General features: G+C 40.4%; 3 protein-coding genes and 1 long non-coding RNA gene across 4 annotated transcripts; 1 reads left to right on the forward strand and 3 right to left on the reverse strand.

Annotated features, from left to right (window-relative positions):
- The first annotated feature begins 22,485 nt into the window (after positions 1–22,485).
- On the forward strand, positions 22,486–36,037 carry LOC103520860 (pecanex-like protein 1). Its single transcript, XM_026831859.1, is given in 9 exon segments — positions 22,486–22,528; positions 25,383–25,536; positions 27,292–29,723; positions 30,311–32,046; positions 32,049–32,991; positions 33,078–34,107; positions 34,362–34,621; positions 34,932–35,322; positions 35,483–36,037. Coding segments are annotated over 9 exon segments (7,326 nt in total). The 3' UTR covers positions 35,820–36,037.
- Positions 30,360–36,807, reverse strand: LOC103520827. Its single transcript, XM_026831874.1, has 3 exons — positions 36,501–36,807; positions 36,148–36,380; positions 30,360–30,583 (listed from the first exon to the last, which is right to left on the reverse strand). The coding sequence occupies exons 1-2, from the start codon at positions 36,786–36,788 to the stop codon at positions 36,201–36,203; spliced, it is 468 nt and encodes a 155-aa protein (XP_026687675.1). The 5' UTR covers positions 36,789–36,807; the 3' UTR covers positions 30,360–30,583; positions 36,148–36,200.
- Positions 36,808–39,124: 2,317 nt separating this feature from the next.
- LOC103520872 (eukaryotic translation initiation factor 5B-like) lies at positions 39,125–55,790 on the reverse strand. Its single transcript, XM_008485972.3, has 7 exons — positions 55,771–55,790; positions 50,920–51,748; positions 50,599–50,790; positions 49,906–50,005; positions 40,379–40,868; positions 39,904–39,919; positions 39,125–39,533 (listed from the first exon to the last, which is right to left on the reverse strand). The coding sequence occupies exons 1-7, from the start codon at positions 55,788–55,790 to the stop codon at positions 39,309–39,311; spliced, it is 1,872 nt and encodes a 623-aa protein (XP_008484194.2). The 3' UTR covers positions 39,125–39,308.
- Positions 45,971–46,618, reverse strand: LOC113472220. The gene is made up of 2 exons (XR_003394635.1): positions 46,452–46,618; positions 45,971–46,174 (listed from the first exon to the last, which is right to left on the reverse strand). It is a non-coding gene; the product is annotated as an uncharacterized LOC113472220 (long non-coding RNA).
- Positions 55,791–72,089: the final 16,299 nt, after the last annotated feature.

Consider the following 72,089-nt stretch of genomic DNA (forward strand, 5'->3'; position numbering starts at 1 on the left):
AGAACGACCGTAATTCAATGACATAAAAAGCTATATGGTTTACCAGGGAGTTTTTACAGGAAAAATGAATAGCTCATCCTTAAAGTCAATTTCACTAAAAACCAGCAGTATCTGTCATATCCAGCATTAATCAATTTAAGACTGTTGAATGTAGATCTGAGGATAAATTCCTAACAAGAATAAGTATATCAGATGTTGAGTTTATAACAAAACGTCTATATTATACCTATCAACACACAAAAAACATATAGAAAATGTATAAAAAAAACTTACACTAGTATGATTTGATTTTGAGCCAATGTGGAATACAATCCTAAAAAGATCATTCTTACTTACAAGTCCTAAAAATAAAACGAGTTAGGTACATTCTTGGAAAAAAAATTGATTTTCTTTGCCTTGGCGGACCGCTGAACCACTTTGTAGTTATCGAATTTCATTATTATTGGTCTTATTATCTAAAAAAAAATTGTGGACGTCAGAATAGGTAAGTATGTAGTTGTATCATTATTATTGGTCTTACTATCCACTAAAAATTTTGTGGACGTCAGAATAGTTGACATGGATGTTCCACTCGGAATCAGTTGGTGGATCTAATAATCTGTTTGATTTGATGCGATTGAGCAATGTGTTCGCAATTTGATATGTCCACATAAAGATAATCTAGGTACCTGGTTACGGTTACCTACTGTACATACCTGTGTACCAATAAGTATATTAGGCACCTATAATTACCTATGAACCAATGTAGGTACTTAATATTTAGTGTAATCAAGAATTGAGAGCCAGCCTAGTTAGCTTAGTTGGCAGTGCGTTTGCCTTGTAAGCGCTAGGTCGCGGGTTCGATTCCCGCCCGGGGCGGATTTTATCCTGATGGGATAATGTTCGTTCTCGGAGCTAGGATCTTATTAGGTAATCATCTGCATTTATTGTCGATAGATAGGTAGATAATAAACCAACAAGTTTAGTGGCAATCAAGGTTAGGATTTTATTATTCTTAGCAAGTCTTCCTTATTATGATTATTATAATTTAAGTAGGTACAGTAGAACCTCGCTTATTTCAACCAATTGGGACCGGGGGTAGTTGAAATGATCGAGGTTGAAATTATGACTTTTTATGATCTTTTCCTCTGCTGAGATAGGATATTCTTTGAAAGACAAAAAAATGGATTTTGGAGTTGAAATAATAGAGAGTTGAAATAGTCGAGGTTCTACTGTATCGTTTTAATTTGCCTGAGGCAATGAAGCCTGTACGTGCGACCTTAGCAGGCATACCTTACCTGATGATACGTATCAGAACTTACCGGTATGTAAGACATACCTACCTACCTAGATGGCATAGATCACGTTGGCATAGGTATAAATAGTAAATAATATAAATAGAAAGCAATCTCCGCTCCGTGGCCGAGTAGGTATCACACTAGCCTTGTCCGCCGGAGGTTTCGGGTTCGATTCCCAGGGGGTTCGAAGTTTTTTCGGCTCTGTGCTTGGAGCCTCGTGGGGACAACTGAGTACTGTCGAGTAGCGAACAGTGAAATTGATTGGAAAAGAGCCTTTTAGTAATATTGTGATATCCACAAATGTTGTGAAGAAGCTAGCTCTCTGCTTTTCCATGAAGAACTTGAGATTATTCCTTTCTATTTTGTTTGTTGTTTGTTTTTGTTTCTATATTCCTTTCTATTTTGTTTTTGTTTTCCTTTCTATTTTTTTTTCTATTTTGTTTGGTGTAGTTCAGTGGTGGCCTTTAGTGCACTGAGGCAGGTATAATTTCACCTTCAAGCTGTTAAATCTTTAGTTGCGGGAATGCTCTATCAGGCTGGTTAGGACTTCTTCAAAGAAAATACTTCAGACGACTTTTCTCATCACACATTGTGTCGATTACACCTATAGTCTTTCTGATTTAGTAATTTTACAAACTTTTGATATTTTTCCATTAGTAGATTGTTTATAAAAGAGTTTGCTTCCTGAATTAAGTTAGAATCTTGACATACTTTCTGCAAAAACTTGGAAGTAACGCATGTCATTCCCGTTTCTCGAGAGATTGAGATTCTGATGTAGTACAAGAGAACCTACAGGGGTTCCATTTCTCAACAGTAGCTCTGTTGTTGTTTTGTAGTTTACAAGCTACAAGGTTAAAGCATCGACAATGAAGTAGCAAAATCCTGGGCTTTAGGACCTTACGGCTGAATTGAGGAGCTGGGTGCAAAAAGGGAAATATGGATTTTTTGCCCTTTTTGCGTGAAACAGTTTTTTGAATAGAGCGTGGTACGCTCTATACGTATTCCAGCGTTTGAACTGCAGTGATAACTTTTTTTTCGATGAGTTACAGCGTTTTTTGTAAACATACTTTTCAAGGATTTTGATGAACCTATAGGTAGTAAGTTTGGCTGAAAGGGTGGAGTCCAGCTTAGTCTGCCTGGGCGACTTTAAACAGGGAGTATACCAGCCTGAAATTTCCCTTGCTAAACAAATAGCAAAGGTTGAGTGCGAAGGCCATCCACTCGTAAAATTTTGTAGCCAAACCGAAATGTCAGCCCAAAGCAACCATCCTAGGATTGATTGAGAGGCTGACGAGAGACGCCGACCCCGTCTGAACACGGAAAAAGGCGAAGAAAAAGAAGAGATGAAGAAGGCACTTAACCTATCTTTCTTCTTCCTCCGCTTTCGGGAAAATGAGACCTTAGCACCATTAACAGTTACAGTTCCCTCTATCAAACCTCTTGAGAAAGAAAGAGAAGAAGAACATATTGTACCTATGTTTTTATTGTACGAAGAAGAACTCATATGTAAAGTGAAGGATAAATGTAAGATGTAATATATCGAAGATGTTTTATTGAAAAAATTAATGAAAATGAAAAAGCTCAGGGAAGAGAGGAAGGCCGGGAAAACTATCTATTGAGATGTTGCCTTAGCAACCAGAATACATGTTTTTATTGTACGGAGAAGAACTCATATAGTATAGTGAAGGATAAAATGTAAGATGTAAGATCGAAGATGTTTTATTGGAAAAATTAATGACAGTGAAAAAGGTCAGGGAAGAGAGGAAGGCAGGGAAAACTATCTATTGAGATGTTGCCTTAGCAACCAGAATACAGAGTGGACTGGTGATTATAAATACTGGCCCCATGCTCTTCTTCAAATCCACCACTTTCTGCCCCATGCTCTTCTTCAAACCCACTACTTTCTGCCCCATGCTTTTCTTCACGCCCACCACTTTCTACCCCATGCTCTTCTTCACGCCCACCACTTTTTGCCCCTGCTCTTCTTCACGCCCACCACTTTCTGCCCCATGCTCTTCTTCAAACCCACCACTTTCTGCCCCATGCTCTTCTTCACGCCCACCACTTTCTGCCCCATGCTCTTCTTCACACCCACCACTTTCTGCCCCATGCTCTTCTTCACGCCCACCACTTTCTGCCCCTGCTCTTCTTCACGCCCACCACTTTCTGCCCCATGCTCTTCTTCAAACCCACCACTTTCTGCCCCATGTTCTTCTTCAAACCCACCACATTCTGCCCCTGCTCTTCTTCACGCCCACCACTTTTTGCACTATGCTCTTCTTCAAACCCACCACTTTCTGCCCCTGCTCTTTTTCACGCCCACCACTTTCTGCCCCATGCTCTTCTTCAAACCCACCACTTTCTGCCCCATGCTCTTCTTCACGCCCACCACTTTCTGCCCCATGCTCTTCTTCACGCCCACCACTTTCTGCCCCATGCTCTTCTTCACGCCCTCCACTTTCTGCCCCATGCTCTTCTTCAAACCCACCACTTTCTGCCCCATGCTCTTCTTCACGCCCACTACTTTCTGCCCCATGTTCTTCTTCAAACCCACCACTTTCTGCCCCATGCTCTTCTTCAAACCCACCACTTTCTGCCCCATGTTCTTCTGCTTCTCTATCCCTTCTCTTCTCTTCACTTCTCTTCTCTTCTTTATTTCAGGCCATGTGGATCGACATAGTGTTGACCTTGCTTTATTGAGATAGGTTAGGACAAAACACGTAGGTGCCTACTTACATAAGTGATATTTCTACGTAGATCTACGTGGCTTTAAGCATTAGGTCTCACCGAGGTGTAACCACAAGGCCCGTCCCACGCGTAGTCGCCTGAATACGCGCTAATAAAAGTCGCGCGTTCCCAGCCTAGTTAGCTTGGTTGGTAGCGCGTCTGTCTTGTAAGCGCTAAGCCAATTCCTGCCGGGGCGGATCTTATCCTGAACGGATAAGGTTCGTTCTCGGAACGGCTGTGGCTCTCTCCTATCCTGTCTGAGGCCCGTCCCACACGTAGTCGCCTGAATACGCGCTAATAAAAGTCGCGCGTTCCCAGCCTAGTTAGCTTGGTTGGTACCGCGTCTGTCTTGTAAGCGGTAGGCCCATTCCTGCCGGGGCGGATCCTATCCTGAACGGATAAGGTTCGTTCTCGGAACGGCTGTGGCTCTCTCCTATCCTGTCTTTATTCTCTCTTCGATTTCGGGACGATAAGACCTTAGCAGTTACAATTCCCTCTATCAAACCTCTTAAAAATTACATAACTTTCCTTCCTTTGGGATAAGGAAAGTAAAAAGTCGCGTGGCTACGCTTCTAATGTGCAACGGACTTATTTTAGCATAACCTTGATAAAGGTGATTTGATTATTATCCTATGATAACTATAATATTAATTCATTAGATGCCTGGGAAACGCAAATGTTATATAAGTATGAACAAAAACTGCGTTGCGGACTAAACCATCAAAATATGATTTCGTACCTAATATCTGATTCTATCGAACCTACTCGAGAACCGTAATTTTGTTTCACACGATTTGTCTGGTTTTTCCACAAGAAAGAGGGAATGATAAGACCTTAGCAGTTACAGTTCCCTCTATCAAACCTCTTAAAAATTACATAACTTTCCTTCCTATAGGATAAGGAAAGTAAAAAGTCGCGTGTCTACGATTTCAATGTGCCACGGGCCTTATTAATTTAGCCTAACCTTGATAAAGGTGATTTGATTATTATCCTATGATGACTAATATTAACTCATTAGACGCCTGGGAAACGCAAATGTTAAATGAACAAAAACTGCGTTGCGGACTAAACCATCAAATGATTTCGTAGGTTACCTAATATCTGATTCTATCGAACCTACTCGAGAACCGTAATTTTGTTTCACACGATTTGTCTGGTTTTTCCACAAGAAAGAGGGAATACTATCGTGCCAGCCCACTAACGCTCAGACAGCCTGATAGATATAGGTCTCAGGCTGTCATCAGACGGTCCGATTGTGAGTGGCTGTCATTATAGTTAGAAACTTACATGTTTTACGTTACTACCTACCTGTAATTTGTATCCTTATGATGCTAATACCTACCTAGTAACTACCGGCCGCCTACAAACAAGATATAGTAAATATCTACAATCTACATACACCTACTAACTACCTACACACAAGATAGGTAATGCTTATTTATACTGCTCGAATTCCTCACCCGAAGGCAACTCGAATTCTCAAGCAATGTTGCGATTAAAATTTCATACCTCGCTCTTTTTTCGAAGAGTTTTGATAGTGGGGACTGTAACTGCTGTTGTGTATGATGGTGGTTTCGAACCAGTGTATTTCGGTTTTCCAATATCCAATATTGGCTAGAGGGAATTGATTCAATCCTCAGTAAAATAAATAGACTTTCTTACTTAGCAATGAAAACCATATCCAAGGGGATAAGATTTATTGAAAATGGATGTGTGAAAATCGACTGTGTATCGATCAACAGCAAAAGTTACAAGAATGTGAAAAATCGAAAAAATCCAAGTCGAGAAAAAGTTTTTCTTGCTTCCATGGAAACCGCCGCTGCTATACGGTCTGGAAAATTGATGCTTTGAGAGGCGACTGCTAAGGTCTTATCGTCCCGAAATCGAAGAGAAAAGGAAGACAGGATAGGAGAAAGCCAGCCGTTCCGAGAACGAACATTAACCGTTCAGAATAAAATCCGCCCCGAATCGAACCCGCGGCCTAGGGCTTACAAGGCAGGATGCGCTAGGTACCAACCAAGTCAACTAGGCACTAGGCTGGCGATCTCGTACCTTGATTGAATGAGATATTTTGTCATTTATTATTGCCCTACCTATGTACATTAATTTGTACATATGTACATTTGTACATAGGTAGGTATTGGTCATAATCGCGATGATGGCTAATTTTTTGCAATCATGGATTGAAAATTCTGCACGTGGCTAGTTTTTTTTTTCTTCCTTGAAGTTTCATGACATTTAGTAGGACCTACCTACACTCATTTATCTTCACACACAAGTGTCTACCTATTTCATATATCATGGCCTTAGAGAGAGGAAGTTGAAAAAAAAGGATAAAAAATCCACAATCTCGAAAACCTTGGTCTGGTATCATCAGCAAAAAATTAAACCAAATTGGCTCCACAATTAAATAAATAACATCATTCTGGTCCATTCCAGATAATCATACCCACACTTCCTTGCAACCTCGAATATGAAATAGGTACCTATATACTTATCTATCTACCTATTAGGAACCTACCTGCTATTTATACATCTAACTACCTACCTAATGGTTATGAATAGGTAGGTACTGATTTTTAGCCCGTCCTTCCTTTATTATTACAATAGTAATGTTACGTTCCTACTGGAACGACTTGCTTACTTATTTGGTATCCTGGTCTCGGCACCAAAAATGATACGTTCCTACAGGAACGACTGACTGAAGCTATAATATAGTCGAATCTGTCTAAGTGGGAACCCAAGGGACCGGCAATTTTTTCCCACTTATCCAGGTTTCCTACCCAGGGGTCCCACTTAGACAGGTTCGACTGTATTCTCAGATTTGTTTAATCCATTTTGCTACTTGGCTCAACCAAAGCCTCTACACACTTTACGATAAGCGATAAGGCTCGATAAGCTATGCGGATTTACATAGTGTTAAGTCTGTCTTCAATCGGGCTACCTATAGTTCATCCAGATCAATGTGACAGCAATGAGTCATCAACCCAAAATGAAGGAACCAATCAGATTGCAGGAAATCCTTACATTGTTGCAATTGAGGTAAAGGTCTATTTTTGATAAACTCTCTCTTTTAAAATGCAGAGGTAGCTCTAAGTTCAGAGGTTGGATTCCAGAACAGGTAAGGTAGATATCGCCTTACCTGACTTTGTTTCACTGTCGAAGGAACTTCTCTCAAAAAACTTGGTGGAAACGGAATCTATTCCGTTCTTGGATTTCCTATGGATTATTTTCTACCTCCTCCTACAGGCGCCATTTCAGTTTTCAAAAGGGAACCGCGCGGTTCCGTTTCCGAATGTTTCCGGAAAGGAAATTACACCTTCGGCTGACAAAAAAAAAAAACAAACAAACAAACAAAAAAAGGGTAAAAATTATTCCCTCCCCTACTCTCAGGATGCTCCGTTCCCCTCTTCCACATCATGGCCCTGACATTGGCCTGAGTAACCTTGCTTGCGGGATCCAATCAGAATGAAGGTTTCGAACTTCTTCTATCGCGCGCTAACCACGACTGCTAGATTACTGGATTCCTATACTGATTCTAGTATTACACTGATTCGGTTCTCAGTCAAGTCATAGGATAAGGAAAGTAAAAAGGTAAAATTATTGCCTCCCCTCCTCTCAGGATGCTCTGTTCCCCTCTTCCACATCATGGCCCTGACATTGGCCTGAGTAACCTTGCTTGTGGGAACCAATCAGAATGAAGGTTTCGAACTTCTATCGCGCGCTAACCACGACTGCTAGATTACTGGATTCCTATACTGATTCTAGTATTACACTGATTCGGTTCTCAGTCAAGTCAAACCGAATTGATAACACTCGTGATCAAGTAACCACTCATTGAACAGGTTCAAAACCCGGCGATAAAAAAATTGTTTACAATTTTCATTTTCTACATATTTTCTATTTATTTTTTTTTTCAATTCTTGTTAGACTATTTATTGATTTTTGATTGACTTTTTTTTATATCAAATTGTAATTTTTTGACCTAATTCTAGTCGTACTGTGCTTCTTGCCTGAGTGATTGGTCGAAGACTTGGTGACGGAGAACGCCCGACAGCCGTGAATTTTCTTTGTATACTGGTAAGTGAATCTTTCTGCGTTAGAAATGGCGTTTTACCCATAAAGGGACCTGGCCCCTGACCCAGGGCTAAGTATAAGTAAGCCCTTGGTAAAGCCCTTCAATTGCTGGATTGCGGAAGGTAAAGGTAAAGTAAGCCCTTCAATTGCTGGATTGCGGTAACAACCTGCATGGAAAAGGGATATCGCCCTTTGATTTTTATTACTTACCTATTGTGTTTTGTAAGTAACTGGGACATACCTATAAATGCCAGCCTAGTTTAGGTACAACAAAAGGTAGCATGTCTACCTTGTTTTGTAATTGCTGGGCTGCGGGTTCGATTCCTGCCCGGCGTGAACATTTTTTCTTCGTAGACAGACGTCCGACACTGACATGTCGTAGCTAAGCAAATTGAGGAGCTGGGTGCAAAAAAGGCAAGAAATGAAAATCATCAAACTGAGATATTTAACTTTAAAGTTTTCAATTTTTCATCAAAATCCTTGAAAAGTATGTTTACAAAAAACGCTGTAACTCTCCGAAAAAAAACTCATCACTGCAGTTCAAACGCTGGAAGATAGAGCGCACCACGTTCCAAAACCGTTTTACGCAAAAAGGGCAAAAAATCCATATTTCCCTTTTTGCACCCAGCTTCCTCAATTTATCAGTCACTATGGCTCACCTTGGCTAGAAATTCTATAGCGTAACGTAGACTAAACAATAGTAGGTAATACCTATAATAATAAGCAATAGTAATGATAAGTAACAGTAATAATACACAATGTACCTAGGTAATAAATTATGAAATATATCATCCCAAACCGGATACTGGAGCTACCTATGCATCAATCATAATTATAATAATGCTCACATATAGGTACCTACCTACCTGGGTACTTAGAACTTACCTATCTATGTATGTAGTATGTACTACTTTAATAAAATTGTAGGTAGGTAGTTACCTATATTACCTATTTATTTTATTTATACACATATAGATTGTATATGTATACCTTGTAAGTATGCACTATGGGACTGTGGAGATATTTATTACTATCGTGCGAGCCCACTAACGCTCAGACAGCCTGATAGATGTAGGTCTCAAGCTGTCAGATGGTCTGATAGATGTAGGTCTCAGGCTGTCAGACGGTCCGATTGTGAGTGGCTGTCATTATAGTTAGAAACTTACATGTTTTACGTTACTACCTACCTACCTGTAGCTTGTATCCTTGCTAATACCTACCTAGTAATTACCGACCGCCTACAAACAAGATATAGAAAATATCTACAATCTACATACACCTACTAACTACCTACACACAAGATAATGCTTATTTATACTGCTCGAATACCTCACCCGAAGGCAACTCGAATTCTCAAACAATGTTGCGATTAAAATTTCATAGCTCGCACTTTTTTCCAAGAGTTTTGATAGAGGGGACTGTAACTGCTAAGGTCTTATCGTCCCGAAATCGAAGAAGAAAGACAGGATAGGAGAAAGCCAGCCGTCCCGAGAACGAACATTAACCGTTCAGAATAAAATCCGCCCCAAATCGAACCCGCGGCCTAGGGCTTACAAGGCAGACGCGCTACCACTACCAACCAAAGTCAACTAGGCTGGCGATCTTGTACCTTGATTGAATGGGATATTTTGCCCTACCTACATATGTACATTTGTACATAGGTATTGGTCATAATCGATTCTTAAGAATCGATGATGGCTAATTTTTTGCAATCATGGATTGAAAATTCTGCACGTGGCTAGTTTTTTTTTCTTCCTTGAAGTTTTATGACATTAAATTTAGTAGGACCTACACTCATTTACCTTCACACACAAGTGTCTACCTATTTCATATTTCATGGCCTTAGAGAGAGGAAGTTGAAAAAAAAAGGATAAAAAATCCACAATCTCGAAAACCTTGATCTGGTATCATCAGCAAAAAATTAAACCAAATTGGCTTCACAATTAAATAAATAACATCATTCTGGTCCATTCTAGATAATCATACCCAATGTAAAAACATTAATCTGTAAAATACATCGTTAAAAAAAAAAAAAAAAAAAATCATACCCACTTCCTTGCAACCTCGAATATGAAATAGGTAGATACTTATCTATCTAACTATTAGGAACCTACCTGCTATTTATACATCTAACTACCTAATGGTTATGAATAGGTAGGTACTGATTTTTAGCCCGTCCTTCCTTTATTATTACAATAGTAATAAAAAAAGGTATAAGGGACTACGGGCTAAAAAATTCCCGGAGGGACGGGCCCAGCTTGTTTTTCATGCACTTTTTATAACATTTGATTTAATTTTATTTTTTATCTGAATTCAACACATATTTATCTATAAGTACCTACTTCCATGGAATTTAGTACTCACACAAACAAACAGGAAAAATTTGCAAACAAATTTGAAACATTTCCTGTTGCATGATTTTCCTCTACCTACAAACTTTTTTTTTTTTTTTGACCGAATGAACTGAGATCAAAGTTTTTTTTTAGAGAGACTGTAACTGCAAGGTCTTATTGTCCCGAAATCGAAAGTGAAGAAAGACAGGATAGTAGAAAGCCAGCCGTTCCGAGAACAAACCTTATTCGGTCAGGATATAGAATCCAACCCGGCCGGGAATGGGACCAGCGAGCGCTTACAAGATATTAGACCCTTTTCCCTTCCAAGATGACTAGGCTGGTATAAATGATTTAAGATTAACGTAGCCAGCCTAACAAAAAAAGCCCTGGCGGGTCACATGTGGCCCGCGGGCCGCTAGTTGGAAATCCCTGACTTAGACCATAGTTGTATGTATCATAGTTTACATACATAGGTAGATGAGGTAGGTATTTATGATTTTATGTCCATGTGTTGCATTAAACTGGCCATTTATATCGTTTACTTAGACCTTAGACCAAAGTATCATACTTAGTTGTTAGTTGATATTGATAGATAGTTATTTCTATGAAAGATTGACAGCATGGTAGTTATTACACATAAGCATGAAAGAGCTTTAACAGCTACTTGGTCTTTTACGAACTTAGGTATATAGGAATAGGTACAGACTAAAGTAGATAAGTATACTAGTGTAAAATGAAAAACATTTTATCCTCTATCAAGTCTATCGTTTACTTAGGTAGGTGCTTATAATAAAATGGATCTTGTTCTTATAATATAAGATACAGTACCATAAGTCTGTTATTACCTGTAATTATAAAAGGATTTTTTTTTTTCCAATAAAGGTTTAATATCACTGTATAACTGCTGAGGTGTTTAGTGATGGGGTTGTACCCTCCATGTTGGCACCAGTTTTTTAGGGAAACTTTACTTCTTCTTTCTTTTAGTGCCATATTCTATTGAACGTTGGCCATCATGATGGCTAAATCATTATTGTCGTGGGCTGCTTGGAGAAGATCTGGAATACTTTTATTGAACCCTTGACTGAGATTTTGGATCCAGGATGTTCTTGGTCTTCCTCTGTAATAATAACAGCCTTTTCAATCCGTAAAGATGTGGCCTCCTTCTTTTGCTCGAATCGTACGAATGAGGGGATTCTGAAGTTAATTTTTCCATTCTTCCCTATCTTGGTCATCCTCTTTACACTATAAGCTATAAATTTCTTCTGTTACAGCAACCATCAACTCCTCTCCACCATGAAGCACAAGTATCCGTTCCAATATATCTCAGTGGATACCAAAGACAAGATGGATGATATACTGAACATCAAACAGTGGCTCAACCATCAACTACACATCCCAGCACTCAGTGGTAAGTAATAGAATAAAATAGAATTAATCAAATAGAATAGAATATAATGGAATAGAATAAAATAGATTATACCTTGTTTATACTGCCAGAATGAGACTGCAAAAGTCCCTTTAATACCGTAGTCTAACCATGGTCTAATGTTACATGTATTTGGCACAGAATATTTTTTCGAGTTGTCAGGGTGTCAGGAAAACAGACTGTAAAGATGTATTTTCCTTTCGCCAAACTGACCCCTTACCACTGCTCCATTATCGCAGCAAGAGTAGAAGTGAGGAATACTTTGGTAATTTTATGACTTGACTTGCACTCGAACCACCAACCTCCAGATCCCAAGTTCACTGCCCTAATCACTGAGGTTGTAGTTAGGAAATGTAAAAATAGAAATAACTAGAAAGTAAAGAACAAGACTGCCTTGCAAGTCAAGACTCCAGTTAGGGTAGATAGAAGACAAGAAAAATAGAAATACCTACTACCTACCTATTAAAATGGTAGAAAAAGAAGAATGATAAAAAAGAAGTTTGATAGAGGGAACTGTAACTGCTAAGGTCTTATGAAAGTGAAGAGCGAAGGAAGACAGGATAGGAGGGAAACCAAAGTCCTTTCTCCTATCCTAAATGTTTAGAATAAAATCCGCCCCAGGCGGAAATCGAACCCTTGACCTAGAGCTTACAAGGCAGACGAGCTATCCTCCAAGCTAACTAAGGCCAGCCACACACTATCAGGTAAACCGGACAGGTACACCTGATGTTAGTGAGTGGCTGGCCAGAGATAGTTGAAAACTCAGACCTGATCAGGAGTACCTCATAGAACCGCCACACACTCATTAAGTCTGTCACGTGGAACTGATCAAATTTTCATCAGGTATCAGTTCTCCATGAGTTCGTCTGATAGACAAATTATTGCTGCCACACACTAGGTAGACCTGACATCAGGTGTACCTGACAGGTCTACCGGATAATGAGTGGCTGACCTAGGATCAGAGTGATGACTTGGGGATTTTTTTTTATACTGCCAGAAGGAGACTGCAAAAGTCCCTTTAATCCCGTAGTCTAACCATGGTCTAACTCTAAATCATCAGGTATCAGTTCTCCATGAGTTCGTCTGATAGACAAATTATTGCTGCCTCATACCAGGTAGACCTGACATCAGGTGTACCTGACAGGTCTACCGGATAATGAGTGGCTGACCTAGGATCAGAGTGATGACTTGGGGATTTTTTCACCAACATCGCGTGGTTTGTGTGGTTGGCAAACTAATTAATCAATTAAAAAGTCATTATCATCAACCATTTTCACTATGACAATGGTCTTTAAGACAATGCTGTCATTATTGTCCATTAAGACAAGGTCTGTGTCCATGAGTGACGTCACACTTACGCTAAGTGTTACGAGCACCTGGGTGTAATGGTCTACAGAGGCCATCGTTCGGGAGAGGCATAGTGCCAATCTTATAATTATATAGGCTTAGGTCTAGGTGCTAAAAAGCCCTAAAGGATGGGTTAGGCTTCTACGAATATAGGTAACTAGCTTGGGGGCACGGTTGGTCCAGTGGTAACGCGCTTGCTTGCCATGCAGAAGGTCCCGGGTTCGAATCCCACCATCGACAAAAATTTGAGCTGCACGTAAGGATTCGCGTAAGTGTGACGTCACTCATGGACACAGACCTTGTCTTAATGGACAATAATGACAGCATTGTCTTAAAGACCATTGTCATAAAATGGTTGATGATAATGACTTTTTAATTGATTAATTAGTTTGCCAACCACACAAACCACGCGATGTTGGTGAAAAAATCCCCAAGTCAACTCTCGAACACATCGGAGGACGCCCCTTATCCGAGTGGGTCACAGTATGCAACCCGCTTCACAGCAAAGTTCCCCTTCCTCGTCCTATCAAGTGGCAGTACCCTCAGGGACACACCTCGCAGTATCACATAACGGACATCAGAGTTCAGAGTCCATACGAGGAGATGAGAAAGAGAAGCCCTTGTCATCTTCCGTGGACTTTGAACTGGACTGGCTATTCGAACACACGGACAGTGAAAACGAAAAGGTGAAACAGAAAGTACAAAACGAAGTGGAAGAAGAGAACATGAACTATTGTAAGGAAAAGACACCGAGTGATCCAGGAACACGGGATGTGATCGCTGTGGAGACAAGTGAAGTACAGACGAGTAGAGGACGAGATGGAGATGATGACGATGAGGAAGAAGAAAACAGACGAGAGATTATTATCAAGAAGAAGAAACGAAACAGAAGAGATAGGAGACATTACTGCAGGCGAAGTATCCATGCTCCTCAACCCAGCACGAGTGGGGTTGGACTGGCTATTCGAACATACGGACAGTGAAAACGAAAAGGTGAAACAGAAAGTACAAAACGAAGTGGAAGAAGAGAACATGAACTATTGTAAGGAGAAGACACCGAGTGACCCAGGGCCACGGGATGTTGTAACTGTGGAGACAAGTGAAGTACAGACGAGTAGGGGACGAGATGGAGATGATGACGATGAGGAAGAAGAAAACAGACGAGAGATCATTATCAAGAAGAAGAAACGAAACAGAAGAGATAGGAGACATTACTGCAGGCGAAGTATCCATGCTCCTCAACCCAGCACGAGTGGGGGAGCAACAGGACCTGTCGTCAAGAAATCGAGCGAAACGCTTACTCCGAAACCGAGCGGGAGTAAGAAGTTAGACACTTACAATCTACATGAGAGCTTCTATAAGAATCAACAACAGAGTGAAGATGATTATGACGATGATGCGGATGATGATATCTATGAGCGAAGTAAACCTCGCGTGAGTACAGAGACACGGTGACTCCAAGTACCTTCTCCAACAGTTGGAGTACTAGTAAGTCCAACGCATCCAATTGGATGATAGATGATATTTGTGGGTCTATAATTCAGTATTTGCGGATCTATTATTATTTCAGTATTTGCGCACAATGCTCGGATCTGTTCAAAGGTCGCGGAGACTCCAAGTATCTCCTCCAACAGTTGGAGTACTAGTAAGTCCAACGCATCCAATTGGATTTGTGGGTCTATAATTCGGTATTTGCGGATCTATTATAATTCAGTATTTGCGGATTTATAATTCCGTATTTGCGGATTTATAATTCAATAGATATTTGCGGATCTATAATTCAGTATTTGCGCACAATGCTCGGATCTGCGGAGACTCCAAGTATCTCCTCCAACAGTTGGAGTACTAGTTAGTTGAAACGGCTCCGATTGGGTGGCATTTGCGGGTCTAGATTCGTATTAGCATTTGCGGGTCTAGATTCGTTCGTTTAAGCTTAACCAATCCCTTGGGGCAGCTGTTCCTAACATGGAATGGATTACTAAGACGCACTACTACACCAAGCTCTGACAGGACCACGTGATTAGTAATAGACTGGTTTCCCAATCAAACAATCATGACTCAAAACCCGTTCCGTATGACAACATTGTCAGAGAACTGGTTTCACGCTATGCTGATTTTGCGTGTGGACATGTAGATTAATGTTATTTGCGTCTGGAGACCAAAGATCATCGTATATTATGCATAATTATTTAGATTTTAATTAAAAATTCTTTAATTACTCACTGCTCACTGCGGAATGAAATTTTGAATATTCTGAGAAATTACAAAGATAATAAATTTAAATAATAATTAATAATATTAGGAGATGTTCGACAGACGTTAATATGTTGAATGAGATGTTAACTCTTCTTAACTCCCAAGGTCCTATCGTCTCCAAAGGAAATAGAGAAGGAAGACAGGATAGGAGAAAGCCAGCCGTTCCGAGAACGAACTTTATCTCTTTAGGATAAAATCCGCCCTGGTCGGGAAATGAACCCGTGACCTATTCGGATCTAGCGCTGACCAGCGCTAAAAAAACTAGAGTCGTATTTTATTATACTCTTCTGTGCGAGATGTTAAGGGAGATGTTTTCAGACATGGGCTTTTGTGGTTAAACACCATGGACTTAGTTTGCTTTGGCAGCCAGGGTGTTGAAGTATCTCCTTGGCAAAAGTGCCACAGAGAGGAATAAAAAAAATACGGCTTAGTATCGACAGCAAAGTATCGATATTTCAAAGTATCGATACTTTTAAAGTAGGTATCCCCACAGTTTATTATAAAATCTGCCCCGGGCCGGAATCGAACCCTATTGGTATTGGTAGGTTTATGTAGAACCATGGGCTTTAATAAACCACCTTGGTCACTGCGACCTGGTTAGAACTTTTGCGACATTCCCTTTATTTATTTATTTTTTCTAGAAGAGCCCTAGACTTCTTACGAAGGCCAGGGTTCTTTTAGGAATCGAGAACCCTAGCTCTCCTAGCTAAAAGTCGACTTTCGTTTTCCAGCGACATGATGGCGCTCCCCAATCTGACACCGGACAAGAGTCGCATCGTCATGTATAGGCTGCGCAATGAAGACCTCAGTATATTCAACTACGCAGACACTCTACGCGCCTTCTTTGCGGTCAACGACCTCTTTATTTCGGAGGATGGTTTGATGGAGGGGTACGTGGTGGTGTTTGATATGAGTGGCCTTTCGTTCGGCCATTTGGCCAAGACCACCACCCAGCTCAACCTGGTGAAGAACTTCATGGTGTATATTCAGGTGGGTGAACCTATATTTGGATGTAGGTGAAAATTCACGTGAGGGTACATTTGCAGGAATAGATAGAGGAATTCAGATTGGTGTTTGAGTGGTGAAGAGTTTCAAGAAGTCGGATTTGGCTTCAATTCTGGGTATTCAGTCTATTCAGTATAGCTCATTCGTAGGTAGATTAATCTCAATTCTGATTTGGTAAACCCCGCTCTAATACGACCTGAGAAGGCTACTGATTTTGTACATTGGATCTGAACGCGACTTCTGGATCTGAACGTTTGGACCAAAAACAGTCTTTGTCTGAAATAGCTAAAAAAAAGCTTCCTTCTATTTATTTACATAATTATGTAAGTATTTATTATTTTTTATTTCTTAATTTATTACTTTACGTTTCTTCTCTCAGGAGTGTCACCCAGTCCGTCTGAAGTCCATTCACGTTATCAACACCTATCCTCTCATTGACAAGATCCTAGCTATCATCAAACCCATGATGCAAGCCAACATCATACAAATGGTAAGTGGATGTCATCTCCCACAGCGTAGTGGTCTTGCACGCTGGAGGCCCGGGTTCAACTCCCGGTGGGGTCAAAAAAATTGTACCATCCAAATGATCAATTCTGTGACTGGCTGTAGCGGGGCCCACTCAGCCTCGTGAATACGCATAGCTACTGGGGCCAACATGGTTGATGTTTTTATGAAACAACCTAATTGGTACGGAAACCCAAAGTACTCGGGACGTACACGGCCAGCCACTCACTATCAGGTACCCCTGACAGGTACACCTGATCAGATCTACCTGTCAGGTCTATCTGATAGGGTGTGCTCATCAGTTATCAGCTAGACCTAACAAGCGGAGCTTTTGAGCCGTACCTGTCAGGTCTACCTGATAACGAGTGACTGGTCTAAGTGTAGACTCTGCTTTGGTCCCCTTATTCATTGTTGAAGTTCACAGAACTACCGTTTTGCTTGGGTAAACAAAAACTTCTCACTTTCCCTGATTTCAGCTTCATCTTCATCCGTCATTGGACACTCTAGCCGAATACTTTCCCCTGAGTATACTTCCCTCCGATTACACCGGTGGACAATCAGACCCTGTACAAGTACAACGAGGTAAACGAACGAAGCGAATTTCAAGTTCTTTTTTTAAAAGAGGTTTGATAGAGGGAACTATGTATTGAGGTCATTGAGGAGCGCTCCGAACCGCCAAGTCATGAAAGTTTGGCCGCGCTGCTAGAGCTCTTATACGCCAGAGATGAAGTAGCCGTTTTGAGGTACTTGTAGAGGAAAACTACAAAATAAATGATGGAAGGAAAGGGATTGAATGTTTAGATTGGGGGTTGGGGCATAACAACTTACTGAGGTATTGTCGTCCTGAGATCGAAGAGAGAAGGAAGGCAGGATAGGAGAAAGCCAGCCGTTCCGAGAACGAACCTTATCTGTTTAGGATAAAGTTCAATTCGTTGGGAATCGTTCCCGCGACCTAGCGCTTACAAGGCAGACGCGCTGTCAACCAAGCTAACTAGCAGGTAACTAGGCTTGGCTTTTTTTTCTTTTTTGTAACTCTTCAACCTCTATTAATGTTGTTCTTCCTTCTTTTCGTTCCAGAACAAACCAAGAAGCTGGTTAAGAAGTATGCGTCCTGGCTGAAAGATTTTGAGCAATTCGAAGCCAACGAGAAAAAGAGGGTGGGAAAGCCAAGGAAACAAATGGTTGGGGCAGAATTGGGTGGATCTTTCAAGACCCTCAGCATTGATTGATTTTCCAAGAACTTCAGAATTATTAAAATGAAAAAGATAACTACTTACGCTTCACTTGGGAACAGAGGATTTGGTTTTATTTGACTACAGACATGTTTCGCCCAATGGGCATCAACAGTGTATAAAATGTACTTTTACATCAAAGAAAAAGTACATTTTTACACTGATGATGCTCATTGGGCGAGATATGTCTGTAGTCCAATAAAACCCATCCTTCTATTCCAAATGAAGCGGATTCTTTTTCATTTCAATATTTCATGGAACTTCACAAAATGATTGAGTCCTCCAGATCTTGACCTCAGAATTGATTGATCTTTCATGACCTCTAAATCGATTGAGGATACATAAAATCAGGCCGGTCACTCACTATCAAGTAGATCTGACAGGTACGCCTGAACAGGTCTGCCTGTCAGGTCTACCTGACAGTGTGTGGCAGCCATCAGGCCGGTCACTCACTATCAAGTTTAGTAGATCTGACAGGTACGCCTGAATAGGTCTGCCTATCAGGTCTACCTGACAGTGTGTGGCAGCAATCAGGCAACCTGAAAGAGACCTGATAACTGATGAAAATTCAACCAGTTCCTCCTGACACCTGATGCTGGCCACTCACTATCAGGTAGACTTAACACGTACGCCTGAACAGGTCTGCCTGTCAGGTCTACCTGATATTGAGTGGTTGGCATCAAGAATATTGGGAAAGTCTAGAGAGTGGTTACTTGAGTTCACAAAATGTACAAGTAGCGATAAAAAATACTTTTTTCACCGCACCGTTGGAGTCAGGAGTCCTGACACCCGATGCTGGCCACTCACTATCAGGTAGACTTAACATGTACGCCTGAACAGGTCTGCCTGTCAGGTCTACCTGATATTGAGTGGTTGGCATCAATAATATTGGGAAAGTCTAGAGAGTGGTTACTTGAGTTCACAAAATGTACAAGTAGCGATAAAAAATACTTTTTTCACCGCACCGTTGGAGACTTTTCAGTCCTATACGAGCAGTATAAATAAGCACTATTATTATTATTAAGTAGCGATAAAAAATACTTTTTTCACCGCACCGTTGGAGCATACCTTTATGACCGGAATGCCGGGTCTGGGTAACCAACACTAACATGTCAAACGGTACCAGACGGTACATCAGTTTTTGTATCCCTTCAATTCGAGTGAAGTGTAGACGCACCTTCAGGATATTTGGTACATGGTACAATCGTTTCATCTGTTTTAAAAAGCTGTGTCCACACATAGTCCATCGACTAAGTGTGGACACAGCTTCATAAAAACAAAAGTGGACACAGCTTACGCACTTTCAGGATATTTGGTACATGGTACAATCATTTCATCTGTTTTAAAAAGCTGTGTCCACACATAGTCCATCGACTAAGTGTGGACACAGCTTCATAAAAACAAAAGTGGACACAGCTTAACATGAGTACCTTATTATTGTATAATACATTATTTCTCTGATCCCAAAAATAGTGCAGTTATATATGTACCTACCTACTCGTAAGTTACCTTGTTAAGAATTTTTCTAGTTAAGAATTTTGTAAATAAATATATTTATTTCTATATTTATCTCTTAAGGTTAAACTTTTAATATGTTTGTTTTGTTTTGATTCGGCTAAATTCCCGATGATTCATTCTTCTAAAAGTTCCAAGCATAGATAAAACAATAGGTATCTTATATTAATTATGAAGGCTATAAACCATATACCTAAATCCAAAATAGATTCTCCGTCCAAAATGACCTTCATCTAGTCTCCCACCAGGATACTCCATCTTCGTATCCGAGGAGACTCTCTCCCGAAAAAAATCTTGAGCGAGCCCCTCGGATACACATACTAGCTGCTTCTAAAATAATTACCTATCTCTGACTAGTCTTACTGCTATTATTTTAGAAGAAAGAAAAGGAAAAGAAGAAAAATTGGAAGCATAGATGCTAAAGGTGCATACTTAGGTACCTACTCAAGTAACTCATCATATGGTAGGTACAATAAAACTAATAAACAGGCAAATAAAATAATAATGAGTTTGAAGAACAAACAAAAAGTACAAAAACCACTAAACTGCATTTTTCCTCAGCATATATTGACACTCACAAAATGGGAAAACAAGAACAGGCATAAAAGTACAAAACAGTACATTAACGGTACATTCTCGTACGTTTTACTGTACTAGTAGCATAGTTATTAAACTAAAAACATAAACGAAACTCAAAATGTTGGTCGAGAGCGGAACATTTCTCTCCCGCAGTCTCTGCAGTCTGTGTATTTCTAATGGAGATTTTAGCGATCAAAAATTGATCGTATCTCAGGATCGATTTAGATTTTCGCAAAATCCTTTCTTATTGCACACCTAGACCATAAAAGGAATATTCCTACCAAATTTCAGCTTTCTAGGTCAGTTCTCTCTATCAAACCTGATTTTTTTTTTATTTTACATTTATTCAAGTGCATAGCTATGATATGTAGGTACCTAGGTACATGGAATGGATTACTAAGACGCACTACTACACCAAGCTCTGACTGGACCACGTGATTAGTAATAGACTGGTGTCCCAATCAAACAATCATTACTCAAAACCCGTTCCGTATGACAACGTTGTCAGAGAACTGGTTTCACGCTATGCTGATTTTGCGTGTGGGCATGTAAATTGATGTTATTTGCGTCTGGAGACCAAAGATCATCGTATATTATGCATAATTATTTAGATTTTAATTAAAAATTCTTTAATTACTCACTGCTTAACGTGAAGATACCCACACACACTGTTAGGTAATTAAAATGTAGTTAGAGTCAGATCTATTATTATTTATGGGTATAAACTCCAAAATACCTACTTGGTTGAGAAATAAATGATTGTACCTACATTATCTACCTACAAGTATCTATTAATTACCTATGTATGGACATTAAACACATTTTAATTTCCCTGTAGAACCCATACTCTTGCATTTTATTCTGAAGTGAATATTATTACCTAGCTAGGTCTGTCACATACGAGTATGTGTGTATTGAATGGATAAAACTTAACGAGATGTCCACTTTTATTAGGTACTCATGTTATGAAATTTATTTTATTTGAATTCCAAAAAATGTACGAAACCAAGTTGGTGTAGGTCCGAGCCTAAAACCCAATACCATCCTTATCCTATAGGAAGGAAAGTATTTTCTGAGCTCACAGAACCATGAGAGGGTGCGATAGTAGGCTCACTTCCCCTGACAAGTGTCATTAAATATCCTAGAGATAAAATTCTAACAACCTAAACGGTGATAATAGGTAAAACAAAATGATGCAAATGATGTTTCAAGCTACAACACGAGGCATCTCGTCAGAGCACGGGAAAAGGCGAAGAAAAAGAAGACGACTGTTTTTTTTTTTTAAGAGGTTTGACAGAGGGACTGTAACTGCTATGGTCTTATCGTCCCGAAATCGAAGAGAGAAGGAAGACAGGATAGGTAGATACCTACCTAACTATCTATGTACAATCTATATTTTACTTAAGAAGAGAGCTTTTTTTAAAGTTATATACAAAAAAAGTACCAAAAAACCACTTATACCTACCTGCATAATTTTAGACATTACCAAAAAATTCTCTTTGAACTCTCTCTCAAGGCCAAAATGGTCGATGTTAATGTTAGTTTTGATGTATATGTGCAATAGAATGCCAAATAAACTACCAGTCTCATAAAATTCCAACCAGAAACTGGTTTCAGAAATGTTGGTCAAGTCCAGAGAGGTATTTCGGATTTATTGCAAAATTCTGAAGAAGAATGCGTGCGGACTTTTGGATTCCACTGAATGCCAAGTACTTTAAGTAGGAATCTGAACCCCACTCTACCTCACTGAGCATGTGTTGCTCCTCTGGTATAGACTTGAGAATGTCTAGATTATTTGAGGCGAACTTGGTCAAATGAAAACCTCCTTTGTCACAGATGCTTACTAATTCTGTTATAGTACTTACAGCTTCAGTTTCGCTCATGAAAATAGAGAGGAAGTCATCCATGTAGAATGACTGGCTTACTTCATGAGATCCTGATGGAAACTCATCCTTGTAATCCTTAGCCAGTTGTCTGAGCACTCGCTGGGCTAAGAAAGGACTGGGCCTCATTCCAAACACAACTCTCTCCATTTGATAACATTGCAGAGGTTCTTCGGTACTCTCACGCCAAAGGAAGCGCTGAAACTTCTGGTCTTCCTTGTCGACGTATACTTGCAGGAACATTTTCCGAATGTCAGCCGTACATGTAATGGGAAACATGCAGAATGATAGTATTTCGGATTTATTGCAAAATTCTGAAGAAGAATGCGTGCGGACTATGTGGACTACTCACTTGTATGTGTCAGTGGTCAGTTCTCGTTGGACTACAGACTACACTAACAACAATATTGGTTGGGTAATATAACGAGCGTTTACAAAAATGTTGTTAGGGTACTGTAACTGCTAAGGTCTTATCGTCCCGAAAGCGAAAAGAGAAGGAAGACAGGATAGGAGAAAGTCAGCCGTTCCGAGAACGAACCTTACCTACCTGTTTAGGATAAAATTCGTCCCGGGCGGGAATCGAACCTATCTAGACTGGCGAAATTAATAGTGTTGGCATTTCTAGAAGTCCAGAGAATGAAAAGAAAGAAGCCATCGAATATCCGTTCCGAGAGCGAAACTTATCTGTTCATAAAATCCGCCTCGGGCAGGAATCAAACCCGCGACCTAGCGCTTACAAGGCAGACGCGCTACCAACCAAGCTAACTAGGCAAACCTTCGAGGGAAAGAGCATGTCTTCCTCAAAATTTTATGATGTCAACCTTCGATCAGTTCCCTCTCAATGATCTATCTAAAGATTCTAACGTATAACAACTTTTTTCTACATAAAAAACGTGGGTAGGTACCTAATGTAGGTATCTACTTTTTTGTGAGATTGAAAAAACCTTCTTCTTTTTTGTGAGATTGAAAAAACCTTCTACTTTTTTGTGAGATTGAAAAAACCTTCTACTTTTTTGTGAAATTGAAAAAAACCTTCTACTTTTTTTTTTGTGAGAATTTTTTTGTGATACCTACTTACCTACCTAGATACTAATAACTTAATTTCCTGAGATTACCTTTTCTGAGGTCAAAAAACTTTTTTTTTGTGAGATTGAAAAAAACCTGCTATTTTTTTGTGACATTGAAAAAAAAAACCTTCTAGGTATGTCATTTTTTTGTGACAATTTTTTTTGTGGCACTTAGAGATAGATACTGATTCATTTACTTTTACTAAAATTATCAATTTTTTCCTGAACCAATATTGGTAAGTTTGCACTTTTTGCAAGGTTCAAGGGAACATTGTTCTACCTACCTACTAATAATATGTCAAGATATATTGTCTTGGTTCAAAGCACTTCTCAAGGTGTGCAAGATTCAATATTATCAACTGGGTATAGGTACCTATTACCTAACAGGCTATTTGGAGAGATAAGGCTACAGAAAACCAGTGCACAGATCAATTGGTCATCGAATTGCCTACTATTTCTACAAGAAGGGACAATATTTTTTCCTTCGTTTTCTATATCCATGTAGATACTTTAATCGAACAGTAGGGTCTGTAGGGTCAGATACCTCCAGCACCAGAGAGTATCTAAAGTTTCATTGAATTTGGAGAGGAGAGAGATAAGGTGTTTTTGTTTCTATATTCCTTTCTAATATTTTGTTTTTGTTTTCCTTTCTATTATTATTATTATTTTTTTTGTTCTATTTTGTTTGTTTGGTGCAGTTCAGTGGTGGCCTTTAGTGTACTGAGGTAGGTATAATTTCACCTTCAAGCTGTTAAATCTTTAGTTGCGGGAATGCTAATCAGCCCTAACTAGGGTGATTGCTTTGGGCAGGCATTTCGTAGACGCTTAATCCATCTTTTGTTGCTGTTAGCCAGTGTTGGCCCCTACACCTAAGTTTCAGCGTGGGCTTTGGTTTTGGCTACAATTTTTAGTATTTTCTACTATTCCTACAAGAAGAGAATATTTTTTTCCTTCGTTTTCTATCCATACACTGTGTTTTGAATTGTTGATACTTCGATCAAACAGAAGGGTCAGATATCTCCAGTACCAGAGAGTATCTAAAGTTTCATTGAATTTGGAGAGGAGAGAGATAAGGCTACAGAAAACCAGTTCGGAGCAGAGACCACTTGGTCATCGAATTGATGCTGAGGTCATCCAGCACATGGTGTAATCGGTAAACTGCTCGATTAAGTGGCTGATATCACTAAGTCTCGGGTCTTTGTTCTCATTTTTTTGTGTCCATGTGTTGCATTGCATTAAACTGGCCGTTTGTACTATCGTTTACTTAGACCAGGGGTTTCCAACTTCCATGTGTATGCGGGCCACATGCTACATTGGCAGGTACTTCGCGGGCCACATACACAGGCTAGAAGGTCCGTACCCAGGATTTTCTTGAGGTGGGGAGGGAATGCTCCATACTCCTCATAGTAAAAGAGCAAAAATGAAGCCCGATGGGGCTCACCCAAAAAGCTGAGCGGGCCACAAAAAAGCACTGGCCGTTTGTACTATCGTTTACTTAAACCAGGGGTTTCCAACTTTCATGTGTATGCGGGCCACATGCCACATTGGCAGGTACTTCGCGGGCCACATACACAGGCTAGAAGGTCCGTACCCAGGATTTTCTTGGGGTGGGAAGGGAATGCTCCATACTCCTCATAGTAAAAGAGCAAAAATGAAGCCCGATGGGGCTCACCCAAAAAGCTGAGCGGGCCACAAAAAAAGGCTTGAAATTGAAATAAGAAGAACTCATATGTAAAGTGAAGGATAAATGTAAGATGTAATATATCGAAGATGTTTTATTGGAAAAATTAATGAAAATGAAAAAGCTCAGGGAAGAGAGGAAGGCCGGGAAAACTATCTATTGAGATGTTGCCTTAGCAACCAGAATACAGAGTGGACTGGTGATTATAAATACTAAATACTGGGTGAATACACAACAGAACAAGAAGAAGAAGAAGAAGAAGAAGAAGAAGAAGAAGAAGAAGAAGAAGAAGAAGAAGAAGAAGAAGAAGAAGAAGAAATCAATGGTTTCACACTCTACTAATCTTATTCAAACTTTCAACACAAAGTTTCCTCGTACTTTACGCTGTTTGCGGTTTTCTCAGCCGGTTTTCCGTATTTTCTTTTAATCTCAACCGGTTCTTTCTGCATTTATTATTATTATTATTTTCGCAGACGAGTTCATCCTCTTGTTCCTGCACAGCTGCTACTACTCGATTGAGAGAACAAAGGACACGATCGACAACTACTTCACGGTGCGCGCACAATGCTCGGATCTGTTCAAAGGTCGCGGCGACTCCAAGTATCTTCTCCAACAGTTGGAGTACTAGTAAGTCCAACGCATCCAATTGGATGATAGATGATACTAGCTGAATTCCGTCGCTTCGCTCCGGAATCCCGCTAGTTCATCCCGAGGCATGGCCAAACTTGTAGAAAAGGCATGGCCGAACTTGTAGAAAATAATAAAAAATACGGTCGTGCTGCGCGCTCCCTATTAGCAGCATAGTTATTAAACTAAAAACATAAACGAAACTCAAAATGTTGGTCGAGAGCGGAACATTTCTCTCCCGCAGTCTCTGCACAAACAGTGGCTCAACCATCAACTACACATCCCAGCACTCAGTGGTAAGTAATAGAATAAAATAGAATTAATCAAATAGAATAGAATATAATGGAATAGAATAAAATAGATTATACCTTGTTTATACTGCCAGAATGAGACTGCAAAAGTCCCTTTAATACCGTAGTCTAACCATGGTCTAATGTTACATGTATTTGGCACAGAATATTTTTTCGAGTTGTCAGGGTGTCAGGAAAACAGACTGTAAAGATGTATTTTCCTTTCGCCAAACTGACCCCTTACCACTGCTCCATTATCGCAGCAAGAGTAGAAGTGAGGAATACTTTGGTAATTTTATGACTTGACTTGCACTCGAACCACCAACCTCCAGATCCCAAGTTCACTGCCCTAATCACTGAGGTTGTAGTTAGGAAATGTAAAAATAGAAATAACTAGAAAGTAAAGAACAAGACTGCCTTGCAAGTCAAGACTCCAGTTAGGGTAGATAGAAGACAAGAAAAATAGAAATACCTACTACCTACCTATTAAAATGGTAGAAAAAGAAGAATGATAAAAAAGAAGTTTGATAGAGGGAACTGTAACTGCTAAGGTCTTATGAAAGTGAAGAGCGAAGGAAGACAGGATAGGAGGGAAACCAAAGTCCTTTCTCCTATCCTAAATGTTTAGAATAAAATCCGCCCCAGGCGGAAATCGAACCCTTGACCTAGAGCTTACAAGGCAGACGAGCTATCCTCCAAGCTAACTAAGGCCAGCCACACACTATCAGGTAAACCGGACAGGTACACCTGATGTTAGTGAGTGGCTGGCCAGAGATAGTTGAAAACTCAGACCTGATCAGGAGTACCTCATAGAACCGCCACACACTCATTAAGTCTGTCACGTGGAACTGATCAAATTTTCATCAGGTATCAGTTCTCCATGAGTTCGTCTGATAGACAAATTATTGCTGCCACACACTAGGTAGACCTGACATCAGGTGTACCTGACAGGTCTACCGGATAATGAGTGGCTGACCTAGGATCAGAGTGATGACTTGGGGATTTTTTCACCAACATCGCGTGGTTTGTGTGGTTGGCAAACTAATTAATCAATTAAAAAGTCATTATCATCAACCATTTTCACTATGACAAGGGTCTTTAAGACAATGCTGTCATAATTGTCTATTAAGACAAGGTCTGTGTCCATGAGTGACGTCACACTTACGCTAAGTATTACGTGCAGCTCGGTGTAATGGTCTACAGAGGCCATCGTTCGGGAGAGGTATAGTGCCAATCTTATAATTTACAGGCTTATCTCTAGGTGCTAAAAAGCCCTAAAGGATGGGTTAAGCTTCTACGAATATAGGTAACTAGCTTGGGGGGCACGGTTGATCCAGTGGTAACGCGCTTGCTTGCCATGCAGAAGGTCCCGGGTTTGAATCCCACCATCGACAAAAATTTGTACTCCTTTTTCGATTGCAAATATTTCAACGGGTTACTTTCTGGTGTTCTCGTGTTGACCCAGCAATAGCGCGGATACGAACAATAACGCCGGCGCGGTCCCGGAGGTGATAGAGTTACAGGATATGAAGTCACCTAGTGGAGTGCAGGATGAAGAGGATAGTCTGCAGTATACAGAGGAGACCAAGCCGCCACCTGTCGTCAACTCGACGAACTACAAGGTGGATGTGCATAGGAAGAATAGTACAAGTAATGAGGAGGAGAGTGGAGAGGAGTTGAGAGCAGGGACTAGTCAGAGCCAGGGTAATAAGGATAATGTACAGAGTGACAATGTAACAGATAAGCAGATGAGTCCGGGGACGAGTGAGGAGTTCTGTTCTAGTACCGGCGCAGAGGCTGTAGGGAGTAGTTCTAATATAGCAAGCAGTTCTAATATCCCGAGCAAGAGTAGACACAAAGCCTCCGGGGGAGCCTCGGAGAGAAGCCGGAAGAAAACAGAACAGCGGTCCAATAGCATCGATGTGTTCTTCTCCAATCAACAGAAGCGACGGGAGGAAGAGGAAGAATATCTGAAGACAATCCCGTCCACATCCACCACATCCAGTGCGTTTGAGCTATCCAACCCCCCTCCAGGTGCTATCACGGGACAGGGCCGGGACAAGGGTCTGGTGTTCTGGAATAACAACAATCAGTGGCGACATCGCGAGGGTAGCGCCGAGCCTGGGAGTCAACAGGCTTCATCCAGTGGGAACATACATCATCGGAATATGAAGGAGTTTGCGCGGGACTTTAGCTTCGCCTCGGGCCCGGGGAATAAAAACAAAAGACTGAACAAGAGTACTGGTGGAGGATCGGAAATAGTTGTGTATCCTATCGTAGAGAAGAATGAACAGGCGCAGACATCAGGCCGCTTCCATGTACAACAAGTAGAGAAAGAGAATGAAGAGGAGGACGAGGAGGAGGAAGAAGAAGATGAGGATGAGGATGAAGAGAGTAAATCTCCTCTGCTGAGGAAGAAGAGTGCAATCACATCCATCTCCATGTGTAGTGTGGATAGGACGCATAGCTATAATCAGAACAACGCTAAACCCCTGTGTAAACAAGACTCGATGAATAGTAATAGTGACAAGAGTAAGTACTCGTATGATAGCATCTCTGAAAAACAGAAGAGTGACAAGCATAGTGCCTCCTATGATATAGGATCATTTGATAGTATAGACTCGGAGACAAAAAGTGGTATAGTACGACATGTCAAGGAGACTTCGCCTAGTATGATCATACAGACAAGTCCTGTAGGATCTCTGCCTAACATTGATGTCACCAGTGTGGGAGGGAGCAGGAAGAGTTCTAGTCCTAGTGTCAACTCTGGCTGTGATGTGAAGAAACACCAAAGAGAAGGTCCTGAACCAGGGGTGGAATATGTGGACGAGAGACCGAAACGATCCTTGAGTAACCTCTCCAAACTATCTCAAAAGTCCTCGCCTAGTATGCACTCTGGTGAGCATGTCGCAGAAGCTTCGTGTGAAGTGTATGATAGAACGCAAGGCAAGACACTGCCGGCGTCAAGTACACATCAGAGTTCAGAGTCCATACGAGGAGATGAGAAAGAGAAGCCCTTGTCATCTTCCGTGGACTTTGAATTGGACTGGCTATTCGAACATACGGACAGTGAAAACGAAAAGGTGAAACAGAAAGTACAAAACGAAGTGGAAGAAGAGAACATGAACTATTGTAAGGAGAAGACACCGAGTGACCCAGGGCCACGGGATGTTGTAACTGTGGAGACAAGTGAAGTACAGACGAGTAGGGGACGAGATGGAGATGATGACGATGAGGAAGAAGAAAACAGACGAGAGATCATTATCAAGAAGAAGAAACGAAACAGAAGAGATAGGAGACATTACTGCAGGCGAAGTATCCATGCTCCTCAACCCAGCACGAGTGGGGGAGCAACAGGACCTGTCGTCAAGAAATCGAGCGAAACGCTTACTCCGAAACCGAGCGGGAGTAAGAAGTTAGACACTTACAATCTACATGAGAGCTTCTATAAGAATCAACAACAGAGTGAAGATGATTATGACGATGATGCGGATGATGATATCTATGAGCGAAGTAAACCTCGCGTGAGTACAGAGACGAGTAATCCTAACAATATTGTATACAAAGATCTGCTGCAGATATTTCTTGCCACGAGGAATCCCAAGCCTGATGATGAGATCTTCTCCTTCAAGAATGAAGCAGAGGATGGGGAGTCTCTCACATCAGGAGGCCTTGGCTCCTGTATCTCTACCTCTCCAGTCACCATCAGTGGGGGAACCAGTGCAGGTGCTGGCCAGTATATGGATAGCTTCAACAAGATAGACTTTAGTAAGATAGAGCGACACCGTAGTGGTAGACATAGTCGTACGAGCACCAGACATCAAAGGAGAAGTAAACACTACAACTCTCGAACACATCGGAGGACGCCCCTTATCCGAGTGGGTCACACGATGCAACCCGCTTCACAGCAAAGTTATACAAAGATCTGCTGCAGATATTTCTTGCCACGAGGAATCCCAAGCCTGATGATGAGATCTTCTCCTTCAAGAATGAAGCAGAGGATGGGGAGTCTCTCACATCAGGAGGCCTTGGCTCCTGTATCTCTACCTCTCCAGTCACCATCAGTGGGGGAACCAGTGCAGGTGCTGGCCAGTATATGGATAGCTTCAACAAGAATACAGAGACGAGTAATCCTAACAATATTGTATACAAAGATCTGCTGCAGATATTTCTTGCCACGAGGAATCCTAAGCCTGATGATGAGATCTTCTCCTTCAAGAATGAAGCAGAGGATGGGGAGTCTCTCACATCCGGGGGCCTTGGCTCCTGTATCTCTACCTCCCCAGTCACCATCAGTGGGGGAACCAGTGCAGGTGCTGGCCAGTATATGGATAGCTTCAACAAGATAGACTTTAGTAAGATAGAGCGACACCGTAGTGGTAGACATAGTCGTACGAGCACCAGACATCAAAGAAGAAGTAAACACTATAACTCTCGAACACATCGGAGGACGCCCCTTATCCGAGTGGGTCACACGATGCAACCCGCTTCACAGCAAAGTTCCCCTTCCTCGTCCTATCAAGTGGCAGTACCCTCAGGGACACACCTCGCAGTATCACATAACGACACCACGGAGGGGGCTGTGCATATCTTCCGAGATGAGAATGGGGAACTTATGTCTTACATGTTTGATGAGAAGGGACTTGGTCTCGCGCAGAACATTCGGACAGACACGCGCAGTAAAATGCTGAAAGTGTTGATGGATCAGCAACAGCCTAGTGTAGAACCATTGCAACATGCACAGGAACAGAATGCACCTCTCAATCCTTCCTCAGCCTCTACATCAGGAGAGAATGTATCCTCACGACTTCTACCCACGGTCCCTGCCAACTCTGCCGCTGCTAATGTTCCCATCACACAACTCACACAGAATGTGAACGGATCCTATGTCGTGGAATCCCTTCTCCCTCATAGCCGACTCCATCGTCATATGAATATGAATCAGATGAACTCTACACTCCGCGTGATATTCAGCGAGTCCCCTAGTAACCTCCTGGAGAATGACTTGGAACTGGTCAATGTTCTTCAGAACCGGTTCAATTTCATGGACTCCCTGGAGACGCCTGTCCAGCAGACCCAGGAGCCCAAGCGTTACTATCAGTTTGGTCTGTTTCCATTCTTCTCCAACGTCAAGATTCATTTCAACCGTCTCAAACTCCTCTCCCTGCTTGATCATAACTTCACCATATTCTATACGTTCCTCTGTTTGTTTCTCACGATATTGGTGGCTGTGTTTGGGTCTTGGCTGCTCTATTTGAACTTCTACAAGGATATCCATGTGTTTATCTTTTGTTTTGTGATCGCTGGATGTCAGTACTCTATGTTGAAGAGTGTTCAGCCAGATGCGAGCTCCCCGACGCATGGGTTCAACAAGATCATTATCTTCAGTCGTCCTGTGTATTTCATAGTGGTGTCTGGCCTTGTCCTTATGTTCCACTACAGTGTACAGTACAAGCAGGAGTGGGGCAGCTTCTCTCTGTACAGCATCGAGTGTAATCCCAAGGAGTTCATCAATACAGCCAAGGAATGCTTGATCACGTTTCTGCTTTATTTCCCTCTCATCTTCAGTTTTGGTTTGTTCCCTCAGGTGAACACCTGTTTCATGTACTTCCTCGAACAGATTGACATCTACATGTTCGGTGGTAACGCTACCTGTTCAGTCCTGTCCGCTGTGTTCTGTGTCTTCCGTAGTCTTCTCTCCGTGTTCCTCCTGTTTGGTTTTGCCTATGCAGGTCTCTCGGAACCAAAGAGTTCCCAACACATCTTATTCTCCATCTACTGTGGCCTGGTGGTGGCTACTTCCTATCATTTGAGCCGCTGCTCTAGTGATCCCATGCCTATCTGGAATATTGTCAAGAAATACTTGTGTCCTATGGAAGATGATCAACTTGAAGCCAAGCTACACGAGAAGAAGATCAAAGCAGAGACGAGTCGCAAAATGCATCGCAAGGAGAGGAAAACATCGAGTATATCAAGACATGAAGAATCCTTCAGAGAAGAGAGAAGTCCTAGTGAGAGTATAAACAGAATAGATCAGGAGTTACACGATCCACTCCCTATGAAGCTCATCCATACAGTGAACGCTAGACTCAAGTCAGATCTGATCATCTGTACACTCGTGTGTATATTTGTTTTTGGAATTCACTGTAGTACGGTATTCTCTGCCCTACAGCCTCAACTCAACCCCATCCTGTGGCTCATTACAATCAGTCTCGGTATTCGTTTGGAATTCACTGTAGTACGGTATTCTCTGCTCTACAGCCTCAACTCAACCCCATCCTGTGGCTCATTACAATCAGTCTCGGTATTCTCCTCCATTATATCTTCCCTCATCTTCGTAAACAACTTCCCTGGCTATGTATCTCTCGTCCTGTACTCAAAGCGAATGAGTATAGTCAGTTCGAGGTGCGAAGTCAAGCCAAGATCATGTGGTTTGAGAAGATGTTCGTCTACTTGTGTTTCTTGGAACGCAACATTGTCTATCCCGTACTATTCATTGCTTCCATTACGTATGATGCACCACTCATCGTCAACAAGTTTGGACTGCTCGGTGGTTCTCTCATCTTAACAGTGTGCGCATTGAAATCCCTACGTAGTTCATTCTCAGACCCGTCCTATCAATACTTGATCCTCTGCTTCTCTGTACTTCTCTTCCAGTATGATTTTGGCAACAAGGTTTCGGAAACGTTTCTTCTGGACTATTGCCTCACGTCGATTATATTCTGCAAGAGTTACGAGTTTCTCCTGAAGATCCAGTTTGTGGTGACGTACATAGCACCGTGGCAGATCACCTGGGGGTCTGCCTTCCACGCGTTTGCCCAACCCTTCTCCGTGCCTCACTCCGCCATGATGTTCCTTCAAGCCTGCATCTCTGCCATCTTGTCTTCCCCACTCTATCCGTTCCTAGGGAGCGCTATCTTCTTGACGTCTTACCCACGACCTGTCAAGTTCTGGGAACGTGACTACAACACGAGACGATCAGATCATTCCAACACAAGACTGGTCACGCAGTTTGATAGAACGATAGGGTCCGATGATAATAACTTGAATTCCATCTTCTACGAACACCTGACCCGGTCATTACAACACTCGCTGTGTGGAGACTTGCTCCTCGGGCGATGGGGCTCGGTATCACAAGGGGACTGCTTTGTCCTCGCGTAACCCGGTCATTACAACACTCGCTGTGTGGAGACTTGCTCCTCGGGCGATGGGGCTCGGTATCACAAGGGGACTGCTTTGTCCTCGCGTCAGATTATCTGAACTGTCTCATCCATATTGTTGAAGTTGGTAATGGACTAGTAACGTTTCAAATGCGAGGATTGGAATTCCGTGGCACCTACTGTCAGCAACGGGAAGTGGAAGCGATCTCTCAAAGTGTTGAGGATAATGAAGGTTGCTGTTGTTGTGAGCCGGGTCATCTCCCTCACCTGCTGTCTCTGAACGCTGCATTCTCACAGCGATGGCTAGCTTGGGAAGTGACTACCACCAAGTATGTCCTGGAAGGTTACAGTATTTCCGACATCTCTGCAGCGTCCATGCTGCAAGTATTCGATTTCCGCAAGGTTCTCATCTCTTACTACGTACGGAGTATTATTTACTATGCGTCTAACGCGGCTAAGCTGGAAGACTGGTTGAGTAACCCTGCTATCTTGGCAGCTCTACAAGGCACGCTAGACCGGAGTTTCGTCGATTTGGATCCTGTGTTCAATATGAACATTGACGAGGACTATGACTTCAGATCCTCTGGTATCACGAGGAATAGCTACTGTAGTAATTATCTAGACTGGATTCACTATTGTGTGGGAAGACGCAAGTCTCTTACGATCGACAAAGCCAAAGACTCCCCGTTCGTGTCCCTCTGTTTCGCGCTAAGTCTGTTAGGACGTCGCACGTTAGGTGCCGCATCACATAACACTGTGTCTAGCGTGGAATTCTTCCTGTACGGCCTTCATGCGCTATTCAAGGGTGATTTCCGTATCACGTGTGAGAGGGATGAGTGGGTGTTCATAGACATGGATCTGCTCAAGAAGGTGGTGGCTCCGGCTGTGAAAATGTCGCTCAAGCTTCATCAGGATCACTTCACATCGCCTGATGATTACGATGATCCGGCCACCCTGTATAACGCTATTAGTCAGCATAATGAGAAGCTAGTCATCTCTCACGAGGGAGATCCGACGTGGCGTAATGCAGTGCTATCGGGTACACAATCCCTGCTAGCACTGAGACATGTCCTGGATGATGGGGTCGATGAGTACAAGGTGATTATGTTGAATAAGAGATAACCCAGCGATTGTCTTCTCCAAGTCTTTAGCAGCTATCTTGACACCCTGGGTACCCTTGATCTTCTTGTATTCAACGTACGCATTCTTCACTCTCAACTCCTCAGCTTCCGTATCATCAAGATGAACAGGGAGTGTGTGCGGGGCCTGTGGGCAGGACAACAACAAGAACTCGTGTACCTGAGGAACAAAAACCCGGAGCGGGGCAGTATACAGAACGCCAAGCAAGCGTTACGGAATATCATCAACTCCTCATTCTCAGCTTCCGTATCATCAAAATGAACAGGGAGTGTGTGCGGGGCCTATGGGCAGGACAACAACAGGAACTCGTGTACCTGAGGAACAAAAACCCGGAGCGGGGCAGTATACAGAACGCCAAGCAAGCGTTACGGAATATCATCAACTCCTCATGTGATCAACCGATTGGCTATCCGATCTTCGTATCACCGCTGACAACATCGTATGCGGAAACGAACGAACAGTTATCGTCTATCGTCGGCGGATCACTGAGTCTAGGTGTTGTGAAGCGTGCGGTGATGCGGTTCTGGAGACGTATACAGCGCCGGTGTATAGAGGGATGTTCCAGCGGAGCTTCGTGTCACCGCTGACAACATCGTATGCGGAAACGAACGAACAGTTATCGTCTATAGTAGGCGGGTCACTGAGTCTAGGTGTTGTGAAGCGTGCGGTGATGCGGTTCTGGAGACGTATACAGCGCCGGTGTATAGAGGGATGTTCCAGCGGAGATTCGTGTCACCGCTGACAACATCGTATGCGGAAACGAACGAACAGTTATCGTCTATCGTCGGCGGATCATTGAGTCTAGGTGTTGTGAAGCGTGCGGTGATGCGGTTCTGGAGACGTATACAGCGCCGATGTATAGAGGGATGTTCCAGCGGAGGTACAGTAGGACATGAGGAGGGGGGGTTCGGGCATGACGGCGTGTTCGCCATGACCACATTCAACATACATGCCGGCTACCCTGGCACGCATAGTATTGAGAGTAACATCATGTCCGGCGCCGGGAGTATCAGTAGAGGGAACCGGAGTAGTCTGGCGAGTATTGGGAAGCCAAGTAGTTCCACGCTGGCTAGTCTGGCGGGGCTGCTGTCTAGTAACTCCAACCCCAGCGAGTCTTCCACCAAACACAACACGAACTCGTCCACCAACACCATTCCCTCCTCCAACTGTGACAATATCAGTACGAACCAAAGCGAGTGTAGTCGGGACAAAGAGCCGAGTGCGGAGCGCGTGCGTATTATAGACCCGTATCAAGTACACGACGCGTTGAATTTAGGACGACGTATCGACGTGATGTGGCCGGACGAGCCCCTCGTCAAACTGTGACAATATCAGTACGAACCAAAGCGAGTGTAGTCGGGACAAAGAGCCGAATGCGGAGCGCGTGCGTATTATAGACCCGTATCAAGTACACGACGCGTTGAATTTAGGACGACGTATCGACGTGATGTGGCCGGACGAGAAGATGAGAGCTCGCGGGGGGAGGACGTTCTGGAAAGACTGGTTGCCTGAGATTGGCATGGAGGGGCAGGTTGTACACAAGTGGGTACCGAACCACAGGGATCCCAACAGAAGGTCCAATGTGGACCGGACGATACTGCTGATCAAAATAGAAGATAAGTATGTTCCTATTAGTGAGAGTGGGGTGCAGAATGTAGGGGAGGGGGAGGAGCCGAAGAGTGAGGGGAAATGAAAATGACTGAGACAGAAACGAACGTGAGAGTGAAGGACAATGCAGAGAGGAATGAGAGAAAGGAGAGAGTCAGAGCGAGACTGAAAGGAAATGTCAGAGAGAGATATGAGATGGAGGGAGGAGACAGAAAGATTGAAAGGTGTGTTTAATTCTAAGTAGATAATAATTACAATGTCTCTTTGAAAGAAGGGATAAATGTGGTTTTTTGTTTTGGCCTAAACTTCAGGAACAGAATGCACCTCTCAATCCTTCCTCAGCCTCTACATCAGGGGAGAATGTATCCTCACGACTTCTACCCACGGTCCCTGCCAACAGGAACAGAATGCACCTCTCAATCCTTCCTCAGCCTCTACATCAGGAGAGAATGTATCCTCACGACTTCTACCCACGGTCCCTGCCAACTCTGCCGCTGCTAATGTTCCCATCACACAACTCACACAGAATGTGAACGGATCCTATGTCGTGGAATCCCTTCTCCCTCATAGCCGACTCCATCGTCATATGAATATGAATCAGATGAACTCTACACTCCGCGTGATATTCAGCGAGTCTCCTAGTAACCTCCTGGAGAATGACTTGGAATTGGTCAATGATTTATATTGTGTCTGATACAATTTCCTACTTTTTCAGATATTATGATACTGAAGAGAATGTAACTCAGAAACTAGAAATCCTAGTAACCTCCTGGAGAATGACTTGGAATTGGTCAATGTTCTTCAGAACCGGTTCAATTTCATGGACTCCCTGGAGACGCCTGTCCAGCAGACCCAGGAGCCCAAGCGTTACTATCAGTTTGGTCTGTTTCCATTCTTCTCCAACGTCAAGATTCATTTCAACCGTCTCAAACTCCTCTCCCTGCTTGATCATAACTTCACCATATTCTATACGTTCCTCTGTTTGTTTCTCACGATATTGGTGGCTGTGTTTGGGTCTTGGCTGCTCTATTTGAACTTCTACAAGGATATCCATGTGTTTATCTTTTGTTTTGTGATCGTTATACGTTCCTCTGTTTGTTTCTGACGATATTGGTGGCTGTGTTTGGGTCTTGGCTGCTCTATTTGAACTTCTACAAGGATATCCATGTGTTTATCTTTTGTTTTGTGATCGACAACACGAGATTTTAGAAAATAAAAAATAAAATTCAAAATTTATTTACTGGTTGAATTCTATAAATTTTCGCTAGGTTAGGTGGTAGAGAACGCTGCTACCACGTCAATACATTGATTCACAGGCATTATGATTACGGTCAAAAGTGCTTTAGGATGTCAAGACAGTCCTATGTAAGGCAGCGGGCAGTTCAAACTTTCAAAGTTTAAACTAGGTACAGTGGTACGTCCATTATTATGTTACGTATAAGGACATGGAAATATCTCATGTCGTGGCCACACTTCTTAATTTAGCTATTTTTACACAAACTTTAGCTATTTTGCTAAAGTTTTAGACAAGGAGGATTCAGCTCAAAGTTTATTAAGATGGAATTATTCTAATAAAAATAATCCAAATGATTGACCAGTCAGAGATCAGCATTTAATACTGTGTATTCAAATCCTGGATAATGATTGGTCAATCCTTTTGGATTAAATTTATTTTTGAAAACATTTGTGGGAGAATGGATATTATTGGTTAAGTTCCTTTACATTTGACATTTTTGAAAAAAAAAAAAAAAACCACCGGGAATCGAACCCGGACCTCCTGCGTGCAAGCCTAGTGTGATACCCACTCCGCCACGGAGGTTGCTATCAGATCCTAATATAATTATGTAATTCACTCTTGTAGGGATTTAGGATGTGAATCATTAACTGGCGTCTCTGGTGTTAATTTAACATTCAATTCATCAAGGTCCGGGGACGCAGTGTGAGTTTAAACTCCGTTTAAGTTTTAATCTCGGTTTAAGCAATCTGGCTAAATTTTTTGGAATTTTTAAAAATCAACCAATCAGATTGCTTCATCCGAGAGGGTAACTTAAACCGAGTTTAAACCAAAGTGGTGCAATATTGAACTGTTGAGATAAAGGGACTACATGTCCAAATTCGACACTCTAAATAAAGCACTAATATCTAAACTCACTTTGTGGCCTCCGGCCTTGGTAGTCTAATGAAAAGAGTAGCTGTTATAACTCACTTTACACATCTCTCGTTCCACAGCCCAGGTTCCCGGTTACAAAATCTGGAACACAAAATGCTTTAGAAATTTCATTTCCTAGTCAATATTCTGGGGTACAAATTGAAAGGAATCACTTTGAAAAAAATTACAACGTTTTTTTATGCACTGAAAAGTGAGTGAGTTGGAAAGAACAACTCTTTTCAGTGATCTACTCAGTCAATGAATCAGATGCTAATATCTAAATCATGATTTATTTGTGGTGAAGCTGAGAGCTTCTTCACAATTTTTGTGGATATCACAGCATTACCAAGAGCCTCCTGTACCATTTATATCTATAATTTTTTTTACTCTGGTAATGCCGCCACTGGCCGCTACTTGATTAAAGTAGCTACTCAATTATCCTCACGAGGCTGAGTGCACCCCGAACTCCAAGCACAGAACCGAAAAAAAATCTCCGCTTCACCGGGAATCGAACCCGGACCTCCTGCGTGCAAGCCTAGTGTGATACCCACTCGGCCATGGAGGTTGCTATCAGATCCTAATATAATTATGTAACTCACTCTTGTAGGGATTTAGGATCTGACTCATTAAGTAACTAGCGCGTTTTACTCTGGTAATGCCGCCACTGGCCGCTACTTTATTAAAGTAGCTACTCAATTATCCTCACGAGGCTGAGTGCACCCCGAACTCCAAGCACAGAGCCGATAAAAACCTCAGCTCCACCGGGGATCGAACCCGGACCTTATGCGTGCAAGCCTAGTGTGATACCCACTCGGCCACGGAGGTTGCTATCAGATTCTAATATAATTTTATGTAACTCACTCTTGTAGGGATTTAGGATCTGACTCATTAACTAGCGTCTGGCATTAATTTAACATTCAATTAACTAGTCCGGGTCCACAGTGTGAGTTTAAACTCCGTTTAAACTTTATCTCGGTTTAAGCAATCTGGCTAATTTTTTTGTAATTTTTAAAAATTAATCAATCAGATGGCTTAATCTGAGAGTTAATCTTGTTTAATGCAACAAACTTAAACCGAGTTTAAACACGCTTTGTGGCCCCCGGCCTTGGTAGGTAACTAGCGTCTGGCATTAATTTAACATTCAATTAACTAGTCCGGGTCCACAGTGTGAGTTTAAACTTGCTGAAGTTTAAACTCCGTTGAAGTTTAAACTTCATCTCGGTTTAAGCAATCTGGCTAAATTTTTTGTAATTTTTAAAAATTAATCAAACAGATGGCTTAATCTGAGAGTTAATCTTGTTTAATGCAACAAACTTAAACCGAGTTTAAACACGCTTTGTGGCCCCCGGCCTTGGTAGTCTAATGAAAAGAGTAGTTGTAATAACTCACTCATTCAAACCTCTAGTCCACAAGCCAGGTTCCCGGTTACAAAATCTGGAACACCTTCTTCAAATCCACCATCAGTTGCCAGTCCGTCTTCTGCAGATCGTCTCTGAAGTAATCCTTACACGCGTCAATACTCTGTCTGGAAATCTTGCTCACTAGGAAATCGTTCTCGTCGAAATGTCGCCCGAACATTTTCGGCGCCTCGCCCGGTATGGGTTCAATCTTGATACAAATCTCCTGGCCCTTCCTCGCAGACTCGACCGTCTTGTGAGCTCAAAGGTCAACAATAAAATTATTTCTACATCAAACATCATTTATCCATACATGGTGGGTTTTGAGTCAGCTATGTGTGATACATTGCTAGAGCGTACCTATCATGCCCATAGTTAATTCACCAGATATGGAGTTGATATTCCAAGCTGACTTGGAAAAGTTCATACTATATGCTACACATCTGCTGAGCATGCTCAAAGGTCAACAATAAAATTATTTCTACATCAAACATTATTTATCCATACATGGTGGGTTTTGAGTCAGCTATGTGTGATACATTGCTAGAGTGTATGTATCATGCCCATAATTAATTCACCAGATATGGAGTTGATATTCCAAGCTGACTTGGAAAAGTTCATACTGTATAATTTATGCAACTTGTTGCAATCAGAAAAATGAATGTTCTTCATTGAGATAAAGGCCTGAATGTAGGTAATCCCCCTTTTATAAATTGTAGGTGGTGATGACACATCAGTAAAAAAAAAAAAATCCTGAATGGATAAAGTTTGTTCTTGGAACGACTGGCTCTCTCCTATCCCTGTCTTTCTTCTCTCTTTATTTTGGAATAATAAGACCTTAGCAGTTACAGTTCCCTCTATCAAACCTCTTAAAAGCCTACAATTATCCTAATTATAGGACAATATTTTTAGTATGTTACTTTATTTTCAGAGACCCCTAGATAACTAGAGACTCTGATGGGATATATGCCAGTGGGTCAACATCAACTGACACATCTACACTTGTCATTCAACTCCATATTTATCAAGTTAGTGCACCTCAAACAAAGCTAATGAATCTGATCAGTAAATAGAGGCTTAAGGATGATCATGACCCACTAATCTGAGAACTGAATGCAGACTTCCTTGAATCTCGTCTCGAACTCACTCTGCACGCTAGACTCCTGGGATTTGATGATGTCTCTCACATCCCGCCTGTTCATTGTGTTCCAGTTATAGAGACGGTCTATCTTGTTGAGTGCCACGACGAACGGCGTCTTCTTAGACTTGAGAATATTGATACTCTCTATCGTCTGCGGTTCTAGCCCGTGCATAATATCTACTACTAGGATAGCTATATCACATAGGGAGGAGCCTCGGTTCCTCAGGTTTGAGAAACTCTCGTGGCCAGGGGTGTCGATAATAAGTAACCCGGGGATTTCCAGAGGCCCGGGGCCCCCCACCTCGCCCCCAGGGCCCCGAACGTGCTTCGTGTTTTCTCGGATAGCATCGGCTGGAACGTTCGTGGCGCCGATTTGCTGCGTGATACCCCCCGCCTCACCATCTTGGACGTTGGTACGACGGAGCTTGTCCAGGATCTTGGTTTTCCCTGCGGAGATGAGGAGAAATGAGAAATTTATATTAGAATAGAATAGACCTCATTTATACCACTAGGATGAGACTGAAAAGTCCCTTTACTCCCTCAGTCTGAATAAGATCATAGATATTTGAGAGGTTAAGGTAATACATACAAGTTTACTATTCATATTAGTTTATGGTAAACGAGGAAAACGGGATAGCATGTCAAGTAGGTACCAGTTAATTCTAGGAAAGAAAAAAAAGAGTAATGGTTTTCACTTGACTGAAAGAAATGGTCTTGGTTCCTTGTTTCAAGCCCCTAAAATAGGTCAAGTATGCCACAGAAATATGTCATGGAAAATTAATTTTAGAAAGTACGGAACGCTTTTGGGCAGGACGGAACAGGAATATAAAAATGTTGAGAAGAAAAATAGGCTCATAAATAAGGCTCCTCATGAAAAAAAAACATACTTTTCCTCACTTCTTTTACTTTCAAGTTCTTCCCCAATATGTAACCAGGCTTACCTGTATCAACATGTCCCAGAACACACACTATGGCCGCTCTCATGAAATTCTCATCCTCTGGATTTTCCTCTATCTTCTCTCTTCTCTTGTTGAACACCGCCTGAAACAAAATCAAAAACATTAGTACGGTAATAGAAAGTAAAAATCAAATCATGAATCTTTGTGGTAAAGCAGAGAGCTTCTTCACAACTTTAGTGGGTATCAGAGGATTACCAAGTGCTTTTACTATCTACTCCTATCATCATTTTATACGGGTAAGTTACGTCGCTACTCGATTAAGGAGCTACTCAATTGTCTTCACGAGGCTGAGTGCACCCCAAGCGCTTTGAGAAGACCGAATTTCGATACACCCCGTACAGGCTGGGAGAGAGAGAGAGAGAGAGAGAGAGAGAGACGGAGAGGTCTTTTTTTGATAATATTATTATGACCAGAACAAAACAAAACCTTGTAGGTACATAACTATCCGGAGAATCAACCTAGGTACATAATGTAGAAACTACACTCAAATGCAAAAATTTCGGACCTGTTTCCATTCCTCTGATAGCAATGACCGAAATCGAAGAGAGAAGGAAGACAGGATAGGAGAAAGCCAGCCGTTCCGAGAACGAACATTATCATTCCGTTCCGAGAACGAATATTGTTATTATCCCTTCAGGATAAAATCCGCCCCGAGAGGGAATCGAACCCGTGGCCTAGCGCTTACAAGGCAGACGCGCTACCAACCAAGCTAACATATGGATTGGTATTGAAAAACGTCCCAAACTCAATCCGAAAGCCAGCCGTTCCGAGAACGAACATTATCATTATCCCTTCAGGATAAAATCCGTCCCGAGCGGGAATCGAACCAGTGGCCTAGCGCTTACAAGGCAGACGCGCTACCAACCAAGCTAACATATGATTGGTATTGAAAAACGTCCCAAACTCAATCTGTCCCAGACAGACGCGCTACCAAAACCTTTTTTTTTAATTAAGCAAGGTCCTAAAATTTTGTTATACCATGTTAGGTATATTTAACCCATAAAATAAACGAGACCTTGTTTAGACTGCTGGGGTAAAGGGACTTTTTAGTCTCATTCGAGCAGGATAAACAAGGTATATTCTATACTACCAACCAAGCTAACATGATTGGTCAATTGATAAACGTCCCAAACTTTTCGCTCGTGAGTGTAGGATCTGTGTGTGTGGAATCTTGAATGTGCCTCAACCTGCATTTGGTTGGGAACTGGTTTGCAGGTATTTTGTGTTTAGATCAAGTTGATTAGAAGATGGATGCACCAGATACCTACTCTTCGTTTAGTTTGGCTGGTTTATGCCAGAATATGCCAGGGCATAAATAATTTTTGTTTTTTGTCTGATTGTCTGACTCCAGAAAATGGGCATGTGTACCTTCTTTCTGAATAACTCTTTTTTTTCAGTTGGCATAAGTGAGTTTTTTTTTATATATACCTACCTACAAATTTCTTTCTTTTTGTTTTGCCTGACTTCACAAGAGAACTACGTACCTACCTGCATTTTGAATACAATTATTCAATTACCCTCTAAAATACAAATATGTACCTACTCTGAATGATATACATATGTACATAAATAACTTCTACAAATATGTACCTACTCATATGTAGGTACTTATGTAAATACATAACTTATTCTGACTTGCGTTTTCCACATTGAAAGATTGAAACCAAAGTTTTTGCCAAGTTTTTTCCTGGTATTAGACTCAACATTAATTTAGATATTTTTTCCTCTCATTTTTAATAGCTATTATATTCCCTTGCTTGTAAGTAAACTACTAGCTATTATGCAAATTATTTTTAAATGAAATTATTCACTTTGCAAAAAAAAAAGTTTCTTGCGAGTGAGTAGGTACTGTATTTATTACTTATTTGACTAATAAATGGGTAAAATTTATTTATTTACCTACAGTCTACTTACTTAGAATGCCTTTTATGTTTTTCATTTCAGATTCATCAAATGATCATTCTCAAGAACATATTCAAGAAACGATAAACCTGTATGCCGAAACAAGATCCAGTGATATTCAAATAGATGAAGATCAAATACGTTCAGTGATGTCAAATATCAATCTTCCATCATCATCAATACCAGCATGGGCACGATCAATTCCCGATTCCCAACTGTCTTCACTTCTGCACAACCATATAGAAAGGTTACAACAACGGTAAACATTCTACTTTCAAGGTTGAATGAATCTGCTGGTATTATGAAAAAGGGAAATCTTTAGAGATTATAGAAAGGTTACAACAACGGTAATCATTCTACTTTCAAGGTTGAATGAATCTGCTGGTATTATGAAAAAGGGAAATCTTTAGAGATTTTGTATTCGTAAATTATTACAAAACCAAATTTTGTGGACTTGTGCAACTAGGTACCTACCTACTGTAGGTACCATGTATTAGGAGGTAGACTTTTTTTAAACAAACAAAGCTACCTGTCTAGATTTTAGGAAAGAAAATCATTCCAATATAATAATATTTTATTGAATTATTCAATATCACTAAAGGATTTAATTTGTATTTATTTGAACAGAAGTAACTAATTGATAGTTTTTCATAGGACACAATTCTAGTGATAATATGCTACTACACCTTCTTTTAAGCTCTAAAACACTAAAATAGGCAGCTAAGGTATCACTTTACTTGTGGGCTTCATTCCTAAAGGGGGTGATGTTATAAGTACAAAACGTGTTATAAGTACTCCCTTCCTGCTACCCTGGTTGCAATTCTTAGTTGTTTTTACTCAAACCATATTCACATCTTCACATGGCAATAGTTCTTTCAACGTAGAAAGGTTACAACAACGGTAAACATTCTACTTTCAAGGTTGAATGAATCTGCTGGTATTATGAAAAAGGGAAATCTTTAGAGATTTTGTATTCGTAAATTATTACAAAACCAAATTTTGTGAACTTGTGCAACTAGGAACCTACCTACTGTAGGTACCATGTATTAGGAGGTAGACTTTTTTTAAACAAACAAAGCTACCTGTATAGATTTTGGGAAAGAAAATCATTCCAATATAATAATATTTTATTGAATTATTCAATATCACTAAAGGATTTAATTTGTATTTATGTTTGAACAGAAGTAAATAATTGATAGTTTTTCATAGGACACAATTCTAGTGATAATATGCTACTACACCTTCTTTTAAGCTCTAAAACACTAAAATAGGCAGCTAAGTTTCTTGCCAAGTTTTTTAGCTTTTCAGAATACTTTGGTAGGTACCTACATACATATTTTGTATCAGTAGATACTTATTCTGTATTCCTTAAGTTGTAGTTTTTAGGAGGGTAGATTGCAATGGTGCTTTTTTGGTACATAAGTACTTAGTTTACCCTAGTAGAAATATCAGTTTTGATTTGCAACTTTTTAATTAAATTGATAATTATTATTATTTTTTTTTTTAAAAAGGGGGGGTTCATATGAAAAAATAATAATAATAAAAAAAAATGGAACTCTATTTCTATTTGATGAAAACTGAAGACAGCCTTTTATATGAATGCCTGCCAATGCCATTGCCATAATACTAAAAGATAAGAGCAGGCAATAAGCTAAACTTTTATCTTTTTTATGGACGCATTTACTCTGAACCTAAACGAATTTTTATTCTCGAAGTAAAAGTAAGTAATACCTATCTAAGTATTATTTTGAAAGTTGAAAATACCTACCTACTTACCTAAAAAAAATATTGGAATGACCATCAGGTCCAAAATCTAAAATGGTTTAAAAAGTACCTACTCTAAAGCCAAATCATATGATACAAAGCTTGTAAATGTGGCTACAAAGAATGTAAAATATGGCTGCAATAGTGGAAGAACTTGAATATATCCATATGTGGATTCTCCTCAGATCGAAGGATGCGTGGGTGTTTTCAAATTGACAATATCCCAATCTCATAATTGACTCAGAGAACTAATTTGTATTTTGTCTGTTTTTATTATTATCAATATTATCATTTTAAGTATTATTAATTTAACTAATTTGAAACAGATAGAAATTGCCTGGGTTGTTTTAGGCAATTGATTTATAGCTTTTATAATCTAGGCAAACCATCATTGTTCTAGACTAGTCCGATTATTTTTGTTTACCTTACATACCTGAAAATGGCTACTTTCTCTGTGGTGTATAATATCTCTAGTAGCACTGTCAAACTTTGCTGTCTTGGCAGGGTGAAGCGCTGCCGTGCTCCTTAATTTCCCATCACTATACTAAGTACAATGACAATTGCGAAAGGAAATTACACCACTTGATTCAAGATTGTGGCATGTGGCCTCATTCAGTCAATCCTTCGCATCGAATTGGGCCGGGCCTTCATAAAATGAAGTAGGTACTTGGCAGGGTCAGATAGCGGGGTAATAAACATTTCACTATCGTATGTCAAGTATATTTCAGTATGTTTATGCTTATGATAATGATTCTTACCAGAGTGATAATGTTCATGAATCAGCTAGATTGTGTACGAAATGATGTCATCAGAAAAACTATTTGAGCGAAAATAACCAAGCAAAAAAAAGAGCACACCTGTATTCAACAGACTATTTTTGATAAATGGTATCCGTACAGAATTCATTGTGTGCAATGCTTTCATTGGCCCTTTAGGATCCCACCATGATTGTGCAAGTCTTGTATGTTTGGACACTTCTTCATTGATAACGGTTGAGATGGTCGTTGTACTGTGGACTGATCTTGAACTCACTTGAGCTCTGACTAGATTGAGTAGAAATTTGTTATGAGATAATATTAGAACATACATTGTTGCTGTGTCAAATATTTTCATTTTCTGAACTTTGACCTGTGAACATAGGAAATACAAAATTAAATTGGATAATTCATATATGCACAATTCACATAGGTACCTACTTATGCTAAGAGTGACTGAAATAGCTTTTTCCTTCAAGACGTTTTAGCAGTACAGACAGTGGGTCATTTGCACCAAAGCTTTTGAATTAGCTTAATACTTACAAAAAGTTTTTGCACCAAAAAATTACTGAAACTCAAGAAATTAGCCTCCTATTGATATGATGACTCTTTTACATTGGAGCTACAGTTAAAGTAAATGAAATGATTACCATGAAAGAGAATCTTGTTCACTTTTTAGTCAACTAATGAAGGGAGGTTTTTGTTTACAGTTAGATTATGAGACATGGCAGTTATGTAATGAAATCACTCTTATTTGATGTTGAATCAATCCAAATAATCAATTAATCACAAATAATGAATTACTGTCAAATATCAATTATTGGGATACCTACTTTTTTGAAAGTGGAAACCCCCATGGCCTTGTTGGTTCGGACTTGAGTTCACTATATGTAGAGAGTTTGCAACCTGAGGGGTGGCTTGGTGTGAAATGTGCCTTTTTTAAAGGTTTTATCGACAGGTTTAGTGAGCTCTTCCACCCAACCAAATGACCTTGATGTGAAGTCTCGATTTGCAAAAACTGTTCCGGACGATTTGCAAAAACTGTTCCGGACGATTTGCAAAAACTGTTCCGGACGATTTGCAAAAACTGTTCCGGACCATTTTTCGGCAATTGACCAATTTCCGAGTTGATAGGTCAGAGCAACAACACCTATGGATTGAGTTTCATTCGTATCTATTCATTCAATTTCGGTGGACTGTAGTGTAGGTATAAGCATCTTTCGATTTTGATGGTGCTTATCAAGCTCTGCAGAGTCTGTAGGCATTCCGAACTTTACTTGACCCTCCATGTCATAATATGAGAGAGGAACTTGAAAGAAAAAAAGTTTCATGTTCCAAGTTTCTGTCGAATTTTTTTCTTTTTTTTTCTCCTGTCGTTGGTCGTTCAATTGAACTTGTTTCTTTCGTCTTGTGAGAATTGAAGTTTGAAAAGAGAGAGAGAAAAAAAATCCCAACTTGGTCAGTTCTTCAGTAGGTAGGTATGTACTTATTTATTTATTACTCTTATTTTGTGTTGACATTTTCCTCATCCACAGCCACCACACCAAAATCTCTCTCTTTCTCTCTCTCTCTCTCTCTTTCTCTCTCTCTCTCTCTTTCTCTCTCTCTCTTTCACTCTCTCTCTTTCTCTCTCTCTCTCTTTCTCTCTTTCTCTCTCTCTCTCTCTTTCTCTCTCTCTCTTTCTCTCTCTCTCTCTTTCTCTCTCTCTCTTTCTCTCTCTCTCTTTCCGTCACTGTATACCGTACTGATCAGGTTTGTAGTGACGGGGTTTTACCTTCGATTGGTTGACAAGCTATCGGAAGCTACCAGGCTACCAGCCTCCTCTTATTAACCTTACACCCAGCCTGAGAAAGGCTGGAAAATGACCTGGAAATCCTTAAAAACAAGCTGGGTTTCCTCTTTTCCTCCTACTCTGCCTTTGTATTTGTCCTTACTTTTAGAACTTACGTAAGAAAAGCCTGTTTCCTTAGAATCTTAGGTCACATTCTTTGATGCCTTCTCTTACCGCACTTTACGTAAAAGGATACCTACTTCCTTACGTCCCTCTTCTCACGTATTTTCTAAGAAACCCAAACTCTGGTCAGCACAATAATGCAATTCCTAGACTGGATTCGAACCTAGCTGACGCCAGCTTGCAAATAAATAACGAAGAACTGTTAAAAACATGAAAAAACCCGATGATGAAGAATGATACCTCAAGAAAAGGAACCCCCGAGGAACATCAAAGTGTGCGAATGCGAAATAAAACCTTTGCACAAATAAAAGACAATAAAAATAGATACCTACTTTTTTGAAAGTGGAAACCCCCATGGCCTTGCTGGTTCGGACTTGAGTTCACAATAGAGAGTTCGCAACCTGAGGGGTGGCTTGGTGTGAAATGTGCCTTTTTTAAAGGTTTTATCGACAGGTTTAGTGAGCTCTTCCACCCAACCACATGATATATGGGAGTGAGAGTTAACTCTATTATGTAAATGTAAATGCAGTTTCTTTGTGTTTTATGTCACAACTTTGGTGCTCACTGCAGCATTGTAGGATTTTCCCAATATCTCAATAATCCTAAAATCCAATGTTTACCTACCATTCTGGCCACTGGTTGCTATGTGCATTTATATGTCATAGCTACTCATTTTCCTCACAAGGCTGAGTGGGCCCCGCAACAGCCAGTCATGGTATCAATTATTTGCATAATACAAATTTCTTGACCCCGCCGGGAATCAAACCCAGGTCTCCCGTGTGCAAGGTGAGTGCAGTGACCAATATGCCATGGGACTTGAATACTAGCTACTATTAGTAGATTAGTACTGAGGTAAACTTATCAACCTGTATTAAATATAATATTCCATACCTCACCTGGGATTAAACCAATGCCCCCCTGTTCACTAGGCAAGTGTCTTGACCACTACAACATCATGGCAGACTGGTGAAAACCTTACAATAAATAATTTTTAGTTCTATACTCTTATGTGCATTTATATGTCATAGCTACTTATTTTCCTCACAAGGCTGAGTGGGCCCCTCAACAGCCAGTCATGGAATCAATCATTTGCATAATACAAATTTCTTGACCCCACCGGGAATCAAACCCAGGTCTCCCGCGTGCAAGGTAAGTGCAGTGACCAATATGCCATGGGACTTGACTACTAGCTACTATTAGTAGATTAGTACTGAGGTAAAATTATCAACCTGTATTAAAATAATATAATATTCCATACCTCACCTGGGATTAAACCAATGCCCTCCTGTTCACTAGGCAAGTGTCTTGACCACTACAACATTATGGCAGACTGGTGAAAACCTTACAATAAATAATTTTTAGTTCTATACTCACCCAGATATGAGATGAAAGACTTCTGAGGAGTAGTGACAATGAGTGATCCTCTAGGTTTCAGAGTTTCCAGACTATAATTAAGGAACATTCTCTTGTTCTGAATATGTTCAATAACCTCTGACATGACTACTACGTCAAATTTGTGCTTATTATCCTTGGCAAAGTTTTCTATGTTGGATACAATGTAGTTGGGAGGTTTGGCAACATTAGCTTTGGCATGGGCAGATGCTACTTTGACAAGGACTTCACTTGGATCAATGCCGGTCACATGAGCACCCAGTCTAGCAAGAGATTCAGACAGCAGTCCTCCTGTAATAATATTCTAATGTCAGCTATCTATGTCTTTTTTTATCTAATCCAATAAAAATTGTAAAACCTAGTATACAATATTTTTATAGTTATCTGAGAGGTACTCTAATTTTTTTTCTCCCTCTTTGCAAAATGATAGCAATATTCTCATTTGAAAAAAAAAAAAAAAAAAAAAAAATGGAAAAAAAGTGCTGGGTCAACACGAGAACACCAGAAAGTAACCCGTTGAAATGTTTGCAATCGAAAGACGAGTACAAATTTTTGTCGATGGTGGGATTTGAACCAGGGACCTTCTGCATGGCAAGCAAGCGCGTGCCTACTGAACCAACCGTGCCTACTGAAAATGTTGGGAAAAAAAATCTTGAAAAGAAAAATAGGCACATAAATAAGGCTCCTCATGGAAAAAAAAATACTTTTCCTCACTTCTTTTACTTTCAAGTTCTTCTCCAATATGTAACCAGGCTTACCTGTATCTACATGTCCCAGAACACACACTATGGCCGCTCTCATGAAATTCTCATCCTCTGGATTTTCCTCAATCTTCTCTCTTCTCTTGTTGAACACCGCCTGAAACAAAATCAAAAACATTAGTACGGTAATAGAAAGTAAAAATTAAATCATGAATCTTTGTGGTAAAGCAGAGAGCTTCTTCTCAACTTTAGTGGGTATCAGAGGATTACTAAGTGCTTTTACTATCTACTCGTATCATCATTTTATACGGGTAAGTTACGTCGCTACTCGATTAAGGAGCTACTCAATTGTCTTCACGAGGCTGAGTGCACCCCAAGCGCAGAGCCGAAAAAAACTTTGACATCTCTTAGAATCGAACCTGGGACCTAGGGCGTACAAGTCTAGTGTAATAACCACTCGGCCACAGAGTTTGCTATATCTAAATATGTATTTTAATAAGTAAACTCTTTAATATTGTGGTTATACACATAATTATGTTCTATGACTACTGTTTTCTTACCTTCTCTTTAACTTCCTCCCTATGTTCCAAACTTATCCCGGCCACATTCTTCTCCAACGTTGTCACCCCATTGGCTTTATTTCCTCCCTCACTCGCCTCCTCTTCACTCCCATCCTTGTATTTTAATAAGTAAACTCTTTAATATTGTGGTTATACACATAATTATGTTCTGTGACTACTGTTTTCTTACCTTCTCTTTAACTTCCTCCTTATGTTCTAAACTTATCCCGGCCACATTCTTCTCCAACGTTGTCACCCCATTGGCTTTATTTCCTCCCTCACTCGCCTCCTCTTCACTCCCATCCTCCTCCTCTTCCTCTTCCTCCTCAGAAGTTACTTGTACATCCCACGAGTCCAGCTTTGACATCTCTGGGAATCGAACCTGGGACCTAGGGCGTACAAGCCTAGTGTAATAACCACTCGGCCACAGAGTTTGCTATCTCTAAATATGTATTTTAATAAGTAAACTCTTTAATATTGTGGTTATGTTCTGTGACTACTGTTTTCTTACCTTCTCTTTAACTTCCTCCTTATGTTCCAAACTTATCCCGGCCACATTCTTCTCCAACGTTGTCACCCCATTGGCTTTGCTTCCTCCCTCACTCGCCTCCTCTTCACTCCCATCCTCCTCCTCTTCCTCTTCCTCCTCAGAAGTTACTTGTACATCCCACGAGTCCAGAATATCATCCTCCTCCTTCCCGTTAGTTTCCGTCTTGTTGTCCTCCTCAGATTTAGTGTCCGTTTTGCTCGCAGTCTTCTTGTTTTTATCAGCGTCTGCAGATTTGTCTTCCCCCTTGTTCGATTTCTTAGGTTTCACCCGTGTGCCCGGGCGAGGTTTTTTCTCGCCTGCGTCAGGTACATTGATAAGTCCTTGCGCTTTCAGCATCTCCAGCGTCGCCTGCGCACGCGCTCGGTCCGCTTTCTGTTTGGCTGTCAGCAGTTTGCCTTCCGCTTTCAGTCTCTCCTTGCGCTCCTTCTCTTTCGCCTTCTTTTTCTCCTTCCGTTCCTGTTCGAGTCGTAACTGTTCAAGTCTTCTGTTCTCTTCTTCCTCTTCTTGTCGGATGCGTTCTTCTTCTGCCCGCTTGGCGGCCTCTTCTTCCTCTTTGATTTTCTTCAACGCTTCCTGCATGGCTGCCAGGGTTTTCTTGCCTGGCCCCTTTGTTTTGGCCGCCGGGGCAGCATCCTTAGCGCCGCCCTTCTTGGCATCTTTCTTCTTGTCTTTGGCAGCTGGTTTGGTCTCGGAGGTACTGGCTGGGGCGTCGTCTCCCCCGTTATGATCTTCAGCTGGGACACCATTCTCGGCACTCTTCTCCTTCTTGCCTGCTCCCTTCTTTGATTTTCTGAAACAAAACAATGAGAACATCATTAGCACAGTGTAATAAGAGGTGTGGATTGAACACAACAGTCCCCAGAAGATCAGTGAAGTTAAATTAAGATGTGTACGGTTGCCATTTGGAAGGGTGACTGTTGGGGCACATCACTGTTCTAGCCTTAGCAGTAATGTACTTAGACAGTCACACACACACAGGTGTTTAGGTTTAAGATTTTTTACATTTATTTTAAATAAATGTTCAAGTACTAGGTATTTTTCTGTACCTTTTTTTTTCATTTGAGATATCATCTCTGTACCAATCACAATGTTTAAGAGCAGTTCACAGTTGTAGGTTGACATTGTTATTGAGATTACACAATATTGCCTTTAACTTTAAGGTACAGTAATTTCCTAACACAGTACTTCTCAAACTGTGTGTCACAACAGACCAATGTGCAGTGAGGTCAACTTAGGCATGCCATGAGTTTTTTTTTAAAAAGATTGATGGTGGACTTCACCAATGACCTAATGAGAGATTTAACTGATGGAAAATTTATTCAATGACCCAAAAAAGAATTTTTAATTATCCAAAGAGGAGCTTTTAAAAGATCCTCCTTTTTAGATCAGTAAAAACTCAATTTTGGCTAATTTAAAAATCTTTTTTGATTATTAAAAATGGTCCCATTAGTGAAATCTCTCTTTAAGTCATTGGTGAAATCCACCACAAGTTCACAAAACTGGTTACATTATGGGTGACCAGGTACATCACTGCTAAGGCTGTAGTGATGACATGCCCAAATAACCACCCATCCAAATTTCAACCATGCATGTCATTGTTTAACTTCAGTGAACTGCTGGGGACCATTGTTTTTGATCAATCTGGACCGTTGTTTTTGATCAATCTGAAAATCTGAGGTGAGGTCAAAGACTACCAGTTCAGTTAGGAATTATTATTCACTTCTAACAAAGCTCAGAAAAATCTGAGGTGAGGTCAAAGACTACCAGTTCAGTTAGGAATTATTATTCACTTCTAACAAAGCTCTGTAACAATCACAATGTTTAAGAACAGTTCACAGTTGTAGGTTGACATTGTTATTGAGATTACACAATATTGCCTTTAACATTAAGGTACAGTAATTTCCTGACACAGTACTTCTCAAACTGTGTGTCACAACAGACCAATGTGCAGTGAGGTCACCTTAGGCATGCCATGAGTTTTTTTTTTAATAAGATTGATGGTGGACTTCACCAATGACCTAATGAGAGATTTAACTAATGGAAAAATTTTCAATGACCCAAAAAAGAATTTTTAATTATCCAAAGAGGAGTTTTTAAAAGCTCCTCCTTTTTAGATCACTAAAAACTCAATTTTGGCTAATTTAAAAATCTTTTTTGATTATTAAAAATGCTCCCATTAGTGCTTAGGTATTTTTCTGTACCTTTTTTTTCATTCAAGATATCATCTCTGTACCAATCACAATGTTCAAGAGCAGTTCACAGTTGTAGGTTGACATTGTTATTGAGATTACACAATATTGCCTTTAATTTTAAGGTACAGTAATTTCCTGACACAGTACTTCTCAAACTGTGTGTCACAACAGACCAATGTGCAGTGAGGTCACCTTAGGCATGCCATGAGTTTTTTTTTTAATAAGATTGATGGTGGACTTCACCAATGACCTAATGAGAGATTTAACTGATGGAAAATTTATTCAATGACCCAAAAAAGAATTTTTAATTATCCAAAGAGGAGCTTTTAAAAGATCCTCCTTTTTAGATCAGTAAAAACTCAATTTTGGCTAATTTAAAAATCTTTTTTGATTATTAAAAATGGTCCCATTAGTGAAATCTCTCTTTAAGTCATTGGTGAAATCCACCACAAGTTCACAAAACTGGATACATTATGGGTGACCAGGTACATCACTGCTAAGGCTGTAGTGTGACATGCCCAAATAACCACCCATCCAAATTTCAACCATGCATGTCATTGTTTAACTTCAGTGAACTGCTGAGGACCATTGTTTTTGATCAATCTGAAAATCTGAGGTGAGGTCAAAGACTACCAGTTCAGTTAGGAATTATTATTCACTTCTAACAAAGCTCAGAGACTATGCTACACATCTGCTGAGCATTCTCAAAGGTCAACAATAAAATTATTTCTACATCAAACATCATTTATCCATACATGGTGGGTTTTGAGTTAGCTATGTGTGATACCTACATTGCTAGAGTGTACCTATCATGCCCATAATTAATTCACCAGATATGGAGTTGATATTCCAAGCTGACTTGGAAAAGTTCATACTGGCAAGAGATTCAGACAGCAGTCCTCCTGTAATAATATTCTTATGTCAGTTATCTATGTCTTTTTTTATGTAATCCAATAAAAATTGTAAAACCTAGTATACAATATTTTTATAGTTGTTATCTGAGAGGTACTCTAATTTTTTTCTCCCTCTTTGCAAAATGATAGCAAAATTCTCATTTCGTCGCTGTCAATACGAACTATCGTAAGTGAAAATTTTGAGATTTTGAGTTAAGATACGTGTAGGGGGTAGAATCTCGAAATATGAATGTAGAAGACACGCGATGATTCTTTCCATATGTTTCAGAGTCAGTTTTTACTTTTTATACTTTTTAGGGGTCGAACTGCGAAAATTGGTTCACCTCACTCTGAAATAGGTTTACTTACCTACTGAATTTTTTTAGGGGTTTAACGTCACTGTATACCTAACTGATCAGGTTTGTAGTGACGGGGTTTTACCTTCCATTGGTTGACAAGCTATCGCAGGCTGGAAGCTACCAGTCTACCAGCCTGCTCTTATTAACCTTATACACCCAGCCTGAGAAAGGCTGGAAAATGACCTTGAAATCCTTAAAAACAAGCTGGGTTTCCTCTTTTCCTCCTACTCTGCCTTTGTATTCGTCCTTACTTTTGGAACTTACGTAAGAAAAGCCTGTTTCCTTAGAATCTTAGGTCACATTCTTTGATGCCTTCTCTTACCGCACTTTACGTAAAAGGATACTTCCTTACGTCCCTCTCTCTCACGTATTTTCAAAGAAACCCAAACTCTGGTCAGCACAATAGTGCAATTCCTAGACTGGATTCGAACCTAGCTGACGCCAGCTTGCAAATAAATAACGAAGAACTGTTAAAAACATGAAAAAACCCGATAATGAGGAATGATACCTCAAGAAAAGGAACCCCCCCAGGAACATCAAAGTGTGCGAATGCGAAATAAAACCTTTGCACAAATAAAAGACAATAAAAATAGATACCTACTCTTTTGAAAGTGAAAACCCCCATGGCCTTGCTGGTTCGGACTTGAGTTCACAATAGAGGGTTCGCAACCTGAGGGGTGGCTTGGTGTGAAATGTGCCTTTTTTTAAAGGTTTTATCAACAGGTTTAGTGAGCTCTTCCACTCAACCACATGACCTTGATATGAAGTCTCGATTTGCAAAAACTGTTCGGGACCATTTGTAAAAACTGTTCCGGACCATTTTTCGGCAATTGACCAATTTCCGAGTTGATAGGTCAGAGCCAACACCTATGGATTGAGTTTCATTCAATTTCGGTGGACTGTAGTGTAGGTATAAGCATCTTTCGATTTTGATGGTACTTATCAAGCTCTGGAGAGTCTGCCAGTCATTCCGAACTTTACTTGACCCTCCATGTCATATGAGAGAGGAACTTGAAAGGAAAAAAGTTTCATGTTCCAAGTTCCTGTCAAGTTTTTTTTTTTTTCCTGTCGTTGGTCGTTCAATTGAACTTGTTTCTTTCGCCTTGTGAGAATTGAAGTTTGAAAAGAGAGAGAAAAAAAAAATCCCAACTTGGTCAGTTCTTCAGTAGGTATGTACTTATTTATTTATTACTCTTATTTTGTGTTGACATTTTCCTCATCTGTTGTTTATTTATTTGAAGGGGTGCAAAAGTTCTACACACTGGACTCCGCACACAGGAATTTCGTCAGAAGAGACCTGGATTTCGATGTAGTATTTATTTGAACATCAGTTTGAGACACCCTGTATAGGTACCGCGTTCTTTTTACCTGTGCTTTATACTACTCATATTTCTGTTCAACGGTAAATATTTTTCATGTGTGCTCTTGGTCTACCTTTTAATGGAAAGGTTACTTTTGTTCAGGCGGTCCAGGCGGTGCCTTTGAAGGTCTTCCTTTTTGTTCTATTTGTATTTATTATTCCCTTTTGACTGGCCTAAGTGCCGACATTTCAACTCTTTTGTTGTTTGTTGGTGCTGTGAAAAAATATTAATATAAATATGTGGAAATACGAATTCATATGTATACTTAATGTGAATGTTGGGTCTTGAATTCTCGAAATATGAATGTAGAAGACACGCGATGATTCTTTCCATATGTTTCAGAGTCAGTTTTTACTTTTTAGGGGTCGAACTGCGAAAATTGGTTCATCTCACTCCGAAATAGGTTTACTTACTTACTTACCTACTCAACTTTTTTAGGGGTTTAACGTCACTGTATACCTAACTGATCAGGTTTGTAGTGACGGGGTTTTACCTTTCATTGGTTGACAAGCTACCGGATGCTGGAAGCTACCAGTATACCAGCCTCCTCTTATTAACCTTACACCCAGCCTGAGAAAGGCCGGAAAATGACCTGGAAATCCTTAAGAACAAGCTGGGTCTCCTCTTTTCCTCCTACTCTGCCTTTGTATTCGTCCTTACTTTTAGAACTTACGTAAGAAAAGCCTGTTTCCTTAGAATTTTAGGTCACATTCTTTGATGCCTTCTCTTACAGCACTTTACGTAAAAGGATACTTCCTTACGTCCCTCTTCTCACGTATTTTCAAAGAAACCCAAACTCTGGTCAGCACAATAGTGCAATGTACATAAGTAATCATTTCAGGTAATGAGTTTTCCTCGAATTGATTAAGAGATGGAATCGAATGGATTCAAGCACATCACATGCTTTAAGGCACACTCCATTTGTCAAAGGTATAGGTTGACCTTCCCCTTGGTATCGGTTTAATTTAGAAGATATATTTGTAACTAAACAAATACTTAATTTGAATAAGCTGAAAAAGTAAAGGGTTCTTGGAAAATGCCATAGGCAATAAGCTTAAGTTTAGTCAATTCCTATATCTTTTGGCAGTCCTCTTTTTCATTCTGTCTGCTTTAGAAACTCAGAAAGTTATTTGTAAAACCCAACTCATCTCTGAAAAAGTTTGGGTCCTTTTTCACCATATTTTGCTGGTGGGTAGACCGAATAGTGCGGGGTATGTCATAAAATTAAGCAAACACGTAGCGGTGTCGGTATGTTTATTGCTCCCTATATCACATTAATGTACCTCGGTCATACCTTTATTTACTTGGGCCTTGGGACGCTTTGGTGTACCTACAGGGTGCCTTAGAATAATAGATCCTACACTTCTGCCTCGGTGGTGTAGAGTTCAAGAGACTCGTCTGGTAACAGGGCCAAAGTTAAATCCCGGTTAAGGTAAGGAATTTTGTCCTCAACATGGTTTGAGAATTTGACCAAAATGATAGCACTTAGTAGCCTACTGCAGGAGTACAGGGACTTTTTTTTAAAATGAAATTGCATACTTTAAAAGGAGCACGACTTCGAATGAAAATCACTAGCCCCTTAAAGGAACTTCTTGATTGTTTAATTCCATTGGATTAAAAATGTGAAGACGTTCCTTACATTTTTATCTATTTAAATATACATCTTTTGGCAGTCCTCTTTTTCATTCTGTCTGCTTTAGAAACTCAGAAAGTTATTTGTAAAACCCAGCTCATCTGTGAAAAAAGGGTTTGGGTCCTTTTTCACCATATTTTGCTGGTGGGTAGACTGGATAGTGTAGGGTATGTCATAAAATTAAGCAAACACGTAGCGGTTTCGGTATTTTTATTGCTCCCTATATCACATTAATGTACCTCGGCCATGCCTTTATTTACTTGGGCGTTGTGACGCTTTGGTGTACCTACAGGGTGCCTTAGAATAATAGATCCTACACTTCTGCCTCGGTGGTGTAGACTTCAAGACACTAGTCTGGTAACAGGGCCCAAGTTAATCCCGGTTAAGGTAAGTAGGTAAGGAATTTTGTCCTTGACATTGTTTGAGAATTTGACCAAAATGATAGCACTTAGTAGCCTAAGTACTACAGGAGTACATGGACTTTTTTTTTTAAATGAAATTACATACTTCAAAAGGAGAGCACGACTTCGAATGAAAATTAATAGCCCCTTAAAGGAACTTCTTGATTGTTTAATTCCATTGGATTAAAAATGTGAAGACGTTCCTTACATTTTTATCTATTTAAATACCTATAGGTTAAGATTATAGTTAATCATTATTTATTTATTTGAAGGGGTGCAAAAGTTCTACACACTGGACTCCGCACACAGGAATTTCGTCAGAAGAGACCTGGATTTCGATGTAGTATTGTTTATTTATTTGAAGGGGTGCAAAAGTTCTACACACTGGACTCCGTACACAGGAATTTCGTCAGAAGAGACCTTGATTTCGATGTAGTATTTATTTGAACATCGGTTTGAGACACCCTGTATAGGTACCGCGTTCTTTTTACCTGTGCTTTATACTACTCATAATTCTGTTCAACGGTAAATATTTTTCATGTGTGCTCTTGGTCTACCTTTTAATGGAAAGGTTACTTTTGTTCAGGCGGACCAGGCGGTGCCTTTGAAGGTCCTCCTTTTTGTTCTATTTGTATTTATTATTCCCTTTTGACTGGCCTAAGTGCCGACATTTCAACTCTTTTGTTGTTTGTTGGTGCTGTGGAGTTGGTTGTTGTTAATTATTTCAGTATTTTGGGTTAATTTTATTTTATTTTAGAACCTGCTAAATATTGATCCAATGTTCTCAACTGTAAATCATGATGTTCATGGAGAAAGGAAAAAAAAAAAAAACAAAAAAAAAACGAACGGACAGACGGACAAATAAACAAACAAACCTCTTCTTTTCTCTCCCTTTCTTCAATATCATTTCTCCTCTTAGGAACTCCCCCTCTAAGTACTGAACCTCTCCTCATACATTCTCTCTCTCCCTCACTCTTACCCTCTCTCTCTCTCTCCCCCCTCTTAGTATCTTCCTTGTCAGCAGATCTGAATATCTGATATTGAAATTAACATTGAAAATACATCGCCAGACTTTTCAACTCTCCCCTCCTCCTCCCTCCCACTTCTATTTTGATATTTTGTTTGAGTTTTTCAATCACTCATTCTCTTTCTCCTCCCCCTCTATCATCCTCCTCTTAGTATCTTCCTTGTCAGCAGATATGAATATCTGATATTGAAATTAACATTAAAAATACATCGCCAGACTTTTCAACTCTCCCCTCTTCCTCCCTCCCACTTCTATTTTGATATTTTGTTTGAGTTTTTCCATCACTCATTCCCCTTTTTCTCTCCGTCTCCCTCTCTGTCTTTCTCCTTCTTTCTCTTTCTCCGTCTCTCTCTCTCTCCCTCTCCCTCCCTCCCCTCTTCATCACTCATTTCCCTTTTTCTCTCCGTCTCCCTCTCTGTCTTTCTCCTTCTTTCTCTTTCTCCGTCTCTCTCTCTCTCCCTCTCCCTCCCTCCCCTCTTCGCTCTCCCTATCACTCTGTTTCATTATTTTCTCTTCATATTCAGTCAATTTCCTTCAATCACTCATTCCCCTTTTTTCTCTCCGTCTCCCTCTCTGTCTCTCTCCTTCTTTCTCTTTCTCCGTCTCTCTCTCCCTCTCCCTCCCCTCCCCTCTTCGCTCTCCCTATCACTCTGACTCTGTTTCATTATTTTCTCTTCATACTCAGTCAATTTCCAATTTCAGCGTAGTCTTCCTTTTCCTCCTCTCCTTTTCCTCCTTTTCTTCTTCTTCCTGCTTTTATTTCTCTCCCCTTCTCCTTTTCCTCCTTTTCTTCTTCTTCCTGCTTTTATTTCTCTCCCCCCTCCCTCCTAGGTCCTATACCCAATTTTCCTTTTTGGGCTTCTCTCTGTCCCTTCTCTTGTACAATAAGCACCTACCTCCTCTCTCGCCCACTTTTTCGATCTTTTCTCTCCCCCCTCCCTCCTAGGTCTTATACCCAATTTTCCTTTTTGGGCTTCTCTCTGTCCCTTCTCTTGTACAATAAGCACCTACCTCCTCTCTCGCCCACTTTTTCGATCTCTTTCGTTCTCCTCCATCCATATATTTGCTCTCTCTCTCTCTCTCCTCCAATATTTTTGATGCTTCTCCAAACAGTATGCTTGTCAGGGCGGGTTTGGAGTATTTTCCTTCGCCTGAAGCAATTACATTTTTCATAATTAAGTTTTCTCCTTCTCTCTCCCTCTCCCTGCGTCTCTGTCTCTCTCCCTACATTTGTCTTTCTGTCTTTCTTGTATCCCTTTCTGTCCTCCACCTTCCCTTTCTCTCTGTTCCTCCCTCCGACCCTTCTGTTCTTCCTCTCTTCCCTCCCCTGCTAGTTTTAGGGATGATAAGGGTAGTCGGGAATCTAAAAAGGCGTCTAGTGTGAGAGAGAGAGGAGAGAGAGAGAGAGAGAGAGAGAGAGAGAGAGAGAGAGAGAGAGAGAGAGAGAGTATTTCCCCAATGCGATGTTCAATAGATCAGTTGCGCTTACTTGGTTGGTGTTTCAAAGTCATAGAGCAGGAAAAATAAGGAAGAACTGAATTTTTCTTTTTCTTCTACGGCTTCTAGATCCCGAGATAAATCGATTAAAAAAATTCCGGTAAATCGTGAACTTTGACGTCACGGCATACGCTCCCGTATCTCTCACCCCCTTCTTCTTCCTCTTTCCTCTCGTTCCTTTTTTTTTCTTTCTATTCTTCTGTCTGTCTCCTTATTACTTCCTTCTCTATTTGTCTCTCACACCCGCCTTCTTTCTTTTTCTGTCTCTCTCTCCCTCTTTCTGTCTCTCTCCTTCCCACTGTCTGCCTTTCCCTCCCTCCCTTCTGCTTCCTGTCTCTCTTTCCCTTCTTCCTTGTCTCTCTCCTTCTTGGTTATTTCCTTAGCATTCCTTTCCCCTTTCCTTCTTCGTCATAATTTACATTTGTCTTGATTTCATTTTTTCCTTATTAACAATCTCTTTTTTTTCTCTCTTTTTTCTTAATTATATTTTCAGCTTCTTATTTTTTTGTCTCTCTCCTCTCTTGAGTTTTATTAGCTTAGCTTGTAATGGGAGCGTTCCATTTCTCTCTCTCTCTCCCTCTCCCTCCCTCCCATTTTTCTCTTCGAGGGATTTTTTTCGTTCTAATGTTTATTTTGTTATGACTCCCTCATTTCTCCCTTCGTTCTTCAAATTCCCGAGCTTTTTAATTTATTAGAAAAATATGTCTTGCTTTTTTTCCGCTGTCTAATGTTTCTTTTATTTCGAATTCTAATTGATATAAACGAGGGAGAATGAAAAATTGATGATGCTTCTCCAATTAAGAGGAATTAGGGCGGTTGGAAACTTCGAACTGATGATAGTCAATTAGTCATGCTAGGTTTCTGGTTCGATTCCCGCCCTAGGCGACATCCTTAACAGGTAAGGTTTGTTCTCAGAACGGCCGGCTTTCTTCTATTCAGTCCTCTGTTAAATTTCGGGTTGATAGACCTATTCCCCCCCCCCCTCTTTTACGAAACGGTTTGATCGAATTTCATGAAATTTTTTGCTGTTTTCTAAAAGTAACTATTTTAATCTTTAATCTTTTCAATTTGATTTTAATGTGACATATCTGTTTGAGCAGTATGCTGTGTCATCTGACAACCCAGACTCTGGGCAGCTCATCAATAACTTATTGATTGTTTCTCTCCTAAAACCATCACTTTCCATTTGATTTCAAATGGGCGGGCCCTTCAATAAACATATTGTATACCTACCAATGTTTGGGATAGTTACCTACCTACCTACCTACCTACCTACCTACCTACCTACCTACCAATCCTCCTATATGTGTACGTCTTTTTGTATAAATTGCCACAATGGGCACATTACATTACCATTCTTAGTTTTAAGTTCTTACTCGTACTTACAAATATCACAATGGACTCATAATCATAAAACATTGTCACCGGGCCGAAAAAAGCTCTGCCCTCCCTTCCTGAACTGTTACCGAGGTACCTATTGCTCTAACCGTACCGGGTGATACCTGACACACCTTTAAAGCACAAAGAATAAGCACAAGTCCTCACGATGGTTGACTGCGGTTCAGGACGAGCCTGGCTAGAGACCATCACCCCGGTGTATGGCTGATACAAAAAGATATCTTCTCTTTAATCTGCCATCACCATTTGGGGAAAGCTAAAGCCGCTACAACAACAACAACAAAAACAACAACAACAACAACACACCTTTAAAGTAGGCTGTTCTAACCGTAACGACCGGTCGAATATCTGTGGACTTAAAGTAGACCCTTGGAAAAAAAAAATCTGGTGTGAACATCACACGACTTTCTATTACATTAAGTCGGACAGTTCTAAAAGTTTCACCATTCGATTCCGCGTGTCTTCGTGTCGAACTCTCAAACAATTGTCCGTTGTCCAATTTAAGGAAATTTTCTCATCCGATTTTGAGCTTCTTTTTCTAAGAGGTTTGACAGAGGGAACTGTAACTGCTAAGGTCCTGTATCCTCCCGAAATCGATGAGAGAAGGAAGAAAGGATAGGAGAAAGCCAGCCGTTCCGAGAACGAATATTATCCGTTCAGGATATTTGAGCTCGATCGGGCATTCCGTAAGTTCACTCTTCTGAAGTTACATTTCACTGGCATCCTAGGTCCCTGTATTATTCTTCTGAAGAAATCTGAAGCAATGAACCAACCCAACAGGGTTATCGTTACATTCTGTAGATTTAATCCCTGTGATTGTTAATCCCTAAAATCTTAATCCCAAGCTATATACAATACATGCTTAATGCTTATTTTGTTCGTATAATATATACTCCAGCAGCTCATTAGAGCAGCTTTACCATGCTCTATGCTCTCCCCCCATAGAAAGTTTTTCAATTATTCAAAGTTTTAAATTATCGAGAAAATTTGATACCCGGTGAAAAGAAAATCCGCTTTTTAAATAAAGTACCCCTCGGGAAATTTTCACTGCTATGAATTTTATGTAACTTTTTTTTTTAGGATTTTCCTCCCTTTTTTAGGATTTCCCCCCCCCTTTTTTACCTAACTGTTCATTTGCAAGAGGAGTTATTCTGTCTTTTGTACGGGTTTCTGGCGTACTTTTTACATTTTTTTTTTTTACTCGTAAAATATGAAAAGCTAGGTAATTAATTTTTAAGCAGAGAAATGTTCGCTTCTCTCCTCTCTTTTCAGTTTTTTTTTTTTTTTTTTTTTTTTTTTTTTTTGAGAAAAAGAGAAAAAAAGTGTCATCTTGTTTTTCTTTTCCTCCCAACTTTCATACAGGAAGAAATTCGCTCCTTTTTTTTCGTATTTCTATTTTTTTATCCCCCCTCTCTCTCCCCTTTCTCTTTCACCTTCCTAAAAATTGCCCTCCTTCCAAACCTCCTAGCCCTCCTACCTCTCCTTTAATTCTCCTTTCCCTTCCTCTCCCCTAATTCTCCCTCCCAAGCACTTCCTCGAGAAGAAGAAGAAGTAGGAGAAGGAGAAGAAGAAGGAGGAGAAGGAGAAGAAGAAGGAGGAGAAGGAGAAGAAGAGAAAAAAGTGTCATCTTGTTTTTCTTTTCCTCCCAACTTTCATACAGGAAGAAATTCGCTCCTTTTTTTCGTATTTCTATTTTTTTATCTCCCCTCTCTCTCCCCTTTCTCTTTCACCTTCCTAAAAAATTCCCCTCCTTCCAAACCTCCTAGCCCTCCATACCTCCTACCTCTCCTTTAATTCTCCTTTCCCTTCCTCTCCCCTAATTCTCCCTCCCAAGCACTTCCTCAGACGTTCTTTCTATCCCCCCCTCTCTCCCCCCTTTCTCTTTCACCTTCCTAAAAATTCCCCTCCCTTCAAACCTCCTAGACCTCCATACCTCCTACCTCTCCTTTAATTCTCCTTTCCCTTCCTCTCCCCTAATTCTCCCTCCCAAGCACTTCCTCAGACGTTCTTTCCCTTCTCATCTTCAGTTGTTCCTTCTTAAAAAAGAGGAAAAGCAAATATTTGGATCTCATTTGAACTCAAACAAACTTCCCATGTGCTGCACGGTGCACCTGAGTCTCCAAAAATGTGTTCTTATATTTCAGCGATTCTCAACCGGGGGTACAAAAAAAAGTTTTGTACTAGGTACTTACTTAATGGCGAACGAAGAATTATCTTCAAAAGCAAATTTTTAATTTTGACGGCTCATCAATTCAAAAACTGAGTTTTCATAGCGAATAGCTTCCTAGTTCCCAGTGACCCAAAAAACAACCCAATATAGGTACCCGGTACTCATTATGATGGTGGGGGTTCGTGAGATTAAACCCGTGTATCCGAGAGGTACTCGGTCAAATAATAAAGGAAGGACGGGCTAAAAAGGATGAGAACCTCTGTCATATTTTGTTCTCAAGGGAGGGCGTTCACGAGTCCTAAGTAAGTAATCGCTTCCCCATCCGTGGCACAAGCTTCCCCATCCGTGGCACAAGCTTCCCCATCCGTGGCACAAGTTTCCCCATCCGTGGCACAAGTTTTTTGCTACAAGTTGGTTTTTTCCAAATTTGTTTATGTTTCCGTTGAATTTTAATAGGGGGCGTGGTTAGCTTGGAATCCCGATTGCTTTAATAACTTTAATTCGGTTAGCGCTTCCTCTCATCTTTCCTCTTTCTCTTTTCTCCTTTTTCTCTTCTCCCTCCCTCTTCTCATCACTTCTCTCTCTACGGCGGCTTTTTTACACTCATCATTTGCTCTTCTTGCTCTGCACGAGTAGGTAAGATTGTAAAATCAAATACACAAAGCGCCTCTTCCTTTTTCCCCTCATTTACCTCCCCTAATTGTCTTTCCCTCCCCTCTTCTTCTCTTCCTCCCCCTATTTACATAGCTATACCTAACTACTCATACATCTAACCCCTCTTGCCCTCTTCTCTCCCCTCCCTCTTCTTCTCCTCCTCCTCCTCCTTCGCCTTCTCCTCTCTTCCCCTCCTTCCCCTTTTATATTTACATAGCTAGCTAACCACCCTTACATCCACCTCTCCCTCTTCCTTCTACCCCTCCTTTAACAATTTTTTTCCCGTCACATGAAATTAATAGCTCTCTGGGTTCACAACATCAGGAGGTACGGAATAGATTAGAGATACATAATTGATAGAGGTGGCATAATAGATTAGAGGTACATAGTGGATGTTTTCGTACATAGAGGTACATGGGTAGTTAGGTACATAATGGGGAAAGATTGCCACTGCCTGTAAAGTAAAGAAGAGAAATCATGGAGAAATATTGAAAGGGGACCTCTGTGGCCACAATAGCTATCATTGAGGTGATAATGGTATCATATCTGTGGTAAACCAGAGGGGACGGGACGGTTTGTTGGAAATTTGATAGGTCTCTCCCTTTATTTGCTTTTGTTATTGTTATGCAGTTTTTTCCCCTTCAACTTTTGTTGGTGCTGTTACTACACATTATTCTCTTTTGGGTGTCTATCCGTTTCGAGTTTCCACTGTTGGCGATCAGGATGGCAATTCTTTTTAGGTTCGATAGAGGTGCTAGAGAACGCCTCCGGCATTAACATCGCCTAGTGGAATGGAGGAGAGGGATAGGAGAAAGCCAGTCCTTCCGAGCATAAACCTCATATTATGTTGTATATGTTATAAAGTTCCCCCCTGGGTGGGAATCGAACCCGCGATCTAGCGCTAGGAGGTATCTCTCTAAAATCTTTCTAGGCCTTTTCTTCCCAACGAAGCCTTATCAAAACAAGAATGTGGCAAATATCAAACCATAAATGGATATAACCAACTTACAAATGCACCGTAAAACAGGTGTGAAGATGACAATCAAGTTTCATTGTGACGAAGACTCATAACTTTTTCATATCGCCAATGTCTACAAATCCATTACAAATTTGTAATATCGTTCATCGTTTCATTTAATAATGTAACATCATCCCTCTAAGGCCCTGGGGTTTCTCCCTACTTCGGGGTCTTCTAGAGCTGTGAGGTACAAAAGAAACATCACCATTATGCTTGTTCATTGAATATTAGGGAGATTTCGCATCGAATCCTGATCCCCATAACGCAACCCATGTTGGCGCCATCTTGTTTACATCATGTTTTTAGATTTAGCACGGGATCGAAAACCGAACGAAAACCGAAACCGAAAACCGAAGCGAACCTAGCGGACGCTCAAGTAATCATACCTTTAATTTGTTCAATGTTTTGTCTTGTCCTAAATAACAAATTATTCAAATCAGTTTTTGAATTAATTAATTAAAAACAGGAAACAATGATTTTTTAAAATTATTTATTTGTTTTCTCAATTTAATTATTCCACCGTGTTCCTTATCTGTTACGTTCTTTTTTGTACAAATGAAACGATAGGTAAAAAAAGGACATAACAGATAACGAAGAAAAGAAAAAAATAATAATTAATTATTACATAAAAAATGAGTTTTTTGATATGTTTTTGTTTTTAATTAATTTCTGAATTAATTAAGATACCTACCTACATCAAAAAATTTCAGTCAAAATTAATTTCCCCTTCAAAAATGTAAAATAACCGCGATCTATTCAAAAAGAATTTAAATTTACGCGCGTTTCTAACATGGAAATTTCATTTTCGTAATACGAAAAAAAACCCCATGTTCAAGCCAAAACATCGTAACTCCGATCCCCGTGTTCAAAACCCCAAAACGTGTGTCATGCGCAGAAACCAAAACTCGTCGAGCATCGTCACGATCCCCAAAAAAAATGCGTTGCGAAATCTGTCTAATATTCATAAGTAGGGGCGGATTTTGCATGTTTGCATATGCAAAAGCGTATTTTGAGGGTTTTTTACATGTGTTTTTGCATTTTCGGGCATTTTTAGTCCGTCCTTCCTTTATTATTACAATAGTAATAACAAGCTGGGTCCGTCCCTCCGGGAATTTTTTAGCCCGTAGTTTATTCGATCGTGATTTTTTAAAAGAAAAAAGTTTGTTTTCCTCCCTCTTTTTTTTTTTTTTTTTTTTTTTTTTTTTTTTTTTTTTTTTTTTTTGTAACCGTTTGAACGGGTTTTCCTGACTTTATTTTCATCTTTCTTCTAGTTTTATTTAGCTTGTAGCTTGTTCAGATATTAGTGAGACTGTTGTCGACGCATTTTTATCTTAATATTATGTGTGTACTGAAGCTATACAAGGAGAAGGAGAAAAAGAAGAATAGATTATTCATAGCGAAAAGCTTCCTAGTGACCCAAAAAAAGTGAATAGATCATTCCTAAAAAGAATCCAGCTAAAAATGTCCCCCGTCAAAAGTTTCAACTCGTAAATGCCTCCTGCCTCAAAAGTTAACTTGAAAGTTCTAATTCTAAAGGCTCGGTAATCTCAGGATTCATGTGATTTTCAACGTAACAATGTTAACTGAGGAACTAATTAGGTTTAAAAGAACGGGTTTAGCCTGACAATATTACGAAAGTTTTGAAAGCTCTCCGCTCTTTGAGGGGGAGTTTTTAATAAACTTTTTTTCTCTCATTGTGTTGTAGGTAGAATAATGTAATAGAAAGTAAAGTGTAAAAAAAAAGTCCAATGAATTTTTTGAACAAAAGATGATGGGTGAATGGAATCCGTAACCTGAACTTTCTGGCTTGTTTTCAAAATTAAAGAAAAAGAAAGATCCCAAGTAAGTAATCATTTCAGGTAATGAGTTTTCCTCGAATTGATTAAGAGATGGAATCGAATGGATTCAAGCACATCACATTATGAAATCGAATGGATTCAAGCACATCACATGCTTTAAGGCACACTCCATTTGTCAAAGGTATAGGTTGACCTTACCCTTGGTATCGGTTTAATTTATCCCCACTTTCCAAAAAATTTTGTCCCGCGTAGCGAACATTCTTTCCAAATCTCAGTCGATGCCCCCTTTTCACGCGTTTTTAGTTTTTACCTTAAACAATAAACACAATTTTCTCCATCTCCAGTCTAGTAAGTATTTTGGTAGGTATCGTCGGTACGTTTTTATATCTACCTCTGGTATTCAGTCTAGTTCTGGTAGGTACACGGTTTTTATTTGCCCCAAATTAACAATCCGCGATCATGCAATAGTTTATGCAAATTTTCACAATCCACAAGTTTTTTTGCTACAAGTTAGTTTTTTCCAAGTTTGTTTATGTTTCCGTTGAATTTTAATAGGGGGCGTGGTTAGCTTGGAATCCTGATTGCTTTAATAACTTTAATTCGGTTAGCTTATTATTTTTTTTTTTTTAATTCTTCTTCTACTGCTAGAATTTGTTAGGTTTTTATCGACTAGTAACTTTGTTTTTACGTTTTTTGAACTCTGGGCTTTACCTACTCTAGTTATATCTTCCTCTGTTATACCTACTAGCTGTTTTACTATTTTATGCTAATTTCCATTGCTACACACGAAAACTAGAGTTAGCGCTTTTTTTTGCTAGAATTTGTTTTTTTTTTTTTTTGCTAGAATTTGTTAGGTTTTTTTTATCGACTATTAACTTTGGGCTTCACCTACTCTAGTTATATCTTCCTCTGTTATACCTACTAGCTGTTTTACTATTTTATGCTAATTTCCATTGCTACACACGAAAACTAGACATGCAAACATCTGTCTACTCAGAGGAAGTCACTGGCCAACACACATTCTTTGAGCTGGAAAATTTTGCCCCCTTTCTGGACGGAAAACTCTGGTATTTGGATATGAACAAAAGAGTTTCTTCAAAACCACGCTCCCTCTGACTTGTTCAGAACATCTGTCTACTCAGAGGAAGTCACTGGCTAACACACATTTTTCGAGCTAAAGATTTTGCCCCCTTTCTGGACGGAAAACTCTGGTATTTGGATATGAACAAAAGAGTTTCTTCAAAACCACGCTCCCTCTGACTTGTTCATGAGTGAGCACGCCATAGGCTCTCACCTCTTGCTCGTAATTTCCCACAGAAAGCTTTCTCATTTCTCATATTTAGAGGCATAAAAAATCTAAATTAATCTACATGACACCCTCTTCGTCGTAGCTTTCTCTTCGCATAATGATAGTGGTTTAGTGGTAGATATATGACCCTTTTGTATCGCACTCTTTCCCCCCCCCTCTCCTTTCTCTCTACCCCTTCTCGGTCTTCTTTCCATCTCCCTTCCTCTCATCTCTCCTCTTTCTCTTTTCTCCTTTTTCTCTTCTCTCCCTCCCTCCTCTCATCACTTCTCTCTCTACGGCGGCTTTTTTACACTCATCATTTGCTCTTCTTGTTCTGCACGAGTAGGTAAGATTGTAAAATCAGATACACAAAGCTCCTCTTCCTTCTTCCCCTCATTTACCTCCCCCAATTGTCTTTCCCTCCCCTCTTCTTCTCTTCCTCCCCCTCCTCTTATATTTACATAGCTACCTAACTACTCGTTCATCTAACCCCTCTTCTCTCCCCTCACTCTTCTTCTTCTCCTCCTTCGCCTTCTCCTCCTCTCTTCCCCTCCTTCCCCCCCTTCTCCTTTTATATTTACATAGCTAGCTAACCACCCTTACATCCACCTCTCCCTCTTCCTTCTACCCCTCCTTTAACTATTTCTTTTTCCCGTCACATGAAATTAATAGCTCTCTGGGTTCACAACATCAGGAGGTACGGAATAGATTAGAGATACATAATTGATAGAGGTTGCATAATAGATTAGAGATACATAGAGGTACATAGTGGATGTTCTCGTACATAGAGGTACATAGGTAGTTAGGTACATAATGGGGAAAGATTGCCACTGCCTGTAAAGGTGTAAAGTAAAGAACGCTTTAGGGCCTTCTTCAGGGACGGTGCCTTGTCATCCCCCTTTCAGGAGCAGATCCATATAGCCGAATTTTCCCCTACTATTTTGTAATGTAGGCCCATTTTTCGCTATTTTCACCCTCGATATTTTCCCGCACCAAGGAGAAAGTATGCAGAGATTTGGTTAGAAAACCTGATAACATATTGACGTACTCATAAACGGAGTACATGGGTGGTTAGGTACATAATGGGGAAAGATTGCCACCGCCTGTAAAGTAAAGAACGCTTTAGGGCCTTCTTCAGGGACGGTGCCTTGTCATCCCCCTTTCAGGAGCAGATCCATATAGCCTACTTTTCCCCTACTATTTTATAATGTAGCCCCATTTTTCGCTATTTTCACCCTCGACATTTTCCCGCACCAAGGAGAAAGTATGCAGAGATTTGGTTAGAAAACCTGATAACATATTGACGTACTCATAAACGGAATGTAGCCCCATTTTTCGCTATTTTCACCCTCGATATTTTCCCGCACAAAGGAGAAAGTATGCAGAGATTTGGTTAGAAAACCTGATAACATATTGACGTACTCATAAACGGAGTATGCACAGATCTATTGAATTCCATTCTGTCTGTAAATGAAGAGTCAGTGCCAGAATGAGACTGGAAAGTCCCTTGATTCCGGCTTTTGTTTTTCAATCCGCTGTTAATCATCTCCCTGTAGTTAACCCGGCCCTGATTGTTTAACTTTTACTAGGGTAGTCCAGATGTTGATGGGAGGAGGGGGGGTGGGGTTAATGAATGGTAATTTTTTCGAAAGAGGACATTTTAAAACTTTGATTTTGTTGGAGGGAGGCACACAACACCCCAGCCCAGCACCAGCACCCCACTAGTTGATGTAATTACATTATCAGTAGCTTGGTGGAAGTCGTAAAAATTGACAAACCCTCAAACGATTGTCCGTTGTCCGATTTTAGGAATTTTTTTCCAAGTATTGAACAAGAATAATAAAGTAAAGAACGCTTTAGGGCCTTCTTCAGGGACGGTGCCTTGTCATCCCCCTTTCAGGAGCAGATCCATATAGCCTACTTTTCCCCTACTATTTTGTAATGTAGCCCCTTTTTTCGCTATTTTCACCCTCGAATTTTTCCCACACAAAGGAGAAAGTATGCAGGGATTTGGTTAGAAAACCTGATAACATATTGACGTACTCATACGCGGAGTATGCACAGATCTATTGAATTCCATTCTGTCTGTAAATGAAGAATCAGTGCCAGAATGAGACTGAAAAGTCCCTTCATTCCGGCTTTTGTTTTTCAATCCGCTGTTAATCATCTCCCTGTAGTTAACCCGGCCCTGATTGTTTAACTTTTACTAGGGTAGTCCAGCACAGATCTATTGAATTCCATTCTGTCTGTAAATGAAATGAAGAGTCAGTGCCAGAATGAGACTGAAAAGTCCCTTCATTCCGGCTTTTGTTTTTCGATCCGCTGTGAATCATCTCCCTGTTGTTAACCCGGCCCTGATTTTTCAACTTTTACTAGGGTAGTCCAGATGTTGATGGGAGGAGGGGGGGGGGGTTAATGAATAGTAATTTTTTCGAAAGAGGACATTTTAAAACTTTGATTTTTTCTCGGCGATTTAAAATTTTGACATTTTGTGTATCTTTGTAATGCGATAACTTTCGAACGGTTAGTCCGATTCGATTTTGATGAAAATTAGTACCTACTCAGAAAATCTGGTCCTCAAAAGGGAATGTCCTTGTTAGTCCTTTGTCTTGAAATAATTGTTTTATTTCCCAAAGTCTATCGATCACCATTTACACAGATAAGCACAACAACATTTTGTTGATACACCCTGTAGAAACGCCAGCTGCTCTGGGGATAAAAACTAATATCATAAAACATTATTACTAAAAAAAAAAAAAAAAAAAAAAAAAAAAAAAAAACACTTTTTAAAAAATCTTTGTTGAGCAGACCAGATGTTGATGGGAGGAGGGGGGTTTAATAAATAGTAATTTTTTCGAAAGAGGACATTTTAAAACTTTGATTTTGTTGGAGGGAGATACACAGCAGCCCTGCACCCCACTAGTTGATGTAATTACATCATCAGAAATGAGTAGCTGATTGGAATTCGTAAAAATTGTCAAACCCTTTGTGTCGAACTCTCAAACAATTGTCCGTTGTCCAATTTGAGAAAAATTTTCTCATCCGATTTTGAGCTTCTTTTTCTAAGAGGTTTGATAGAGGGAACTGTAACTGCTAAGGTCTTATATCCTCCCGAAATCGAAGAGAGAAGGAAGAAAGGATAGGAGAAAGCCAGCCGTTCCGAGAACGAATATTATCCGTTCAGGATATTTGAGCTCGAGCGGGCATTCCGTAAGTTCACTCTTCTGAAGTTACATTTCACTGGCATCCTAGGTCCCTGTATTATTCTTCTGAAAAAATCTGAAGCAATGAACCAACCCAACAGGGTTATTGTTACATTCTGTAGATTTAATCCCTGTGATTGTTAATCCCTAAAATCTTAATCCCAAGCTATATACAATACATGCTTAATGCTTATTTTACTTGTATAATATACTCCAGGAGCTTATTAGAGCAGCTTTA

This window comes from Diaphorina citri, unplaced genomic scaffold, assembly GCF_000475195.1.
Source record: "Diaphorina citri unplaced genomic scaffold, Diaci psyllid genome assembly version 1.1 scaffold72, whole genome shotgun sequence".
In the NCBI taxonomy this organism is placed as follows: Eukaryota; Metazoa; Arthropoda; class Insecta; order Hemiptera; family Psyllidae; genus Diaphorina; species Diaphorina citri.

What these genes read in the sequence shown, in the direction of transcription:
- LOC103520872 (XM_008485972.3), bottom strand. Translation starts at nt 55,790, where the DNA reads ATGAGTAGTATAAAGCACAG. An exon ending in AGGAGGAAGTTAAAGAGAAG is followed by an intron (nt 50,791 to 50,919) that starts GTAAGAAAACAG and finishes CCTAGGTCCCAG; the next exon opens with GTTCGATTCCCAGAGATGTC. An exon ending in TCTGGGACATGTAGATACAG is followed by an intron (nt 40,869 to 49,905) that starts GTAAGCCTGGTT and finishes TCATCTCCGCAG; the next exon opens with GGAAAACCAAGATCCTGGAC.
- LOC103520827 (XM_026831874.1), bottom strand. Translation starts at nt 36,788, where the DNA reads ATGGATATCCTTGTAGAAGTTCAAATAGAGCAGCCAAGACCCAAACAC. An exon ending in TCCAAGTCATTCTCCAGGAG is followed by an intron (nt 36,381 to 36,500) that starts GTTACTAGGATT and finishes ATTCTCCAGGAG; the next exon opens with GTTACTAGGAGACTCGCTGA.